The following is a 72089-nucleotide window of genomic DNA, read 5'->3' on the forward strand; positions in this document are numbered from 1 at the left end:
TTCCATGTATCGATTCCTAACAGTATGCAGGAAGCTATGGCTGATCCCAAATGGCAAGCAGCAATGGATGAAGAGTTGAGCTCATTAAAAAAGAATGCTACATGGAGAATAGTTGACTTGCCACCTGGAAAGAAGCCGGTGGGATGCAGATGGGTTTTTACTATAAAGTATCTGGCAGATGGATCAATTGATCGATAGAAGGCGCGACTAGTAGCGAAAGGATATACACAAAAATATGGCATTGATTATTCAGACACTTTCGCGCCAGTAGCGAAGATCAATACTATTCGGGTACTATTATCCCTGGCAGCAAACCTCGATTGGTCTTTGCATCAATTTGATGTAAAGAACGCATTTTTACATGGAGAGCTACAAGAAGAAGTTTATATGGACCTTCCACCAGGATATAGTCTACTTGGCAAGCATAAGAAGAAGGTATGCAGATTGCAGAAATCACTCTATGGGCTCAAACAGTCACCCAGAGCATGGTTTGGCAGACTGACTCAAGCAATGCGACGTTTTGGCTACAAACAAAGCAATGCAGATCATACTTTGTTTATTAAGAAGAAAGAAGGTAAAATAACAATTCTTATCGTGTATGTTGACGATATGATAGTCACAGGAAACAATGAAAGGGAACGGGTAACACTTCAGTAATATTTGTTCAAAGAGTTTGAGATGAAGAACCTTGGTTCCCTAAAATATTTTTTGGGGATTGAGGTATCCAAGAATAATTATGGGATCTTTCTGTGCCAAAGAAAATATATCCTAGATTTATTGAAAGAAACAGGGATGACCGCTTGTCAACCAGCCGATACACCATTAGAGGAGGGACTGAAATTTGGGATGAGTTCAAACCAAATACCCGTGGATAAAAGGAGGTATCAACGGTTAGTAGGCCGGTTAATGTATTTGGCACATACACGACCTGACTTGGCACATGCGCTTGGAGTGGTGAGTCAATTTACGCACAATCCTGGAGAACAACACATGAACGCGGTCATGAGAATACTAAGGTATTTAAAAGGGAGTCCTGGAAAAGGTATTTTGTTCGCAAGAAATAATCATCTCAATGTCGAGGGATATACCGATGCTGACTGGGCAGGGTCAATAGATGATAGAAGATCCACGTCTGGTTATTTTACATTTGTTGGCGGCAACCTAGTCACATGGAGGAGCAAGAAGCAACATGTAGTTGCTAGGTCTAGTGCTGAGGCAGAATACCGTGGAATGGCACTAGGAATTTGCGAACTATTATGGATTCAGTTTTTGTTACAAGATTTGGGTTATAGTAATGGTCAACCAATGCAGTTGTTTTGTGATAATCAAGCTACTCGGGATATTGCACATAATCCAGTTCAACATGATAGAACAAAACATGTAGAAGTTGATCGATTCTTCATCAAGGAGAAGATCGAGAGTGAAGTTATAAAGGTGCCGCATATTCGAACAGACAATCAGGTAGCAGACATTCTAACGAAGGCTGTGAATAGGCATGTCTTTCATCGATTCTTGTCCAAGTTGGGTATGTATGACATCCATGCACCAACTTGAGGGGGAGTGTTAACTGTTGACTTTGTATATAATCAGCTCCTTAATGATAGGAATATCTTAATTATAGGCAGTGTATAATCTTGTAATTAAGTCTCCCCAATGTTAGGTAGTGATTGATGATTCTCCAAGTAATTGGGGATTGTATATGGTGTATTTAAAGGAGACCTTGAGACCGTGTAATAGTAAGAAAACTATCAATAATATTTGATTCATCTTTCTCCCAAATCTCTGCTTTCTTTCAACTTGTACATTCATATTTGATAAGAATCGACATAAGGCGCGCATTATCAGTTGAACCACAACCTGACTAGTACATCATAATAGATAAAACATCAATGAGAGTCATGGCGGTTCCATACTAATTCAAGAGCATAGTCCCTTCCAAGCACTACCCATTTAATGAATTATACAAAAGTCTATAATTTTTGGGTTACCTTCATGGTCCAATAATGTCTTTAGAAAAGACTATTTTTGTCAGATAAGCAATTCTCATGCATGAAACAATTGTTGCAAAAGAGAAAAAATTGATATATTCAGAAACTCATCAAAGATATATCTCATAAATATAATGTCAAATGATCAAGCACAAAGCTATCCACTATTATCTAATTACCACTTTCAAGACCCATCCATTCAACATGTTGCATAAAAGTCTTTGGTGGCAATCCTTTAGTGAGTGGATCAGCTATGTTAACACTCGTACTAATGTGTTCTATTGACACTCTTAGTTTCTGAACTTGTTCCTTAACCGATAGGTATTCCATCTCAATGTGCTTGGCAGCTTTAGAATACCTATCATTCTTTGAGAAGAAAACTGCAGCGATATTATCACAATAAATCTTCAAAGGTCTAGAAATGGAGTCCACTACTTCAAGTCCTAAGATGAAATTTCGCAGCCACAATGCATGATTTGTAGCTTCAAAACAAGATCTAAACTCAGCCTCCATGGTGGATGATGCAATAACACTCTGTTTAACACTTTTCCATGAGATAGCACCTTCTGCCAATGTAAATACATAGCCAGAAGTGTTCTTTCTGCTGTCAAGACATCCTCCATAATCTGAGTCAGTATATCCAATCACCTCAAGATGATCAGTCCTCCTAAATGCAAACATGCTGCTTTTAGTTCCCTGCAAATATCTTAACACTTTCTTTGCGGCTTTCCAGTGATCAAGTCCCGGGTTACTTTGATATTTGCCTAACATCCCAACAACAAAACTAATATCTGGTCGTGTGCATACTTGTGCATACATCAAACTTTCAACGAGAGAAGCATATGGAATATCTTTCATACGTTCACGGTCCAGTTCATTTTGAGGACATTGACGTAAGCTGAACTTATCACCCTTCTGAACTGGAACAATATTAGGACCACAATTCTTCATGTGAAATCTTTCTAAAACTTTTTCAGTATAGGCTTGCTGAGACAAACCCAACAATCTGCATGATCGATCCCGGAATATTTCTATCCCTATCACGTAGGATGCCTCACCCATATCTTTCATTTCAAAGTGTTGAGAAAGATAACACTTAGTTTCAAGAAGTAAACCACGATCATTGCTGGCTATCAGTAAGTCATCAACATACAGAACTAAAAACATAAACTTACTCCCACTAGTTTTCAGGTATATACACTGATCAACAATATTTTCTTTAAACCCAAAAGAAGTAATGGTATTATGGAACTTAAGATACCACTGTCGAGAAGCTTGTTTTAACCCATATATTGATCTTTTAAGCAAATAGACCATGTGTTCATTTCCCTCAAGTACAAGTCCTTCGGGTTGTACCATGTAGACTTGTTCTTCCAAACTCCCATTCAAAAAAGTAGTCTTCACATCCATCTGGTATAGCTCTAAATCAAAATGAGCCACTAATGCTAATATGATTCTTAATGAGTCCTTCTTTGAAACGGGACTAAAGGTCTCATTGTAATCAATGCCTTCTCTTTGAGTAAATCCTTTGGCAACAAGTCTGGCTTTATGGCGTTCGATATTGCCTTTTGAATCACGTTTGGTTTTAAAAACCCATTTTCATCCAACGTATTTCTTATCTTTAGGCAATTTGACTAACTCCCAGACTTTGTTTGAGGCCATAGAATTCATCTCATCAATCCATTTGGCAGAATCACTGCATGTAACGGCTTGTGAATATGTCACCGGATCATTTATACTGCCAATATCATAATCAGATTCTTGTAAATACACTACATAATCATTAGGAATAGCCGATCTCCTATTTCTTTGAGATCGTCTTAATGCTATATTTTCGTGTTGTGGCGCATTGACAACATCTTCAGTGACGACAGTTTCAGTAATGGGAAGTTCGAGTTGTTGTCCATTCACTTGTTGCTCATTATTGTTGATTGGTTCAACTACATAAGGAGCAACAATATCATCCCGAGGTCGAGGTACCGAAAGGGGTACTCTGACTTCTTGAATGGAAACATCCCTTACTTCAGTACTCCCAATGACTTTGCCATTTTCAATGAATCTGGCATTACCGGTTTCTACAATTCTAGTAGTATGGTTAGGACAATAAAATATATACCCCTTTGATTTTTCTGAATACCCAATAAAGAAACAAGATAATGTTCTTGGGTCCAGTTTCTTTTCATGTGGATTATATATTCTTGCTTCCGCAAGGCAACCCCAAACATGCAAATGTGATAATGCAGGTTTCCATCCTTTCCACAATTCAAAAGGTGTGTTTTGAACTGCCTTACTAGGAACCCTGTTTAGAATATACACTGCGGTTTTAAGAGCATACATCCATAAAAATAGGGGTAAATCAGTGTTACTTATCATACTCCTAACCATATCCATAGGGGTACGATTGCGCCTTTCAGCTACACCATTTTGCCAAGGTGTACCTGGCATAGTGTATTGTGCGCAAATACCCAAACGTTCCAAGAGTTTAGCAAAAGGTCCAGGGTGTTGCCCTGATTCATCAAATTTTCCATAAAATTACCACCTCTATCAGATTTAATAATTTTCGCCTTTTTACCCAATTGCCTCTCAACCTTAGTTATGTAAATCTCTACTGCATTTACAGACTGAGATTTATGATGCAGCAAATATAGATAACAATAACGTGAAAAGTCATCCATAAAGGTGATGAAGTACTTTTCTCCACTCAAAGATGGTACATCAAATGGTCCACAAATGTCTGTATGTATTATCTCAAGGAGCTTTGTACTCCTTGTAGTGCATTTCTTTGTGTGTTTGGTCTGTTTACCCTTAATACAGTCCACACACACTTCAAAATCAAATAGTTTTGGAAAGATGTATGTTTATATCACATTAATTATGAATATTAGATATATAATAAATAATTTTTTCTCGAAAATTCAGGGTGAGCTTGACCCCACCTTGAGCACAAGGTGGCTTTGCCATTAATAAATAACTTTTTTAAAGTTCAGGAACAAAGTGTGACTCCGCCACATAGAGCTATGTGAATTAGAGAAGCAATCAATGTAATTTCTAATTGATTTTAGGCTATTTGATTGATACACACAACAAATAACAAAGGTTTTGTTAGCCAATTAGAGTTGAAAAATGAAAATTGGATCACGTCCTCGATCTTGCCTTATCGTAATTAATTCAGAACATATCAATCAAATTAATGTTCCGAAATAATATCAATTTCCCAATCTAATCAAGGTGCGTAAGGTTCATGGTGATACCATGTATATGTGTCAATCTTTACCCTCTCAATTGGGGAAGACAGGTTTTAATTTGACCATAACAGCATATATTTATTGTTCCAAATAACATAAAAAAAAGAGAGGATATATTTATTGTTATTAGTGTTAACATAGCAGACTCTTCAAAATGAACAATTAGTATACAAGATGGATAATTGAAGTTGAGAATGCACATCGAATTTCTTTTCAAATCTTCCTATCTAGAAATATCTTCATAAGCATTTTTTCATTTTTGTTTTTGACTTTGAGGGTCCGTTTGGAACAGAGGATAAGACGATGTATAGTATAAAATTATCGTTTAATGAAATTATCGGATGTTTAGTGGTTTTTAAAAAACTCATGATAGTATGTATATCTTTGTATAAAATGAGGCTCTTCTACGATGCATGTCGTATAATATTAAAACGCCTCAAACTCATTTTAATTTTATATGGAGTGTATAGGATAAGAGATAACATGACAAATAACAAAAACACCCTCTTAAAAAAAACAAACCCTAGCCACTTACCACCCTATACACTACATGTACTTTTTAAAAAAAATTTAGCCACACTAACCAAAGAAATCTAAAGATTTTTTATCTTTAATTTTTCATAAAAATTGATAAACGAACATAATAATTGTTTTAGTTGAGGGTAGTTTAGATATATTACTCTATATCTTATATTATCATTTTGCCTAATAATAAACCAAACATTGTATTGTATAAGAATTATACTATACAAGCCTAATATCAGTTTTTTCCAAACAATAGATATGATTAAATTATACATGTACTTATACATGATTAACTTATATATTTGATAGAAAAATTATATTATTATTTACGGAGTTTCAAACGGAGCCTTAATGTAAACCCAAAATCATGGGATGCCATATTTGGTGGCCTGTACTTTTCGTGGGCATGACAATTTTGGCTTTTAATTGGGCTTCTGCTTGGGCCTCTTCCATGAGTATTGGTGTTTCAAATTTCAATAAATATATCTCACTTGGTTCTCCTTAATTAATGGACTAAAACTGGTGCAAGAACTGGGCCTAACCTCACCATACTGGATATTCTATCCATTAAGTTGTGGACTCTAGGTGAATGTGATGAGCCAATGATGAGAATCCTACATCGGAAAATGGTGGATTTAGAGTTTAGCTTATAAAGAAGGATAAATCTCCTATTGTCAATCTGAATTTTCAATAGAGAGTTATGTGATGAGCCAATGATGAGAATCCCACATCGGAAGACTGTGAATTTAGAGTCTAGCTTATAAGGGAGGATAAATCTACTATTGTCAACCTGAGTTTTCAATAGAGAGTTAGACTCAAACTTGAGATGCTAGAATTGGTCTCCTATCCCATGTGATGAGTATTCATCAGCCAACAAAGGCACAAAGTTTCATGAATACCAATGAGGCAATCGTGATACCAATCCATGAAAACTTTATGAAGGCCGATGAGGCAACAGTCGGGCCCAGTCGGCATACTTCGGCCCACGCTGAGGTCCATACAAGATGTTTGAGGCTCGATCATCGAACAATAAGGTCACTTGATAGCAAACAATGACCCTAACCCCACATCTGGAAAACGTAACTAACGTTACACCTTATATAATCTACTTTACTGTACTCATGACATCACTATTTAGTAGGGACTTTCCCTCACCCAGCAATGGCGCCACCACAGTAAAGGCGCCTATACAATAGGGGCGCTAATACGCCCAGACGTCAATCTAGTCCATAATCATCCCTTTCCAGGGAGCATGATCCAATGCAGTTCACACCAACACACTCAGACCTGACATGTACGTATCGTTAGGTATGATCTCTTACCAAATGATATCAGTTCATTTATGGTTACCTACTACTATTCTCCATACTGTGGCCAACACGTGTCAAATCCCATCATATGTCCTAACATTTACACTTTACTTTTTGTCTACCAACCCTGACAAGTCCGATATACATGACTTTCACACGTTTATACCCTGCAATCCTATCAAAAATGACATAAGTTGGTGACACAACATCCGAGGCCAGTCCTCACTCTCATATAAATACTCTTCCCCTACCTTGGGGAAAAGGATCCGAACATTGGAAACCAGAGACATAAACTCTCCTACCACTCACTAAAAATACTTAGCCATAAACACTTTGACCATCGCCGGTCTTCCATCTCCGATCACCACTGACTTAATCATCAGAGCCTCTACGATCAGCATCCCCTAGTCCAGTCTAAGAGCTTTCACGGTTTTTCTTGTTGTATTGTTCGTACGATTCAAAGGTGCAGACGAACCCCCCAAGTATTAAAAGTTGACCTTTCAACGATTGTAGAATTTGCTCCTACAGGGATGACTATACAGAGTTCGTTCCAATGGGGTTAAACAAGGCCAACATGAAGAAGTTTATTAAGGACGAATTTTTCTCGCAAAATTACAAGGAACTAGTTCATACGCGAAATCTGAGGGACTAGTTCAATTGGGTGCTACGTAAGGTTCTTAGTCCTTTAGCTGATCTTTCGAAAGCTCTTCTCTTTGGAACAAGTCAACAAAACTGTATGCGAATTCAACATAAATTCCACGCATTGATTGTCCGTTTGCGGGAATCCACAAAAATCATTAGCTAGATACAAGAAGGGAATACGAGATGATATTTGCAGAGAACTAGACACCACCAAACTAGAACATGTACGTGAAGCATTCCAAATGGAGTTAAAGATTGGAAGTCGGTTGAAGACCAACGTTGGGAAGCAATTCAACCCAAACCTAATCAACCATGAGTACAAGAATTCGTGAGAACAAAATCCTACACAAAGTAATTCTACTTTCATGCGTAGACCTGAAAACACACCAGTACAGCGAGCAACAAACACTCCAGCGCCACATCAATGAGGAAGGGAATTCAGTGGGCCCAAATCACTTTGACATGACATGTATCTTAAACTTTTTCACATACCATCATATAACACTTTCCAAATCCACGTACAAGTTTTGTAAAGATTAATACCTTCTTTTACCTTCTTCAAATGCTAAAACCTTCCTTTGTTCTTGAAATTTTCCTTCCAAAGACGACACTTATACTCATAAGAGTTCAATCCTTGAGTTTCTAACAACTCCAAAACAGAAATGAACTTCTCTTACCTGGTCTAACAGTCTTAAGTGTCTTGGCCCTCCCCTTGCTTCCGTTTCTCCTCTTTTCTTCTTCTTGTTTTTTCCCCCTATACCCTTTCTTTTTCTTTTCTTTTGATTTGGTGCTACGAAATACACCTTCGCCTCCACCACTTATCACCTTAAGCTGGTAAGTCTCATCCATACCAGTTTTTGATAATATCCTGCTACCTATATCACAAGAGTATATTTTGTACATCTCATTTTAATTATTTAATCCCTTGTTTAATCCATACATATATTATTTTTATTTTATTTTTTTGTTTTTGAACCAATCAACTTATTTGCATGGCTCAAACTGAAGTTTTGGAACCTTATCATACCTACCTGTCACATTTTGACATTAAAAAATATTATGATAATAATAAAAGTTCTTATTTGACGCAAGCGAAAAAATACACGAAAATAAAGTTCACTGAGAAAATTAAAATTTGGATAATAAGAGTATGTTGAGGTGGAGACAAGTCATTGCACTTGAATCATTTCAAAAAGGTGTGTTCAACAATGATTCCTCCAAATCAATTGTTTGATAAAAATTTACTTCAACTAAGCTTTGTAAGCACCAAAACCAATCTGGAAATTGGGTTCAACAATAATCCCTAAAATCAAATCCAATCTCGGAAGTGTCTCAAGCTGTGGTTAGTCGGAAACATATGTGGAAGTCATGGGCTTCAGTTTGCTAGGTCGACTGCCAAGAATGGCGGTTGGACGGCGAAAGGTGTGGAGCGGCGATGGAACTTGCAGGAGTAGGAGAAGAAAGAAGGATGAAATGGGAGGAAGAACGAAAGGTGGAGAAATAAAGGTCCGACTTTTTATTTTGTCCTTCTCAAAAGACCATTCTGTCCCTCATTTTAATTAGAACTATCGCTGCGTTTGGTGCACAATTCTGGTGCACAATATATTGCATTTCAACCATATATTATATTGCACAAACAAACAGCATTTTTGGGGTACAAATTTCAAAGCAATTTCAACACAATAAATGGTTCTTTTTGGAATTGTGATATTTTCTACAATTTCGAGATAATTTCCTCCCTTGCTAATGTAATTACCCTAATGAACTCATAAAATTACACAATATGCCATCAGTACTCATCAATTCACACGAGGCTTTTCTCTGCTTTTGTAAACCCTTCGTTTCTTCGATTTTCTTCTCCGATATCAAGCTACGGACGACCAGCAACGGTGCAGTGTCTTCAATCGAGTTTTGCGACGAAGCTTCACACATCGGTAATCCCCTCATCTTCTCCTCAACCCTAGGTTATTTCGGTCTCTCTTTGATTTCTTCATTTAGAGCTTCTGGGTTTTGATCTCTTTTATGGGTTTGTTCCAAGAACCATTTGTAGATAGAATTTTTGGGTTTATTTTTGTAGTCAATATTTTGTTTGTGTAAAATCTGGATGCTGGAGATCTTGATCTTAGTGTTTGAAGATTGGGGCAGTGTCTTCCATTATTACGATGGGATTTATATGATTTGTTTATGCTGGATTTGTTGGAAACGTGCAACGTAGCGGAAGCGTATAAGGACCTCATAGACATAAACGATAGCTAGACAGGTTTCAAAAATTTCTTATCAAATACTAATCACCATAGCACAAACCATATATCAATTAATTACAAGAAAATTATATACCTTGAGATCTCTCTGATTTGATCTCTAATAATCAGGAATGAAGGATGGAGTCAGCGAGTTTGATACTAAGCTCAAACCTGCGGATCTTCCACCGTATGCACCAATTCCCAAACTTGGATTGAGAGGGTGGTCTCTTTTCTCCAAGAACCTGAAGAACACAAACCAAAAACTAGTAGAAACGATTAGGGAGTAGAGAGGGCAACTGGTGTTACAAACCTTGTGTTAACAAAACACACACTGTGTGTGTATTTATAGGGTTTGGCCACACCTAGGGTTTTCTCCCTAGGTGGGCCGGCCCCTAAGCCTCTCCCTCTCCTAATTCCGGTCCGTTTTGGTTTTCCTGTATCTTCTAGTATTGGGCTTCTGGGATACAGTGGGGACCAACTAGGAAAAATAAAACGTGGGCTTCCTATGAATTTAATTATCAGCCCAAACCCATGGACATAATTATATTTCATAAATTATAATATATTCCACTAAAATATTATAATTGCACTCCCCGTTTTATCTCAAATTAAATCTGAGCCTTTCGTTATACTTGTTCATAAATTCCTCACGTTAAGTTACAGATACCCGTCAATTAAATATGCCACTGACATATAATATTTAATTGACATCTTTAAATATTTACTTGATCTCACCGCTTAACTTATTTGAATGTGTTGGATTAATTAAAATCCACCTGCAGGGTTTTGACACAATCTCAAATCCTATAAGCATTCTCAAGAGGGTATCATCAATCCATAATTGGATGTGAATTTTATTAATAAATTATTTTCCATCGTACAATTAATGCGGTGACCCAACTCACTTGGTGTTTGTTGGCCTGTACAAAAAGACCTCACCCTTTAGTAAATCAAAGTCCCATATAAATGCACATGTACTAATAATCTTTAATAAATTAAGAATATGAACAATTCTATAACGTTTGTGTGAGTGTACAATTTTCCATATAGTCAGACTGGGAAAATTGACTCACACGTAGTCCTGATCAATACACTCCAAGTGTACTGGTATAGTAAGTTCAAGCTTTGCCACTCTCCGTAACCAAGATAGGTATACTTAAATACTATACCACAGCCAAGCTGACGGTTTGTCCAATTCCGTCTTAGCTGTGATCGCTTACTTATATTCGATAGGAACTTATGAATTGATCTTCCGTGTGAAGCTTAGACTCTACACACCAATTCATATACCATATAGAATAAAAGACATTGATGTCAATATGTCTTTTCTCATTTTAAATGCTAAATATATTTTATTCAAATAAATAAATCGAGTTTGAATATTACATAAAATAATGGCCTTTAGCATACTATTCCTATCAATCTCCCACTTCTGCTCAAGGCCATGACGACATCACCTATCCGTACGATCTCTCGTATCAAGTGATACGTGCGTTCAATATGTTTTCCTTTTGAATGAGCCCTTGGTTCCCTTGAATTTGCAACTGCTCTGCTATTATCACAGTAAAGTGTAATAGGCGACAGAGCTGTAGGCACCACATTCAAGTCTATAAGAAAATTCCGGAGCCACAATGATTCTTTAGCTGCCTCAGAGGCTGCTACATATTCAGCTTCAATAGTGGAGTCAGCAATACAAGATTGCTTGACACTTCTTCAACTGATGGCTCCACCTCCCAATGTGAAAACATACCCTGAAGTTGATTTCCTGGAATCTTTGTCTGACTGAAAATCTGAATCTGTATACACAGTAGGTATAAGCTCATCAGACTTGTAAACTAGCACATAATCTCTCGTTCTCCTTAGGTACTTGAGTATGTGCTTTACAGCAATCCAATGTTCCATACCTAGATTAGACTGATATCTGCTAACTAGACCAATCATATAACATATGTACGGTCTAGTACACATCATGGCATACATGAGGCTTCCCACTGCCGAAGCATATGGTACTTGACTCATTTTCTTTATCTCATCAGCATCCTTAGGACACTGATCTCGAGATAAAGTGACTCCATATCTATAAGGAAGAAATCCTTTCTTGGAATCTTTCATGCCGAATCTTGCCAGGATGGTGTCAATGTAGACTCCCTGAGATAGGCCCAACATTCTTTGTTTCCAATTTCTTAGTAGTTTGATCCCAAGAATGAGACCGGCTTCTCCCAAATCTTTCATTTCGAATTGACTACTCAACCAGACTTTAACAATAGATAATATAGCTACATTGTTTCCAATGAGTAATATATCATCTACATAAAGTACTAAGAATATCACCACACTTCCATTGCTCCTCCGATAGACACAAGGTTCATCAGGACATTGCTCAAATCCGTAGGATTTTATGGCCTGGTCGAATCTTATATTCCAAGACCTAGATGCCTGCTTGAGTCGATAAATGGATCTCTTAAGCTTGCACAACAGGTGCTCCTGGTTTCTCGCTACAAATCCATCTGGTTGCACCATATAGATGATTTCGTCAAGACTTCCATTTAGGAAAGCTGTCTTGACATCCATTTGCCATATTTCATAATCATAATATGCTGCAATGGATAAAAGTATCCGGATAGATTTAAGCATTGCAACCGACGAAAAGGTTTCCTCATAATCGATCGCTTCTTTCTGAGTGTACCCTTTCGCAACAAGCCTAGCTTTGAAGGTTTCAACCTTCCCATCCACCCCCTTTTTCTCTTGTAGATCCACTTGCAACCAATGGGTTTTACACCATTCGGTGGTTCTACAAGTTCCCAGACTTGATTTGAGTACATGGACTCCATCTTAGATTTCATAGCTTTCTTCCAAGATATTGCATCTTTATCTTGGAGAGCTTCTTTGTAGTTACTGGGATCAGTATCTTGTTCAGTTGGGATCATTTCATACACTTCACCCAATAGAGCATACTGACTAGGTAATCTAGTTACCCTCCCACTGCGATGAGGCTCTATTTGTTCGTTTGGAGTATTTTGGTGTGATGATTCTGTTCGATTTGTATCAGGATCTTCATGCTGATCTGGTTGATTCCCCAGCATGTCCTGATCATCCCTCTGAACAGAATCAATTTGGGATTCCACAATCCTCCCACTGTTATGTGGTACTAGATCGTTATCCTCAACTGGTGTTTCTTGAGTTGTTTGGTTTCCTTGTGTTTCCCCTCTTAATTCTTCAAGAACAATCTTATTTTTGGGTTTGTGATTCATCATATAGTCTTCTTCTAAGAATCGGGCATTGGTGCTGACAATGACCTTTTGATCCTTAGGACTATAAAACAAACCACCTTTGGTACCTCGAGGATATCCAACGAAAAAACATACTTCTGTTCTTGATTCCAACTTCCAGTGTTCCCTACCAGCACATGGGCCGGACTGCCCCATATCTGTATATGGGCCAAGTTGGGCTTTCGCCCTGTCCATAATTCAGTAGGAGTAGTTGGTACTGACTTAGAAGGAACTAAGTTCAGAATGTAGGCAGCTGTTTCCAGGGCATAGCCCCAGAAGAAATTAGGCAACTCAGAAAAACTCATCATCGATCTTACCATTTCCATAAGAGTCCTATTCCTCCTTTCTGCCACACCATTTTATTGTGGTGTGCCTGGCGTAGTCAATTGGGATGAAATCCCCTTTGCGTTTAAGTATTCCATAAACTCTCCCGAGAGGTATTTGCCACCACGATCAGATCGTAGTGTTTTGATACTCTTTCCTAAACGCTTCTCCGTAACTGCCTTATAGCTTTTGAACATCTCAAAAGTTTCAGACTTACGGTGCATTAGAAAAATGTATCCATACCTTGAGTAATCGTCTATGAAAGTGACGAAGTACTCATAACCTCCTCTCGCTTGGATAGTCATTGGATCACACACATCAGAATGTACCAACTCCAAACATTCTTTGGCTCTATGCCCCTTGGCCGAAAATGACCTCTTAGTCATCTTACCTTCCAAACATGATTCACAGACTGGAAGTTCCTCAACTTCTAATGAACTCAAAGGTCCATCTCGTATCAGTCTAGTAATCCTGTTTAGATTTATATGACCTAAGCGTAGATGCCAAAGATAAGTTTGATTTGGTTTCGAAGGTTCCTTTCTCTTAGATGGCAAAATTGTTGAGTTATTCAATTCATTACATATAGCAGAATTTGGACTTATAATGTAAAGATTATCTGCCAAGTACCAGAACAGATAAAACATTTATTGTACCTGATAACAATAGAGTTATCAAACTCAAAACAATATCCATTCAAAGCTAAAGATGGAACTGAAAGTAAATTTCGTCTCATAGCTTAAAGTCCTATCACTACTAAAACTCAAATGAAAAACGCCTACTGCTTCTACTCTTAGTTTTGTCGCATCTCCCAAAAGCACGTAACTCTCTTCCTTATTTGGTCGCCTGGTTTCTTGGAACCCCTGCAACGAATTGCAAACATGATTAGTGGCTCCAGTGTCTACACACCAAGATCCAGTAGACACAACCGCTAATTGTGTTTCGACAACAAATAAAAGATAGTTACCTTGAGTATTCTTGCTTAGCCATGTTTGACATTGCTTTTTCCAATGTCCCTTCTGGCCACAGTGAAAACACTTGCCTTTTAGCTTTTTCACTCCACCTTGAATACCCTTGGAATCGACTGACTTATTCTTCTTTTGAGTCTTTTTCTTCTTCTTACCTTTTGGTATGGTAGAAGATCCTTTCTCATTCAGATTAACCTTAGCTTGCTTAGGTTGAAGTTTTTCTGCTCCTTTAAGCTCATTGAGAAGTTTCGGCAAGGTATAAAGCCTTATGTTCATGTTATAGTTCAGCTGAAAATTCTCATAGCTATCAGGAAGAGATTGAAGTACGATATCAATCTGGCTTTCACCATCAATATCAGCACCAAGTATTTCGAGCTCATTCAAAAGACTCATCATCTTAAGAGTGTGCTCACTTACATTGGCTCCTTCCTTCATCTGGGTGTTTAGGAGTGTTTTCATGGCAGTCTGCCTTGCGGCTCTGCCTTGATCACCAAACATCTCCTTTAGGCTATAAATGATGTCATAGGCACTTGTCATATTCTGGTGTTGTGTTTGCAACACGTCTGACATTGATGCTAACATGTAGCATCTAGCCATTTCATCAGTCTTCTTCCACTTCTTGTGAGCACTGATTTGCTCATCAGTAGCACCCTCCTCAGGCAATTTAGGGCATATTTCAGTCAACACAAATTTGTACTCTTCAGAGGTGAGCACAATATCCAAATTTCTTTTCCAGTTAACATAGTTTGTTCCATCCAACTTATGGTCTTTCAGTATAACAGATAATGGGTTGAATGAAGGCATTTTGAAAAACTGAAAAAGCACATATTCAAAAATTAATTTATGGCATACATGATTCGAATTATCTAAGATTGCACCCATAATCAATCATATAATTCGTTAACAATCAAAACACTTTAGCATGAAATTTCCTATCTCGATGGGAGAATAAATTCCATGCAATTTAGTTCACATTAAATTTCATTGTCTAGACAACATGCCGTGTCAAATGTAAATTTAATTAGTTAACTTGCTTTGGTCCTATAAATAATGGTATTGATTTCGATGGGAAATATTTCCATAATTTATAGTTAAGTGTATAACCATCACTTAATCATAATCTCACCATCTTCATAAAATTTATTCCGATGGGGAAATAATTTTATAATAAATGACTACTCATTATGACTATCAAGAAAACTAATAATCTGATATATCTGTAATCGAAAATTTACGATAGGGAGGAAGGGCTAAGCCAACACATATTTTCAATTACATCTCTATTATATTTTCTTACCAATAATCCAAACTTAAAAAATATTTCCGTAATTCCAAAACTCCTAGAATTGAGATATCTTAAAAAATGCATTGACCGGAATTTACGCATTTTGGTATCATCGCCCAAAATCGAGATTCGTTACGGATTTTCTCAATGAAGTGAAACCGTTATCGTAGCACCATAGGTTTTCAATTTAACGATTAACAAATCTAGCAATCAGGTCGTTCCCAGGTAAGAGGGGGCTTTCCGAAAAACGGTGCGCAATTAAGTAACCTCAATCCTTGACAGAACTTTCTAGACATTGCATTGTTAATCTTAAATTAGAATACCTAAATGCATGGGTCGGAATTACACACTTTGGTACCGAAAAGAATCTTAAGTTAAAAATGAATTTTCCCAAAATAATACCGTAGTCACATTTAATATCTTAACTTTTCGAATTTTATTATTACATATTTTCCTTTGAACCAATGATGGAGACCGTAGGGTGATGTGAAACCCTTCTCCCACTTAATATTTTATTTTTTGGGTGATCAATATTTTATTTTCCTTGTTTAGATAACATCCATAAATAAATAGGAATCCTAATCTAGCATGGCATTTAATTACAATCACACATGCAATTAAAATAAGAGACATAGTTAAAATAGGAAACCAAATCAATCAAGAGTCCTAGCTATCATGGTCTTCAATCAAGCCGAATCTCAACTTGATTAGGAATCCCTGTTTGGAAACTGCTCGAAATACTACTGCCCGGACTGCCCCTCACCCGCTGCCCGATCTGCCCCCTGCCGCCCACATCTGTCTGGCAGCTTCCGGTGGTGACGGCCGGCTGCCGGACGCGCTACAGCAGCTGCTGGCTGCAACCAAAGCTGCTGGCAGCACTTGCTGCCTGCGCTGGCAGCAGCTGCCTGTGCTGGCAGCAGTAGCCGGCAGCTGCAGCAAGGCTGCCGGTACCCTTCGTCTCTTCGTTTCTTAATCTATTTTTACAAAAAAAATCCTAGCCTCCTTCAAACCGGAGTTCACAATCTAAAATTCGATTTACAATAATTCCTACTCCTTTATTCGGAGTGAACAATTCTAAAATCAGAATTAAAAAAAACTTAGACCGTGATAGCCAGAATTTCATCCTGCAAAAACAAGTTAGCAATAACACCGAAAAACATATATTATACTAACAAATTAAATTTGACAAATTTTTGATTTTGTTTAGCATCGATTACGTATCTATGACTGCCTCTGATACCAATTGTTGGAAACGTGCAACGCAGCGGAAGCGTATAAGGATCTCATAGACATAAACGATGGCTAGACAGGTTTCAAAAATTTCTTATCAAATACTAATCACCATAGCACAAACCATATATCAATTAATTACAAGAAGATTATATACCTTGAGATCTCTCTGATTTGATCTCTAATAATTAGGAACGAAGGATGGAGTCAGCGAGTTTGATACTAAGCTCAAACCTACGGATCTTCCACCGTATGCACCAATTCCCAAACTTGGATTGAGAGGGTGGTCTGTTTTCTCCAAGAACCTGAAGAACACAAACCAAAAACTAGTAGAAACGATTAGACAGTAGAGAGGCCAACTGGTGTCTCAAAACTTGTGTTAACAAAACACACACTATGTGTGTGTATTTATAGGGTTTGGCCACACCTAGGGTTTTCTCCCCAGGTGGGCCGGCCCCTAAGTCTCTCCCTCTCCTAATTCCGGTCCGTTTTGGTTTTCCTGTATCTTCTAGTATTGGGCTTCTGGGATACATTGGGGACCAACAAGGAAAAATAAAATATGGGCTTCCTATGAATTTAATTATCAGCCCAAACCCATGGACATAATTATATTTCTTAAATTATAATATATTCCACTAAAATATTATAATTACACTTCCCGTTTTATCTCAAATTGAATCTGAGCCTTTCGTTCTACTTGTTCATAAATTCCTCCCGTTAAGTTACAGATACCCGTCAATTAAATATGCCACTGACATATAATATTTAATTGACATGTTTAAATATTTCCTTGATCTCACCGCTTATTTGAATGTGTCGGATTAATTAAAATCCACCTGCAGGGTTTTGACACAATCTCAAATCCTATAAGCATTCTCAAGAGGGTATCATCAATCCATAATTGGACGTGAATTTTATTAACAGATTATTTTTCATCGTACAATTAATGCGGTGACCCAACTCACTTGGTGTTTGTTGGCCTGTACAAAAGAACTCACCATTTAGTAAATCAAAGTCCCATACATTAAATGCACATGTACTAATAATCTTTAATAAATTAAGAATATGAACAATTCTATAACGTTTGTGTGAGTGTACAATTTTCTATATAGTCAGACTGGGAAAATTGACTCACACGTAGTCCTGATCAATACACTCCAAGTGTACTGGTATAGTAAGTTCAAGCTTTGTCGCTCTCCGTAACCAAGATAGGTATACTTAAATACTATACCACAGCCAAGCTGACGGTTTGTCCAATTCCGACTTAGCTGTGATCGCTTACTTATATTCGATAGGAACTTATGAATTGATCTTCCGTGTGCAAGCTTAGACTCTACACACCAATTCATATACCATATAGAATGAAAGACACTGATGCCAATATGTCTTTTCTCATTTTAAATGCTAAATATATTTTATTCAAATAAATAAATCGAGTTTGAATATTACATAAAATAATGGCCTTTAGCATACTATTCCTATCAGGATTTGTTTATGCTGGATTTGTTTTCATTCCAATAAATATTTTATGGACATACAACTTCCCAAGTATTAGGAGGTTTTGGTATTTATGATTGGCTTGGACGTTCATTTAGCTGGGTATAAATCTTGTTTTTACTTGCTACTGCTTCCCTCAGCTGAAACACTAAAATGTTTTTTTCGATTGAAATTTAGACAAGTTGAGCTCCCTTATGTCTCTTAACTTCTTTCCATTATATTGTCGGCTTTTGTTCCTTCTCTGCAATTTTTTGAGGAGTTTCTAACATTCTGGGTGGTTTTGAATGTAATGTGCAATTTTCTTTAGTAATCATGCTTTATGAAAATAAGTGTACAATGTTGAAGTGTTATCTGTATAACAATAGATATTACCAAATATTGAACTTTGACTTTGAGTCTGTAGAGTGTAAAAGGAACCAAGACTCATAAGTGCAACTTTTTTATACATATCACAGATTCAACATTAGTCTAGTTTAATGTATTGATCAGTTTTCTTTGTTAAACAGGACCAGAATCATATCTCATTCAATGTAATGATCACCCTTTATATGTCCAACGTGTTTCAAAGATTGAATTTCCAAATGTTTTATTCTATGACTGGTTTTTCTGCTCACCATCTAATTGCATAGCTCATCTTGGTTGTGATATGTTCATTTTAACTTACATTTGACAGCAATATTCTCTCATTGTTACAAGTTTAGGAAATGAGTAAGAAAGGGAAAGAAAGTTTGATAGAGGGAGATGCACAATTTAAATGGGATACTCAAACCACCAAAATATTCCTAGATATGCTGTATGAGTGAAGAAAGAAAAATGCTGGTCAAATGAAGTGGGATAAGATTGCTGAAGAATTTAAGGTTGTAAGTGGTAAAAATTGTACCATGCAAAAATTGAAAATGAAGCACGACAACATGAAACAGAATTGGCAGCTGTTCAATAGAATGATGACTGTTGAGACAGGTTTGGGGTTCAGTTTTGAGACTGGAAAGTTTGAGGCCACTGAAGATTGGTGGGCAGCTAGAATTCAGGTGGCTGTCATTTATGTATGATTATTTATTTCATAATGTCAATCGAAAATATGTAATGAGATCCTAATTTATATGTCCAATTTGCAGGAGAATATCAACTTTAAGAAGTTTAAGAATGGAGGCTTTCAACTCCGTGGGGAGCAAGATAAGCTTTGGGGGGGTAGCTCTGCCAATGGTGAGAACTGTGTATCTCCACATATCGTATTAGACAATGACTTAATACAGTCATTTGGAGCTGATTGTTACACTCCAAGTCCAATAGACTCAAACTATGATAGGTTTGTTGATGAGTTCTCCACTGGTTCATCACCAGTGAAGGCTAGCACACCCACCCCTGGATCTACGAATACTGGGGGAAGCAGGAAGAGGAAGAGAATGAGACAAGATACCATAGATCCTAAGTTTGACAAGTTGTGCCAGCAATTGCAAATGGTTTCTGAGAAGCAATTTTCTTATTTATCTACAAAACAAGAATATTATGATGTGAAGAAAGAAGTTGCAAAGAAAGTTGAAAATGTGCATCCTATCCCAGTTGTGCAGCCTGTCCAGCCATTGATGCCCGTGGATCTTTCATATGATGCCTCTGTTAAGGCCCTAGTTGACATGAACATAGCTGCTGAAAATCCAGCACTATTTTACTTTTCTGTCCAGCTGTTTAATACCAACAGTCAGAGACAACTTTTCCTTGCATTACCAGAGAGTGCACGACTTGGTTATATTGAGCTACTATTCAAGCAGCATGATGGAAAAGCTCCAATTGGATGATGTATTCTGGGTTGAGATCAATTTTTATATATGTAATTTAGTTGGTTAGATGAACTTGTTAATGTCATTGAAGACAAATTTCGATTTTTAATTTATGTATTGGACAAATGCAGTTATTTTATGTTATGTGAACTGCGACGATTTTATTCATCATTTAAGTACTAGATGATTTAAATTACATCTTACTTGGTAATGAAATTTATGAATGACATCTTACATTAATTTCTATTTTTCCACATCGCAGCGATGAATTCAAGTTCAAGTTCTAGTGATGATGATGACGGTGTTAACCTATCACAGATTTTGTTACTTCATTTCCTCAAGCGCCAGTTTGAGGATAGAGGGTCGATTTCCCGGTCATGAAGAAATATGCAATGTAGAACCTGTACCTTAACAGGCCGTGATTGGGTGGCAGATGTACTTCAAGGTCATCCAGTTCGTTATCATGAAGCATTTCGAATGCCGGTTGAGGTATTCCATGCTTTATGTGGAGTTTTACGGGATGATTACGGATTGATTGGTTCGGATAATGTTGGCATTCTGGAGATGGTAGCGATGTTCGTATCAATCTTGGGCCGTGCTCAAGCAAATAGGGATATACATGAGAGGTTTCAACACTCAGGGGAGACAATCAGTCGCCTTTTCCACAAGGTATTGCTAGCAGTATTGAAACTATCTAAGGATATCGCTCAACCAAGGGGCAACTCATTGCATGAAATGCCAAGGTATATAAGGGAGCATTCCAAAATTTCATATCGTATATGTTTCAAGGATTGCATTGGGGCACTGGATGGGACTCATATTTCGGCAATTGTCAGACCAGAAAATAGACAAAGATATATTGGGAGAAAAGGAGTTGCCACCCAGAATGTTTTAGCTGTGTGTGATTTTGACATGATGTACACTTATATATCGGCAGGATGGGAGGGATCGGCTCATGATAGTAGGGTACTGGAACATTCTCTGCGTGTTGAGCGTATGAAGTTCCCAAAACCGCCACCAGGTGAGAATTACGTGTGATAAGTTGTAAACTTTATTTTATCACAAGGATATTTATAATTTTTTTTTAGGAAAATATTACTTAGTTAATGCCGGATATACAAACAAGACAGACTTCCTCGCACCATACAAGGGCGAGAGGTATCATGTTCCTGTATTTCAAAATGGAGCACCCACTTCAGGACCACGTGAAGTATTCAATAAGGCACATGCTCGGCTAAGGAATGTCATCGAACGAACATTCGGAGTGACAAAGAAGAAATGACAGATCCTGAATGCAATGACTTCATATGACATTAAGGTACAAGCGATGATTGTGATAGCATGCATGGCACTTCACAATTTTATACGCATCCATGCTGTGAATGACGTTGATTTCAATGACATTGGTTCTACGTCTACTGGGGGCGATCATTCGGTGCCGGACCCTGTCCATGAAGTTACGGATAATGGAGTTGACGAATATTTGGTCATTGATGATGCTAACATGGCTCAGTTTCGTGATATGCTTGCCGATCAACTATCTAGCGCAATATGAATAATTAATATATTAATTGTATTCATATGATCGTAAAGGGTGTGAATTTGGACATGTATTTATCAATATATATGAGACTGCAGTGTTGAATGTGTTATGGTATTTTTTCAATTTTTTTTCAATTTTATTATTTTTTTATGGAAAAAAGTTTTTATTATTTTTAATTAATTATGCAGTGTTTATAACTTATTTTATGATTTTTTTTATTACTATTATATAGCTTGAAATAGTTATGTCCCTCCATGTAATTTACAAGACAATATTATGACTTTATATTGTTTCAGCAAAAGTGTAACCAAACACCTAACAGCATTTCAATAACCATTTATGCTACCATATATTACAACCATTTATTATCTACAATATATGCTACAATATATGCTAATGACAAAATTGTGCACCAAACGGAGCCTATGTCTTTGCCTTATTTACGAGCTTACCATTATAAAATTTAAATATTATTTTCCTTTACCAACTAGAATGTCATGTTGAATTTTTCCGTCTCCGGATTTATTCGAGAAACAAAAAAGGAAGAAAAAAATTTAAGAGAAGAAAATAAAACTCGACCAATAGTCTAGGGAAGAAAAATATCCTTTTTCCCTATGGATTCCAATGAAATATCATCCATGGATGTATTCTAAGGTTATATTTTTGCCTAACAATTGACACTTTTTTTATGCTAAGTGTCCATTTTATTGGAAATTCTTTATATATAAACAATATAATCAATGTTAAATATCCTCACCTTAATTTTTTACCTGTAATTTCATGACACTACAAGCAATGAGATTTCTAGTTTTTTTCTTTGTTTGCATTCATCCTTCTTACTAATATTTTTTGCTTCCGCTCTAAACTATAAAAGATATATCTATGGCAGTAAAGAAGATCAACAAACCTCTGATTATAGAGGTAATTAAGGTTCTAGATCTTTGACGTTTCGATTTCAAATTTTGGTGGTATTAATTTATTGAAAGTATGAGCATGACACAAAAAGCTCAAATGAATATATCATCCTTTGTATTGATGAAAAAAGTTACCAGTTTTTATGTATTAGTGGGAAAAAAAAAAGCAATAGTAAAAAATACTAATAAGTTAATGCCTATCTACCCTCTCTTTTTAATAATAATTTTTAATTATGACCTAAGCAATATTTGTCTATCTAATTCTCCGTGGATGCCTACACAATTGCAAAAAAATACAGAAAGATCATTTAAAAAGAAACACTAACAAAGAAACTATTCCCATTAAGTAGACCACAGTTTTTTATCGTACAAGAGCAAACTTGTTGTCTTAATCCAAAGGGAAGCGATACTCTTTTTATGATCAACTTGATTCAACAGCAGTTCATGAGGTAGTTTAAGTCAATTGATTTATACTTCAAATAAAATTTAGAAATATCAATTAAATAATACTTTCACTCTTTGCATTTTGTATGTACGGTTATAGGTCGCAATCACCATGTATCAAGCATGAAATGTGATTTACGGGGCAGAGGCACATATAAATTTTTGGAAGCCATCAGTTGAAAGGGACAATAGCATCAGATCCAGCACAGTTCGTATTCGTGTCATATCAGGACCACCTAGGAATTTTGAGGCCATTAAAGTTGGATGACATGTTAGTTTTTTACCAGTAAAACCCTAATAAGTTCATTTATTCTATTATCATTAGTTCTAGCAAAAATTAAAATATTTCATTCTCTTGAAATTAGGTATACCCATGGCTTTATGAAGGAGATCGAGATACTAAATTTTTTGTTTCTTGGGCTGTAAGTTCATGCTTAACTCGTGCTCGACTTTCTATTCTACACAATTGTAGTATAAATGCTAATGTAGTTGTTTTGTATACTAAAATTTTATTTGTAGACGCAAATTTAACTTTTTAATCTCATATATATAGATTGATTCTTGTCAAAACACATGCCACAATATTCCTGATAATGATAATTGTTAAGGATTTACATTGTACGGCAGTGGTATAGTCTCAGAAGCTACATTTGATGCAGTATCATCTTATGGTGGTCAACTACGTGAAATGATGGCGCAAATCTTGAAGGTAATTAAATACATAAACTTTGTTTTAGGCAATTTTTTATGCAACACAGTAAATTGATTAATGCAATTATGTTACTTTTGAATAAGGGTGGCAGTTTAGGACCATGGTGGCTTGAAGTTGATGGTAAAAAGGTGGACTATTGGCCAAGAGAGTTATTTGCACTATTGAAAGATGGAGGCATGACTCATGTGGAATGGCGTGGCGTGGCGTGGTAAGCAATGTAAGATCCCATGATGGGAATAGGCACGTACGTCAATCAAAATGGGTTCTGTACACTTTCCCCATAAAGGTTATGGAAAAGCAAGTTATTTTGATAGACAAAAGATTCTTTTAAATCTTACTGATCAGTCTACTTAGACATCTCCTGAGAACCTTGCACTAGACGTGAGCAGACCACATTGTTACGACCTTGAGATCCATTGTCGTGGTATTCACGACAATGACACTACTACTGGCTTCTATTATGGAGGCCCAGGCAGCGGTAGTATTGCATGCACTTGACGTACAATTAAAGAAAATAATGGATGTGATGACTGTAGTTACCAAAATTCGTATGGCTCCATTGGCCATATAACGACAGACCCAAGTCTATAATGCCCAAGTCCAAGGGCGTAACCAATACATTTAGGCCCACACTAGAGCACACTCTGAGCCCCACGCACAACCTTCGAGGTACTATCTAGTGACAGTACTATCACGCAAAGCATGTCTGATTATAACTGCTAACGTCTCCCCTTATATTTACTTTACTGTATTCACAATAACTTTCCCTTAGACAGAAACTATTTCTCGCAGTATCTTTACTATATTGACGCCTACATGATAGCGCCGCCATAACAAAGGTATTGGCACACCCGAGCGCCAACTCATCGTATGATCATCCCCCAAGGGAACATCATCCAATCCCGTTCATACCAACATTCGTGGACTTGACAGGTACATATCCCTAGGTATGATCTTCTACCATACAACATCCATGCATTAATTGTTGCCTACACTACTATTCATACCCTGATTGACACGCGTCGCAGTCACCTCACACTACAAGAAGAACGCTTTTTTGTGGCTACGAAAGTCGTCGAATATATGCCCAAATGTCGTCGCAATTAGTTTTTACGGCGACAAAAACCTATCGTCGACGACTGTCGCAAAAGATTTTTGTTGCGACATAAAATGTTGCCGTAAAATGTTTACCCTTTTATGGTAACTTTTTGTCGTCGCATAATATATATCTTGTTAAAACCCTTCATGTGAATGTAGTGCCTGTTCAAACCCTTGATCCACCAATCCTGCCACTAGATTAGGTTGAACTATCCTGAATCAAAAAGAAAGAAAATATAAATAACCTTAGAGAGACTTCTAATGGTATCAATAAGGAAGAAAATATAAAGAACTTACTAATTGTATTAGATTTTATGGACATATGTTACTTACATCAGAAGTACATCCTCGAGATCGTTGTTGATCTACCATAAACTTTGCTAAAGCGGCCTGAATTGTCGTGTTAACATGGGCATCAAAAGTCTCTTCCAAGTTTGTGACCCTTTGTGCCAATTCATTACGTTCTTTTAACATTTGTTAAATTTGCTCTTGCGAAAGGTTCTTTCTTGTCGTAGCACCCCTAGGACCACATCCAAGTCCCCTCGCATGTCCTGACTGTTCACCAATGACACGTGCAAAAGCTTCTTTGAGAGTTAGATGCACCAAGTCTTCCCCTGATTGTGAGGGTTGCAGCTAGTTTAGAAGATTCATCATTTCCTCCAATATTTTTGAACACATAAAGATGATTAAACTAATTAGAGTAAATAAATAACCAATCACATTACAATAATTATGTAAAATTTCATACATGGGCATTCTTGGATTTTTCGTCATCCTATGATCCATTTGGACGCTAGTGAGTCATCCTCCATAACTCTGTTTCACTAGGCCTTTCACCAGTATCAGGATCAATCTGTCAAACACATATATTATAGTCAAATGAACTTTATAATTCAATGCTTACTTGCAATTTGTAAGAGGATAATCAAAATCAAAACTTATCTCAACATAACTTATGCTCTGTTTCAACTTGTTACTTGAGTAACCCCTTCCTTCTCTCGACTCTTTTTGTTCCTTTCAAAGAGTTTCTGGAGGGATATTTTAGACAAAGTCCAAAATCACAATGTATCACATAATAAATACTAAAACATGTATAACACAGTTTTTGTATTCTTGGTGTTAAAGTGAAATATCATAAATCCTTCCTGGCAATTTTGTTTCTCTTGCTTCCAATCTCCATTCCCTGATTCCACCTTGACTCTCCACAAATTGGACAACTATCTAAGTTACTATACTCCTTGCGATATAAGATGCAATCATTGACACACAAGTGTAGATGCCCGAATCTACAATCATTGAATAGTCAACTAATTTATCTTGAGCCTTCTATAGCGGGATCTTGAGGAACAAAGTGAGATTGAGGATGAAAGACTTGGGCACCGGTGGGGTACCTGCCAAAGAGCCTCCGACGATCAAGTCAGTAATTGGAGAAAGTCAAGTAAAACAAGTATATAAAAGATGTAAAGTAAGAGATGAATATTTTTATTATTGGGGAAAACGCGTCGCATTGTTGGACAACCCCAAAAGGTAGTGTTATTTCATTTCATCATTCATTGTTCGGTGTATAAGACCTTAAGGTTCCTTTTGTGTTTGCAGTTCTAAAGGATCTGTTGGGGAAGACGGGGCAAGAAGATCAGTCGACGTCGGCGGTGGATGTGCTAAGGAGGCTTCCAGAGGTGATGGAAGGCCTTCTTGGGTGAGCTTCTACTGGAGAGTGTCTAGTAATGAACCGGAGTCAAAACTAGTTACTTTTCAATTAAGGAGCTATCAGTGATGGCAAGGTCGAAGGGGGCTTTGAGTGTATGTAAGGAGGTTGGTAAGGCGAAGGGGAGTGTGGGGAACACACACTCGACAATTGAACCCGAGAAAAAGATCTTAGGAGAGGCGGGCAAAGTAGAGGTAAAAAAGAGAGAAGTGAAAAGTGGTGACGGGGAAATGAGATACATATTTAGGGTAGTCGAGATTCAGCGGTTTGAAAGATAGGAAAGGGTTGCTTGGTCGAAGTTCCAAAAGGAGATGGGGAGGCAACGAAGAGGGCGCGTTTGATAGCAGAGTCTATGATAGGTGTGGTGGACCACGGCCTAGAGACATTTACTTGTACGTTTTCGACAAATGCGTCTACTTTTTTGCCACCATATGCTCTTTCGATAGAAATCCACAAACTCTTATTTTCGATGGATAAGAAGTTCTTGAGGGGGTTGGGTTTGGCTCAAGCATCTCGAGATACACTGGTCCGCTCTTTCCAAGCTTTTTAGGGGGCAATTTTTAACTATGAGGAGATTGCTATGTTGAGAAAGGAACAAATGGAAGCGTTGGTGGGTAAAGACGAGGAAATCAATCGTCTTCAACGAGAGTTGTCAACAGCCAAGAGTTGTATTGATTCACTGACTGACTCGAAGGATTGAGCAGACAGAGGCGGAAGTGGTGGAGGCGAGGAAAGGTGAGGTCGCGATGATCGTGAGATTGAGGGCGGCCGAGGATCAAGTTGACAGACTTCTCCTGATGAAGTCTGAGATGTTCGTGGCAGTTGACGAATGGAAAAAAGCAGGGCATGCACATGGCCCGTGACATGTATACTCAAACTTTGGAGAATTTGGGGGCTTGTGAAATAGAAAGGGATATAACTTTGGATGATGTTAGAAAAGCGAGTTCTAATCTTAGTGTCCTTTCCAAAAAGTTGGCGAGCAAGGAAGGGAGGTTGAGAGCTCTCGAGGTTGAGATGGTGGGAAGCAAAATGGAGAATGATCGATGAGTGAGAATTGTTGGTGGTATGGCTGTGGCCGAGACGAAGCTTGAGATGCTTCGTCAATTTAAAGACGGGAAGTCAGATGAATGACTTATCGAAAAACGGATAACTGACGGTGAGGTGATCTTGGAGTTTTTTTACAAGGAGGGAGAGGTTGTGAAAGGTACAAAACAGGTAATTGTGGACGAGTCTGGAGGCACGAAAATTGGAAAGGGAGTTGGAGAAGAGTCGGAGGGAGGACTCAACAAGGAAGAGGAAAAGTGTTGTAATGATTAAAATGTGGATATGATGGGATTATCTGAAGGCTTGGCAAGGTATAGTTGTATGTTAAATATATAGTAGATATAAGAAAGGTATGGTAGTTTATAAAATAGAATAGAGTATGGTAGGAAATGAAAAAAGCAGTGTAATGTAGATATATAATATGGCTTTTTGTGTAAGACTATCGGAACATGAAAGTGGTGTACTATCCAGTTATATGCAATCTAGCTTTTATAACTTGCTCTTTTGTCTTCAAAATTTCATCCATGGGGAACATTCACAAGATTTTTATTTTACTTCATGTTAGCAAGCATACCGTCTAACTAGGTTGTGAATGGGGCGATAAAAAACATACAAACATGACGGATGAGAGGTGATACTAACCCAAAGTTCGAAAGTGTATTGAAATGTCTCGGTAGCTTTATCTCTTTAGGTTTTTCGACTTACTTCCTTTATATTTATGCGCCATATATTCTTTGTCCCCCAGTTTGAGTGAAGTATCTGGTCGTAGGCTCTTTGCTCAAACGTAGTGTTATTGTTGGCTAAAATGGCGGGTCATAATATGGTCATGGCTAGCAACATCAACAAAAGACTATTGTTGGCTAACGAGGAGTCAGCTAATAGGGTGAACAAAAGATCTTTGGCTAACGAGGGGTGTAGTACCCGGTTTTCGTCCGGCCCAAAAAAAAAAAATAGAAAAAATAGAAAAATTAAAAAATACAATAATAATAATAATTCAAAAGCCCGTTCTGGAGCCCGTAAGCTCATAAAAAATTCAAAGCCTGTTTCTTGGACCCACAAGCATGCAAAAAACCCTAAAGCCTATTTCTTGGACCATAAGCCCATAAAAATTCCAACCCAAACCCAATATAACTAAACCCTAGAAAATATCTAAAAAATAGGAAAATTAAATAAATAATAAATAAAACCTTAAAAAATGAAAGGTGACACCTTTTTAGGGTTTTGCAAAAAAACATTGGAAAATACCAAAATATTAGTTTCTTAGTATTTTTAAGGAGAGAAGAAGTAGGGTTTGTGGGGACATTTTGGTAAAAAGAGAAAGTAGGGTTTTATGTGATCATTATATAAAGATAAGTGAGAGATTTTTGTAAGAAAAAAAAAAGCCAACAATAGGAGGAGGCAGTCGCACAACAAGAAAAAAAGGAGTGGGAGCCGCAAAAAAGAAGGGTCGGAAAGAAGAAAACAGAGGAAAGGAAAAGGAGAGGAAAAAGAAAGAAGAGAGAGCAAAACAGAGGAGCTGCACAACGGGGAAACAAAACAGAAGGAGAGAAATCGCAGAGAAGGAATCTGCCACGGAGAGGGACCGCTGAGAGAAGAAGGCCGACGGAAGGAGCTAAGACGAAAATCGGGATTTATCCCCTGGGAAGGTAGTAATCCATTCCTCTGAATTTGATTTCATTTCTTTGTTGTGCCCTGCTTCTAGTTTGCACTGGTTGGCTTTCAAATCTGAGGTAGTAAAAAGCTTGCCCATATGTCCATCCTTTCTTTGACTTTATGTTTCTGAGGATATTTGTGAGTTCATTTCTGTAAATTTCTGGAAATATATTTGCTATACCCGTGTGTGCCGTTCTATGCCCTTGTGCTTAAGTCGGGTTCATATCGTGAGTATGTGTTTGTTATTTAGTGATGATGAATGTTTGAAACTCTGCCTCTTGTTTGTGATATATTAATTTGAGTTTGATCTTAACTATGTCCGAGTGTGTCGAAGTTTATAAATGAAATATGGTCTTTGTTATTCTTTGATCCGAATATATGATATATGTGTTTATATGTGCTATATGTGTATATGGGTGATATATATAAGGTTTGAGTTTATGTATGTGTATTATATGGTGTGTGTGCGTATATATATATATACAGTGTGTGTATGTGTGTGTATACATATATATATATATATGTGTGTGTGTGTGTGTGGTATATGTGTTTGTATATATACCTGTTTGTATGTTTGTATATGTGTGTCTATATGTTTATAATGTATATGGGTGTGTATGCTTAATTTAATTTGAATTTCTATGGCATTTGAGTACCCGTTTGACCCCATTATTTTTGTGTTTGATGTTGGACTTGAACCGGGCTTGATCCCACTTGGGCCGAAGGGCAACTTAGAGGACTTGGGCTAAAAGACAAACTTGGAGGAATTGGGTTGGATTTGAGCATTGGCCTTCATGGGTTATATTTGTATTATATTTGTATTTATTTTTTTTATTTTTTAGTTTTGTACATAATTGTAAAGTGTAAGCTTTGTAATAGTCTAATAAAAATAGTGAAAAGTGCATACACGATATTTTAGGGTGCTAGAAGCATATAGACATTAGGAAATGATTTTTGTGAATGATGATTGCATTAGAATGCATGTTTAGGACTTTGATTTCTCACACTATGCCATGATGCTTAGATGTATGCTAGGATTGTTTCAATGCAATGAAAATAAATGCAACACGTTAGTCATTAGAATTAATCCAAGCCGTCTCACTTTAATAAACACACCAAGATTAACTTATGGAACCTTTATGTTTTGTTTAAATACCAAGGAGCCTTCAAGATATTGGGGTTCCATTGACATTCATCCAAAACATTTGGATTTCATGGACCCGGAAAGCAAATATGTTTTTAGGGATTAGGAGAATTGATTTAAGGACCCAAAGGGGGGTTTAAAGATATTTGGCCCGTCCGATGGGCCTTAAATGGATTCTTTATTTTCTCATGAAGAACATAATTGCGAGTAAGGCTTGAATTGAATCTTTTTCATTGATTGTGGGCCTTTTTGGTGCATCAACCAAGTTCCCAAAAATCTCTTCTCCAAAACCCATTCCAATACTCATTCCAATGTTCCTATCCAAATAGCCTCTTTTCCAAATCATCAAAAACATCAAAACCCACTCCGATATGGATTTTTTCATCCAAGACCAAGTTAAACATTTTTGGCCAAGCCGGGAATGGCCATAGTGATCCCGTGCACCTTTTTTGTCAACAACCACTTCAAGTGGAGTCCTTTATTAAACATTTTTGGCCAAGCCGGGAATGGCCATAGTGATCCCGTGCACCTTTTTATTTAAAAAACCACTTCAAGTGGAGTTTTTATCAAACATTTTTGGTCAAGCCGGGAATGGACATAGTGATCCCGTGCACCCTTTTTTTTATCAAAGACCACTTCAAGTGGAGTTTTTTAAAAATATTTTTGGCAAAGCCGGGAATGGCCATTGTGATCCCGTGCACCCTTTTTCCTTCTTTTTTATCAAAACCCATAAAAATAAGATTTTTAAAGTCAAATCTTGGTCTAACATTAATGGAACATTTCCACCCATTTGATAATACATGATTTTCTGGGCATATGGAAAACTCATTAAAACATTTGGGACATACAATCATTCCTCAAAACAAAGTAGAGCCAAATAGGAAAACTTTTTTGAAGGTAACCGTTTTCGGGAGTTGTGGGGTGCCTAACACCTTCCCCATGCTCAATAGACCTCCTTACCCACTTTTCTCGTAGACCAAAATGGATGTCCAATCGCATCCTAAAAATCAATTGGTGGCGACTTCATTGTTTTTATGACGGTTGCTTCAAGGGGGTCAAGAGGTTGTTGGCTAAGGCTGACAAGGCTAGCGAGATGTTTTAGGCTGACAAGGCAATCGAGATGATCTCGGCTGACAAGGCAAACGAGAGGCTCTCGGCTGATGAGGCAAACGAGAGGCTCTTGGTTGACAAGGCTAGAGAGATTATCTCAGCTGACGGGGTGAACGAGATATTTTTTTGGTTGATGAGGCTAAAGGGATGATCTCAGCTGACGGGGCGAACAAGATGCTCTTGGTTGACGAGGCTAAAGAGATGATCTCGTTTGATAGGGCGAACGAGATGTTTTTGGTTGATAAGGCTAAAGAGATGATCTTTACTGACGGGGCGAGCAAGAAGATTTGGCTAGTGATGATGCTAAGGCTAAGGATGAGTTGGGGGCAAATGACGAGGTCAGAAGGGTTAATCGTTCGCGAGATGAGGCTGAAAAGCTAAGGAAGAAATGGAGAATTTGAGGAAGTTGGCGGCGTACGCTAATTTTGAGGAACGGACAAAAAAAAGTTGTTTGGGAATTTTCTAAGTGGTATATAGTATTAACATTTTTTGGCAGTCAAAGTATGACTTGTCCCCCAGTTTGGACAGAGTATCTTGGTCGAAGTTATTGCGTGCAAACTCATTGTCGTTCCTGAATCCATTTTTTAGTCTTTGGGCATTGAGCGTTCCTTGTCTTCAAAGGGAGATGGTAATAAAGAAGATGATACAGACGGTGGAACTCATTTTCGAAGATAAATCTAAATATAGTTTGGGTGTTCAAAAATTTGGGTTTCAGGTGGATGAAACATATACATTTGGCGATCAAGCTATAAAAACGAACACCTAGATACTTAGAAAATTTTATTTCAAATTGATTGACGGTACTAGTTCGGACACGATTTCAGAAACCTTCCACAAGAATAAATACTTATAACAATTCAAAGATACTTAGCTTGGATTGTTGTTGATGTGTGCCCTGATGCCATAGTTTTAAGGTTAGCTCGCCATCTGTATTTTTCCAATCACTAACCTTTTTGTTTCTTTTCAAAGTTTGAGCGCCATATGTCTTACGCCTTTCATTGTTCTCGAGCAATCCATCTTGTGTTTCTGCGCTTAAGTCAGTATAACATTTGAGATGAAAATCAAACCAAAAATCATAAGTTAAGAGTTTCAGAGGTGATACTATCTGGGCCTTTTGTTTCGGATATTCGGAGAAGATTGAAACTCTTCTTCTTTATCTTTTTGGTCTCGTTGTTGTTAGCCAGTCGAGTAATTTTTGGTCTCGTTGTTGTTAGCCATTAGTTGAGCTATCCGGATGGAGTTTTCACGTAGCTCCTTTTTCACAGACGTCATCTAAATGGAGTTTTCACATAACTCTCTTCTCATAGCTGCCATCTCGATGGAGTTTCCACAAAACTCCTCTCTCATGGCCATCATTTGAGATAGCAGGTTGACCATGGGGTCTATTTCAAGAGGAGACATGATGTTTCAAGGCGATTGATATTGTGGTTTCTCGCTTTGTCATGGAAAGAGCTGTAGAGGCCCCATGATGAGCACAAAATGTAGATGCCCAAATCTACAATCGTTGAATAGTCAACGTAATTTATCTTGAGCCTTGTATAGTGGGATCCTGAGGAACAAAGCGATATTAAGGTTGAAAAACTTGGGCACCAGTGGGGTACCTACCAAAAAACCTCCGACGATCAAGTTAGTAATCGGAGAAAGTCAAGTAAAGCAAGTATATAAAAGATGTAAAGTAAGAGATGAAAGATATGAAGTATGAATGTGAGAATGTAGATGTCAAGTAATACAAGTATGTCAGAGTCAAGTGAGTCCGTTGAAGGTGTAAAGTATGAAATGCCAACATGAGATGCGATGTGGGAGATCGCATGAGGTGGCCGTGGAGATGCAAGATATAAGTTGGATGTTGGTCGACGATGGAGGATCGAAGGTTGAGGTTTGGAGGTTCAAGGTCCAAAAGTTCTAAAGTCTGAGATATGAGCGAGTAATATGATGATCAAGTATGACAGGTTTGGGTAGAATGCAAGGTGAAGAGAGCTGAGAGAGCTGAAGGTTGAAGAAGAAGAGAGCTTCGGCTAAATGGGTCATCGATTCCCGTGCCTCATTTGGTGAAGGAAGGGGATTTTTATAGTAGAGTTTTACATGACGACCAAGACTGACATGGAGTACATAATACGAATAATCGTGGGAAGGTGGTGTCGGGTGTCAGGATGTGTGGCTTGTTTTGGTTGGTCATGAGTGGAATCGTATGAAGGCTGGGCGACTCAATGTCAGGTACTGGTGGCAGGTGGACTGACTCGGCATGCTTGGCTCAGAGGTCATTTTTGTCTTATTGAGGTCGGACCTGACAATGGTCTCAGATGACTGTTGCCTTAGAGCGGCCAAGTCAGAGCGGGGGATCATGGTTTAGTTGTATGATTGATAATATGCACGTATAAGCATGATATGTAATGGAGTTGAGTTGGATGATTGATACCTGAGACGAGCATGACCAATGCTCGCCAACTATCCATAGCGTTGATCGATTTGGACGTTAATCGACTTGGGCGTCGTCCATCGACAGTTGATGGCGTTGAAAGTATTTGGTTTGGTAGCCTGTTGATGGCCCCCCGAAGACGTTGGATGCTCATGGGCTGGACCGTCTTAGGCTCGTTCTGATTGCGTTGACCGACTTAGTGGTTGACCGACTTGGTGGTTGATCGACTTGGTGGTTGGTCGTTGATAGACTCGGGCTTGGATGCCTAAGTATGGGTTGCTTAGCTTGGACGCTCGAATATGGGCTGCTTATGGGATTTTGAACACCTACGGTCTTGTTCGACTTGGGTTCGCCTCATTTGACTTTGTTGGTCAAACTGTGTGTTGACTAACGTCTCGTCCAACTTTGCTGACTGGGTCATACATTGACTGAGAAATTAGTCTGTGATGGTTTGTTGCCACTACAACAAGCATGAATCTTCTCGTAGTTAAGGCCCAGCTCTTTAATAGTTTTATGAGCCTCATACATAGATTCGGGTGATTTGTTGTTTGGTGGCAAAGTTTTTATCAAAATCTTGAACAATGTGTCAAATGCTGCATTACTCAATCCATGCAGACATTTCATTTCAAACAACTCAACTATAAATGACAGCTTTGAGTATTTTTCACAACCTGGGTAAAGGTTTTCCTCGGCATCTTTCAGTAATCCATAGAATTTTTTTGCTTTTTCATTCAGACCTTCTGGAACTTGTTCACCCAATTCATCATCGACACCCGTTACATAAGTCTTTGCATCATGGTAATCATATATCATTCGATACGTATCCGCATCAACATGCTTTTCATGCATAACTTCCTCTTCTGATTCATCTTCTTCATCATCTAAAGATTCCTCTCCATGATATACCCAATGTCTATAACTGGTTTTGAAACCCCATTTGAATAAATGAAATCCTATAGTCGCCCTTATATGATGATAACCATTGTTACAAATTTTCAAGGACATTGAACCTTATCATCAACTACCTGTTTAGAATCTTGATCTAAAAACTTTTTCATGCCCTCTTCATACTCAGATGATCCTCTATTTAAGGAAATCCAACTCTTCTCCATGCTACACATGTAAGGACAAATACTTTCTTTACTTAAGAACATATATGAATGCATTGGATTCAATCAAATTAAGCCTTCAAAAGCACCACATAAAATCAAGATTTCACACTCTCAGATTAGAGATTCCTATTGTCATAATAGATCAGCATGAATGGATGTGCACCAGATTTTGAAGGCTTTTAAAATAAATAAGCAACCAGAGATTAAATGTGAAAAAGTCATGTATCTTATTTAGTAAAAACACAAGCAGCAGCACGAAGCTTAGAGGGAATTCAACATGAAAGGGGGAACCAAAACTAGTAGAAATAAATACCTCAATTAAGAGAACAAAAAGATCAGTAAATTTCTATTCATAATGCAAAATTTTAGGTTACTCTAAGATGAGAAAATGATGAATAGAATCGCACAATTGAAATAACACAACCTTAGAGAGAATTCATGAGTTAATAACTAATCAGAACTGAGCCCAAACTGAAAAAGAATTATAGCAAAGTGTGAAAAGCAATGAAGGCATGTGCATAGGAAAATTCTTATATGAAGCTGAGTTTGATGATATAGTATAACGTATAAGCAAATCAAGATTTATGGATGAAAAAAAGCAAACCAAGATTTATGGATGAAAAAACATAGTCTCTTTCCATTAGATCTAACCTGTAGTTTTTGGCTAATATTGTTGGAGTTGGACCACTGAGATTGTTGGAAGATAAATCCTTACAGAAAGAAAATAACAATCATGGTTATAGTACACAATCTTAAGAAAGAAAATAGCAACACGACATGTGATGCAACATATACAGGAATGAAAGACCACTAAGATTAGCAACAGGGCTATGATTATGTGCTCTTGATGGCCTGAACAATAGTAGTTGTGGCCAAAGATTCAATGTTAAAGCTGTTCCTCAAGCAAGTAAATGAACAACTGAAACCACTAAGTTCAAGTTATAACCTCAATTGCAACTCCATCAAAGGATCTTATTCCTTTGTTATATAACGCTTGAATAATCAGCGTCAAAGAGTAATCAAGGAGAAAAATTATAGAAACTTTTTGTATAAGCAATGGTGAAACGACATACCCGAAATCATTCTACGTCTTCTCTACAATCTTGAACAATGGAAAGCCCAAACTCGAAATCGTCTACATATTCTCTATGATTTTGTGTAGCTTCACGGGCGATGTTGCTCAACGTTGATGGCACTTTATCGGGATAATGCTTCATGGCGATGGCTCTATTGGCAAAGAGATACTCCATGGTGAAATATTCGATTTTGAGGGAAATAATCTCCCCACGACGATGACGCTATGATCCAGTGCAGCTTTATATGATTTTGGGTTTTTTTTCTTAATTTACAATTTTCGTTTCACGAGCCATTTTTTTGTTCACGGGCCTTTTTTGTGGGCCATTTAGTGCCAACATTTTCTAATTTTCCACGTCAAGTCTAATATATGCGACGACATAAATTATTGCCACAAAAAGTTAAACATTAATCGGCAACAATGATTGTCGCCATTTAAAAAACTGGCTTTGTGGTGACAATTTATGTTGTCGCAAAAGTTGCCGCTAAACGTCAACATTGTTGTAGTGTCATATGTCCTAACATCCTCACCTTACCTTTCATCTACCAACCCTGACACCACTAAGATACTTAACTTTCATACATTTACACCATGCAGTCCCATCTAAAGGGACACAAGTGGGCAACACAACTTCCGAGGTAAGTCCTCGCTTTCATATAAATACTCTTCTCCTACCTTGGAGAAAGGGATCTGAACATTACGAGCTAGAAACCTAAATTCTCCGACCCCTCACTGAAACATTCAGCCATAAACACTTAGACCATCGTCAGTCTCCCATCTTTGATCGTTACTGACTTGATCGTCAAAGCCTCTATGACCGGTACCCCCTAGTCCGGTCTAAGAGCTTTCACTGTTGTTCTTATTGTGATGTTTGTAAGATTCAAAGGTGTAGACGAGCCTCTCAAAGATAAAAGTTGACTACTCAACTATTGTAGAATTTGCCCCTACAATCATCTTACTACAATAACAAGGGCACCTCAAGATCTGTTGCGTATATTTATTGTAAATATGAGGTTACAATACTTGGGTTGTGTTTCCTATGTTTGAAAGAACTTAAAATTGGTTTCTTTGATTACTAAATGATGAATATCAAGATCTTTTGCTCAGCTTATGCTAAACTTGGGAACACTACAAAACAAAAGCATCAATATTAAAACTAAATGTTGATGTAGGAGAATCAACATAAGTAAAGATAGCTCACCTGCATCGTGTAACGAGAGGCACATTCCCTAAGCTTTTCGACATAAGCCTTTTCCCATTTGTGCTACTATATGACACCCTGGAGGTTGTTTGACTTCTTAGAGTTACCTGGTCCCATAACTTATGGCGCTACCGTATCAATCATCCAATCAACGGGGTTGGAATGCCTAAAAATTTTGTACAACCAGGTGGGCCTTGTACAGCCCAACAGTTGGCTTGTAGCCCAGCATGTAAAAGAGATATCGGCCAATGAGTTAATCCCTGGTAGACCTATGTGCTCTAACAATGCATTCATGACCGGACACTCCCTTCGATCATGAATGTCATATATGGTAGGGATTTCATCGGAAAGGAAGAGTCTGGTGTAGTTAGCTCAAATGGGGGGAAAACTACCCAACCTAAGCAGGATAACACCCAAAATGAGATTTAACCAACCTAGTAATCGGGCACATAAAGGATAGTGTTCAAACTTCATCCGATGTCAAGGCCACACTCCTATCCTCCGACTGCTTATCAAGAAAAACTCTTCCCCATTGAGCTTTGCAGAGGAAGAAAGCAATGGATAAGCACCATACCTGAGTCCCTAGGAAATAGGCGATACTTGTCTTGGTGGAAACCTTGCTTGGGGTAATGTCTCCTCTCTAGCTCGATGATGAGCTTTATTAAGGACATCTATGATGTTCACTATTATATATAAGTTGGAGTTCAATTGGTGGGGGAGCAAGGGCGACCATCGCCAGTGTCTCCTAGATGAACTCAATTATGGACAACCATAAACTCCTAGACCATTGCTACCATTGAAAATTTGACCCAACCAATGTGGAGATCTCCCTCTTACGCAAGGTGAGGTTGCATTTTGGGAGAAAGCCAAAGCTGGGGCCCAAAGGCTGAGCTATATCATATTTTGACAGAGAAGGAAAAAGAGGACCTATGACAACCAAGAAAGCTTCTTTCTTAGAGGCGAAGCGCGACGAAAGAGATTTTGAAGTCTTCAATCACCTTGGATGTAGGAATTGGTGGATAAAACCTTGAGAATTCTTAGAGGCATGAAATAACTCAGAAACCAGCTAGGAGGGACAAATGCTCACCTCATTCGTCATTAAAGTCTCAATAAGCCACTGGCTACATGTGAGAGGTTCCCAAGGTCGGCAAGAAGCGTGAAGGGTTCCTCATGGTGAGTTGATTACACATAAGTTCATCACATTTTTAGTTGATTAAGAGTTGATATTGCCTAAGAAAGCTATATTTGCATATTGTAGGTGCCAAGGCAACAAAAGGGAGGAAAAGAGTGCAAAATGAAGATTTGGACTCCAGAAGTGATTTTTGATCAATCGGGAATGGCTCCGATCGATCGGACCTGCCAAAACAACCTTGAATTCTTGGAGATAGATTACTTTTCCGATTGATCAGAACAGTGTTTGATCGATCGGAGTTACTATTCATAGCGCATGTAGTTTCTTAAAAAAGCTCCGAATTCACGTCTTTTAAGCCAAAACGACCCCAACTTGTTTGGAAAATGACATAAGAGTTTGGGGAAGTATAAAAGGGCATAAAATAGGGTTTTGGGGGAGTTCTTGGAGTTGAGATTCGTTCTCTACCTTGGAGGCCACCATTGGAGCTTGGAGAAGAAGATGGTTCACAAGGGGGTTTTCTCTCTCCTCTTTTATCTTAGTTTTTATGGTTGATTTCCATTGCTTGATGATGTATCTTGACTCTATGAGTGGCTAGATTTCTTTACTAAGGTCTTAATGTAACCAAACCTTGAAGATTCAATAAACTTGGTTTCCTTATTTCTTGATTTCTCTCTCTTATTGATTGTCTATAGGTGTGCTTAATACTTTTGGATGTGTGGCCATCATTCAATTGATTTGTTGCTTACATTGAGACCAGAAGGAGATATCTAGGATTTTTCTCTTGCCATAGACGACATAGGTTGCATGAACCATAGGAATATAGGGGCACGACCTACGCAATCGCTACATGGTTAATCTATAAATCTTAATGGGTTTTTATTTCTTGAACTCGAATGTTATGAATAACAGGGGTTAGGGATAGAGATACTTCCGGTGTGACTAGACATAGAGCATTGGATAGGATAGGGAGATCGATTGTAATTATTGAGAGAGGAATTAGGGATTAAGGGACAAAGGGAGTTGAATTGGATAGGTGAGTTGAAATTAAGTACCCTAGTGCTTCCCATCTTTGATTACATTTGTGATTACTTAATTGCTCTTTTGTTCTTTGCTTTAGTTTAGTTTAAAAACAAAACCAATCTCGAATCATTTTCCCCAATTTACGTAGTTGTTGCTTGTTTTGACATTGATTTTGATTGTCAACATATCCTCGTGGAAACGATAATTTACTCATCTCTTTATTACTTGTGCGCTTTTTGCGCTTGCAATTAAATCCATATCAAGTTTTTGGCACCATTTCCAGGGATTGAGGCAATTGTTTGTGTGTCAAAGTAGGCTTTCAATTGTTTTAATTGGTTTTTATTTTTTTGCAGAATTTCTTTCTCTTGTATGAGCTTGGGAAGACGTACTCTTAACTCGTAATTGATTGATATTGATTTGGAAATCGAGAGGACACTTCGCAATCTTAGACGGGAGCATACTAATAATATCATGGAAGACATGAGAGACTATATAGCGAGGAATATTGGTGAGCCCGGTGTGGGCATGAATGCTAATGATGGCAATGGTAATGGTGGGGGTGCTAATGGAAGAAATGGTGGTGAAGAGGTTGAAAACCCTCCTAGGCAATTTGATCCTCGCTATCTTGAGAATTGTGCTAGGCCTAATTGGGATACATCTCCTTCAAGCATCCGCTATCCTCTTATCAATGCTACTAATTTTGAGATCAAGTCGGCTATCATCAACATTATCTCTAACTCGATGAACTTCTATGGTCTTCCTAATGAAGAGCCCAATGTCCATCTTCGTTATTTCTTGCATGTGTGCACTACTTTTGGGATTAACGGAGCTTCTAAGGATGCTATCTTGTTGAGGTTATTCCCATTCTCTTTGAGGGACAAGGCTAAGGGATGGTTGATGTCCTTACCTCCCAATTCTATCACCACTTGGGATGAGATGGTAGAGCAATTCTTGATGAAATTCTTTCCTCCAGCCAAGGCGGTGCAAATTAGGGCGGATATCATGTCTTTTGCTCAAAAGGATCTTGAATCATTTTATGAGGCTTGGGAGCACTTTAAAGGAATTATTCGAAGTTGCCCAAATCATGGCCTTTTGGAATGGGTGGTGTACCAAGCTTTCTATAATGGGTTGAGCATGCATACTAAGAAGACTATTGATGCAGCCGCGGGAGGTTCATTCATGACTAAGAATCAAGAGCAGGCTCGGGAATTACTTGATAAAATGGCCAAAACCACTAACTCTTGGTCCTCAATGAGAGGGAATCCAAAGCAAGGAGGAAGCTTTAGAGGTGATGAGGTTCTGTCTACCTTGGTTATCATGGCGAAGAAGATTGATGCATTGACGCTAAATCAAGCTCAAGTAGCGCATGCTATGCAAAACGCACCTTCCTATATTTCTTGTGATTATTGTTGTGGATGCCATCCTATAGGGGAGTGTCTTATTGCTTCTTCTTCTAACTCTAGTGAGCAAGTGAATGCCAATGGGGGAGGCAACTTCAATCAACCCCGCAATGATCCTTATTCCAACTTCTACAATCCGGGATTTAGGAATCACCCCAATTTCTCTTGGAGAAATACAAATGTGCAAAATCCTCAACATCTAGTGCAGCCCAAGAGAAGAATAGGGATATTGATGAGATGTTCTCAAAACTTATTGGAGGCCTAGATACACTTACAAATCATACCTCCCAATTTATGACAAGGACAGAGCAATACATGAGCAAAACCGATGCCACTCTATAAGCTCAAGCAAATTTGATGCAAAACTATGGAGCTTCCATCCAGAATCTTGAGGTACAAATGGGTCAAATAGCTAACACTTTGTCATATAGACAAAGAGGTACATTGCCAAGCCAATCGGAGGTGAATCCAAAAGGGAAGGATAAGGAGCAATGCATGGCAATCAATCTTCGGACTGGTAAGGTGGTTAAAAATGTTTCTGATCTAGATGCCAAAAAGGCGACAATTTTGCAGGAGGAGGAGAAGTGTAGGAAAACAGAGGAGAAAGAAGCTAAAAAATGTTCAGAGACAATTTTCGATCGATTGGAGCCCCAACTGATCGATCAGCCTATTCCAGTTCCTATGAAAGTGAAAGATGCGCAGCCACGATATGTAATTGAGCCCCGATTGGCTTGATAGTTCTCTTCCTGCACCTCCAGTGAAAGCTTATGTGCCTCCAATTCCATTTCCTCAAAGGTTAAAGAGCACCAAGAAAAATGATGATCAATTCTCAAAGTTCTTGGAGGTATTCAAAAAGCTTCAAGTGAACATCCCCTTTGCTGAGACCTTAGAGCAAATTCCTTGCTATGCCAAGTTTATGAAGGAGATCTTATCCAAGAAGCGGAGGCTGAAGGAGTATGAAAAGATACAATTGACTGAATAGTGTAGTGCCATTGTGCAAAGGTTTACTGACCTTTGTCGCTTTCAAAATTAGAACATCGAATATCCAATGGAGCAGTAATCAAACAGACTAGAAGTCCATTTTGGAGTGTTCCACGGCCTGTGCAATATTTAGGATCCAATTTTCATATGACAAAAACTTGATAGTAATTTTCAATCGCTTAAAATAAGCAAACAAAAATCCCAAATTAAAATACTTGCAAGCGCACAAGACCGTAGTAGAATAGGTTATGCAAGAATGAGGTCGAACCACAAGGATTGGATAAACAATACGATTAACTACTATACTAAACCGAGCAAAAGAAATAATTATTGGGAGGTGATTGATTTTATATAGCAAGTAACAAATTAAAGAAAACACAAACTTCTTGATTTTGGTTGTGAAAGCAAATTTATGAAAGCACTAGACAATGAATCCATCTTAATAATCCTCTCTAGTTATTGATTACCTCACCTTTAATCCACTTAATCGATGTTGTTGGCGAATCCACTAAGACATGAAGTTCCTATGGTATCTAGGCTAATTCGTTTATCTTAACATGCAATTTGGTTATGTTATCTAACTCAAATATGAACATACAAGATGTCCTTAAGTGCAAGAATTCATTAACATGCCATGTAAACCCTAGGAGTATGGTATCTACCCTAGGCGTTCCCAATTCCTAATCACAAGAAGCTGGTCCCAAACCCCGTATGGTATCTACGTGAGCTTGCATCAAATTACTTAATTGAAAACATAGTTGGTGGCCAATCATCCAAGCAATCAAACAAGTATATGGCATAGTGATTAGAAATCCAACATCAAAAGAGCAATCAAAGATAAGAACAATAAACAAACTAGAGAATCATATTAAGATTTTATCATGCCCTAGCAAAAGTGTTTAGTCACACATAGTCATGAATGAAAACCACAAGAAAGGTTGGAGAACACCCTAGAAAAGTCGGCTGAATATCTGAGTGTCTGAACCCCCGAAAATCCCTATGAAGTCCTCCTTTTATAACCTCTTTCAAACCCTAAACTTTCTCTAAAATAAATACTAAAACTCCAAGGAAACTTCACGGCAAATCCTGGTGTCCAAAACAATAAACCCAACAAAAAGGAAAGAGGTTGACTTCTTCTTTGATTAGGAAACTGGACTGCTGGATGTCTTGTACTTTTTTCCCATGTTCCGTCCTTCAGAAAAATCACCAAAAATATGTAAATTGAAGCTTAATGTCTTAGCTTTCCAGGGCTATCTCACACGGCTCTAGTAAAATTCTGTGGAATCTTCTAGACCCACTTCTTCACAGGTAGCACAGTTCCACCGAGATCATATTTTGGCTCAAATTGGCTTCAAATTCTGGGTTAATTGGCTTCACAGAAAATTCTTAAAATATTTTCCAACATTCTTCAAGGTCTTAGAGTTATTCGATCTCCAATTGATGGTTCTTCAAAATACTCAAAATAGACCATTTTCCATCAAAAACCATCAAAGTGCTCGAGAAAACTAAAAATGAGGAAAACAAAGTAATAAGTCATTTTTAAAGTCAATCCTCTAACAAAAACCAAGTTTAGAGAGTACTAAAATGAGAGAATATATGAGCTTATCAAGTGCAGTGTCATTGTGCAAAGGTTTACTGACCTTTGTCGATTTCAAAATTAGAACATCGAATATCCAATGGAGCAGTAATCAAACAGACTAGAAGTCCCTTTTGGAGTGTTCCGCGGCCTGTGCAACATTTAGGATCCAATTTTACATATGACAAATAGATAGATACAAGAGGTGAGTATTGGCAAAAAAGGGTATTTTCTCATTTGAAAAACAGAGAAACCTCTGTGAAATGAGTTGGTGTCACACGTGAACAAAAATACTGTTATTGTTTTATTTTCCGTTTAAAGCGAAACAATAAGTGTAATAAAGACGTGGGAAAATATCATCAAAGAAAAAGCTTAAAGGCTCATAGCTTCTAATGGTGTCATGCATGGATCATATGGTGTGTAGATATAATTTAATATTGCTCTCTTGATGTCCAATAAATACTGGACAATTGAAATAAAACAAGACACAAAAGTTGACAATTACACCAAGAGTTTCTCCTTTTGGCATCAAGAAAAATATGATGATAATATATCAGGAGAATTATAATATTTTTTTTGTGTCCAATGAAAAAGAGACAAAAATAAAGTTCCCTGAGAAAATTAAAATTTGGATAATAAGTCTGTGGAGGTGGAGACAAATCATTTTGCATAAGAACAAATGTATTCCAAGTTCTAAGTTTGTATTTTTGTCTAACAATTACCACCTTTTCTTTTGCAACTTTCTTAACTTGTTCTTGGTTTGAAATACTATATATGTAGACAATACAATTAATGTTAATTATCCTTACCTTAATTATTGACCTCTAATTTCATGACACTGCAAACAATGAGGGTCCTAGCTTTTTCTTTGTTGGCATTCTTCCTTCTTACTAATACTCTTGTTTCAGCTCTAAACCATAAAGATATGGCTATGGCAGTAAAGAAGATCAACAAATCTCTGGCTGTAGAGGTAATTAAGGGTCTTGATATTTTGCCTTTATTTCAAAATCTGATTGTATTAATTAATTAAAAGCATGAGCATTACACAAAAAGTTCAAAGGGAGATATCATCCTTCTTTAAATAATCACCAAATTTATGTGTCAGAGAAAAATACAAATAAATAATTGCCTATCTACTCTCCCTTTTTCGATAATATTTTTTGAAGTATCTATACTTTGCCTAGCAAAATTTGTCTATCTAATTCTCAGAGGGTGACTACATAATTGTAAAAAATACAGAAAGATCAATTAAAAAGAAATACTAACAAAGCGTCGCCAATTTTGCAGAGAAACCAGATGAAGTTTCCCAAAGAAAGTATTCCTAGTAAGCAAACCAAAGTTGTTGATAGTACGAGAGCAAATTTTGTATCTGAATCCGAAAGGAAACGACATGTGTTTTATAATCAACATAATTCAACAATAGATTATGAGGTATTTTAGAAATTTAATTTATATTTCAAATAAAATTCGGAAATATTAGTTAAATAATATTTTCACTCTTTGCATTTGGCATGTGTGGTTATAGGTTGCAATTGCCACTTATGAAGGAGAACATAAGATATACGGGGTAGAGGCATGTATAAACCTTTGGAAGCCATCGGTCGATAGGAACAATATCTATGGGTACAACACAGCTCGTATTCGTATAATAGCAGGAACACCTCATAATTTTGAGGCCATTGAAGTTGGATGGCATGTTAGTTTTTTCCCACAACCCTAATAAATTAGATTTAAATATTATCATGAGTTATCAAGCAAAAATTTCTAAAATATTTCATTCTCTTCAAATTAGGTATACCCATATCTTTATGGTGGAGATGATTGAGATACTACACTTTTTATTTCTTGGACAGCAAGTTCATTGCCTAACTTGTTCTCAAATTTGTGCTCTTCCCAATATGTTTTTTTTAACGCTGGAGGGGAGATTCAAACCCTGATCACCAGGGTGATATATACCATCCTTATCACTCCAATTAGATATTAACTTAATTTTTTTCCCATATATTAGAATGATTCTTGTCGAAAAACATGCTACCATCGTCGATGTGAGGGATTTACGTTGTACGGCGGTGGTAAATCCCGGGGAAGTACATTTTATGAAGTATCATCTTATGATGGTGAGCAATGTGATATGTTTGCAAGTATCTCGAAGGTAATTATATAAATAAATTTTGCTTTAGGTAATTTTTTTACAACAGTAAAATAAAATGATTAATGTAATTATTTTACTTTTGAATAAGGGTGGCAATTTAGGAAATTGGTGGCTTCAAGTTGATGGTAAAAAGGTGGGTTAATGGTCAAGAGAGTTATTTACACAATTGAAAGATGGAGGCACTCACGTGGAATGGGGTGGTGTGGTAGGCGGTGTAAGATCCCCCGATGGGAACAGCCACACGTCAACCAAAATGGGTTCTGGACACTTTTCTCAACGAGGTTATAGAAAAGCAAGTTACTTCGACCAATTAAAGATTCTTCCAAATGATGCTGATGGTACTGCTTGGATTCCTCCCACGAACCTTACACTAGACGTGACAAAACCTCAATGCTACGACATTGACTTCCATTCTTATGGTATTAACGACAATGATACCATTCCTGGCTTCTATTATGAGGGCCCAGCCAGCGGCAGTACTTCATGCACTTGATGTCCAATATATATATAATGTGTGTCATCACCTTACTTTAATAACAAGGGCACCTTAAGATCTCTTGTGTATTTACAATAAATATGAGGATATAATACTCGGGTTGTCTTTAGTTTGATTGAAAGAACTCAAAGTTGAATTTTAGGTTGATTGCTTTGATTATTAAATGAAGAATATCATAATGTTTTTTTGAAATGAATATAATGAGTTTTTTGTTTATATTATGACCGATTCAGTAGATCAGGTCATTAAATTACCTTGAGCTTTCAACTTCTTCTCTTCTTTTTTTTGGGTAGTATTCCCATTTTTGTTTGGCTTAGGTGGTTACCATACAAATGACGGATCAAGTTTAACACAAGAGGGGGGGTGAATTGTGTCCCCAAATTGCAATTGGAATCCCTTTTTAAATTTAAACAAATTAATGACAATTAACACATAGCACACAAATTTGGACTCTAATGATTATCCTAATCAATATTCAATCCAATGCAAGATGTGATACAATATAGTGAATGACCAAATATTAAATAATCAAGATTTGCACAAAACAGATTTTCAAACGACACACTGCGCACAGATTTTTCAACTCAGGTTTCACCTATCAAATGATGTCGAAATGCAACAAAATTTTATATGCAATGTCACAACACCTTAATAAACACTATATTAAAATTTAAGATCAAAATTCAAAGTTTAAGTCTGCTAATCTCGGACAGATTAGGGTTTTGAAAATCCTGCAGTTTGAAACAAGTAGTAAATATAAACAAGTAAACAAAGAAATCAACACAACGATTTATAGTAGTTCGGAGACCCTTCTCCTACGTCTACTACCTAGATTCACCAATCTAGGATTTTCCCAACTCCACTAAGGTGTGGTTTTAAGAGACCCACAAAACTCGTTACACCAAGGGTTTCTAAGAACTCCCTCAAACTTCAATGTTTACAATTTCCCCTAACAAAGGGAATTTCTCAATGGGATTTTCAGTCAAAGTTCTCACAGGTTACCTCAAAGGTATTTGGTGTGGAACTCTCAAGATTACAGCAACACTCTCAAAGATAGGATTTTAAGAACAAGAGAGGTTTAAATTGTAAGTAAACAAAGCCTAAAGGATATAGGAACTTCCCTTTTGCAAAAGCAAGAGTAGTGAGAAGTCCTTGATTGTAGAGGCTTGTATTGGAGAAGATTGTTGTAGCAAATAGCAAGAAAGCTTGATGATTGATGAACTTGATAGCAAGAGGTTTCTCTCAAGGATAATTTTCAATTTGCTTCTCCAAGTTGTATGAAAGGGAAGATACTCTTTTAAAGGCAATTCTCTCCTATGCTTGCAGCCATTGGATCAAGCTTCAAGAGTTAATCTCTACCATCCATTGCAGCTCCAAATCTTGGTCATTGATGATTTGAGCAAACAAATCTCCACCATAGAGCATATAGACGTTGCACATGCTCCTTTTTTAAGTCAAAAATTACAAGCAAGAAAGTTGTCTTATGCACAACCATTTGATCAATGTATGTCTTCAAATCTTGACCATTCAAACTCTCTTTAATTCTCAACCATGGATGTAGATTGTACTATGTCATCTTGTCCCTTCATTTTGAATCAAAGAATTCAAAAGTGATCTCTTAGTCAAGGATCTTGTTTGATTGCACCTAACTTTCTTGGTAGCACATGTCTTGAGTGAAAATGTCAAAGAAGAATATATCACTAATGATAGAGAGGACAAGGTTTGTCCCACATGTTTGAAAAGAGTTGTATCTCCATGAAGACCACAACCAATAGCCTCAATGTTTGATTCATTCAACTTGATTAAGTGCCTTAGTGGAAAGTTGGCAAATATAGGATTTTTCATAGTTTCCTAGAGCTCCAAGCTCATTCTTAGAAACAGGACTTCGACCATTCTTGAACATACTGAATTCTGAGCCATATGAGACCACAATGATGATTAACCTACAAGGAAATAGGAGGTAGAACTCCCCAATTGCATGTAAGCTCAAAGAGCTTCATATAGAGCGCATAGGTTAATTACATTAGAAAAACAACCCAGAAAATTTATATTACTGCATGATAAATCATTTTATATGTATTAGAATGTCCATGTAAAATTTCATAACAATCGGAAATCGTTTGGTCACTCAACCAAGCAATTAGATCACTAATAGTGACCGATAAATTCTAAGTGTAAATTCAAAGTCATTTTGCAAACTCAGTGTAAATGACCTTTTCTCTTGAACTTTACTAAATCAAATATGTTCATAGTGATGAAAATAAGATGCACACGAAATTTCATTTAAATCGGAGTTCATTTGGTTCACCACGTTCACAAAGAACACATATGCACAAAATTAGGTAAAACCTAGTTTTTGGCGGAATTTAAGCATATGACCAAATATATATGTGATGCACTTAATTTCTCATGATTATAGTCCTAGAACATATATTAAACCTTCATGTGCATGTGGTTCAAGTTTCAAGTCATTTGGACCTAAGTTGGTTAAGATATGATAATTGGAAAATTGATGCTCTAACTTAATCCATGTATGTTTGTTTTCAAAACTTAATTTCCAGCACTATCTCAAAAATATATAGTCATTTAAATTCAATTCATATAAATCAAATATTGCTTTAATGTTTCATTATCATTTATAAATGAGTTAATATCATCAAAATTAGACATATAGGACCATAGGTCCAACAACAAACACAGTTCCTACCTCAGTTTTATGAGTGCGGATTTGTCCGAGTTAAACTGTACCCTCCATTTGTCAAGAATCAGCGGGTTTACACCCAAGTCAATAGCATAGAACAAAACATGAAAAAGAATGGAATTTGTAATTTTATTAAACTAGATTACAAGTAGAAAAATCGACTGAACAAAAATCCTTCATTCCCAAGTAATGTGCTTGACAGGAAGGACAGTCGAACCCCCTAGAACGACATCACCTTGTCAAGCTCCTCCAAGCCTCCTCTCTAAAATCAATTGTCTAACCTAGATTGAGAAGAAAGAGCCTAGAAACTAGTTCCACCAGAATGGCCCAAGCTCCATCCCTGCGTTCGCAGGATTGAATCATCATCCAAGAAAAATTAGCATGGTCAGATCATCGCCAAAAGAAGATCGACCACGAAAAATTTGGCAATGTCGTGCAGTTCGAACACTCTTTCTTCGCCTCCAAGGAGTTCCATTCTCCCAGAAAGTTGAGTACTATCTATCTCAAATCCTGGTTGTGTTCATAGGACAAAGAAAACGCCTTCGGCTGCTTCATCTCCACGAATGTGGAAACTCGATGTACGACTAGAGCCTGAGCCTCCCCATTTATAGGCAGAGTGGTAGTTAATGTGCTCGAAAGGTGAAAAGTAATCATCAATGCTTGAGCCGCATGAGAAATAGAAACGTGTAGTCTAAGACGTCGCTCCGCCCTTTCACGTCTTAAAAGGAGATCCAAAATCTATGGAGATAGAATAACTAAAAAGAACCAATGTGGCACCAATCCACACAACAAGAACAAAAAAAACAGTGATAGCATGAAATGTTTATGTATTTTATGCACTTCTAAGTTACGTTTTTGTTGAGTTTTTTTATGGAACTTGATACATTTCATGCTCGTATATTGTGTTTTGCAGTGCATTGTGCTTTAATTTATAGCGGATTTTGGAGTACATTGTTGATATTTGGGCATTTTTGGGTCAAGAAAGGAAGAAACTAGCAATGTAGATTTCAACCGCTCAAGCCAGTGCTCGAGCTAGAGTAAACTGCAGCTGTAGACCGTTTGAGCGGACGCTTAAGCTAAAACGTCAATGGAATGGAATCATCATATCATCAACATAAATCAACAGAAAGATATAAGAGCCATTTTCAAGTACCTTGAAATACATGCAGCAATCGAACTCACACCGAGTGAAGCCAATATCCATCATGAACGAATTGAAACGCTTGTACCACTGCCTTGGAAACTATTTCAACTCGTAGAGAGATCTCTTGAGTTTGCAAACATGATGTTCTTTTCCAACCTCTCCAAACCCCTCTGGCTATTCCATGAATATTTCTTCATCCAATTCTCCATGCAGAAATGCGGTTTTAACATCCAACTGCTCAAGCTCTCAATCTAGTTGAGCAGTCAAGCTCAACAATACCCTGATAGAAGTATGCCTGACTGCTAGAGAGAATACTTCATTGTAGTCCATTCCTTCCTTCTGTGAGTACCCTTTTGCTACTAATCTGACTTTAAATCTGCAACCATCTTTTTCTGTTGCCCCTTCTTTCTTTCTGTAGACCCATTTACACCCAATCAGTTTCTTTCCCTTTAAAGGTTTCACTAACTCTCAAGTTCGATTTTTATGTAAAGACTCCATCTCTTCCATCATGGCCTCCATCCATTTTTCCTTTTCTAAACTCGAAATAGCTTCCTTGAAAGAGTAAGGTTCTCCACCACTAGTGACTAAACAGAAAGAAGTTGATTCATCATACGTTGCAGGACATTTTACTGTGTGCCTAGGTCTGTCTACGATAATGTTGTGCCCAGGTTGCTGCTGCTGATGATGTTGAACTCCATCTAACTCTGAATCATCATCACTATTTTCTGGTCTTGTTGAATATTGAGCTGTTTTTGGGGGACTGTCTAGCTCAATTTCAACCTTCGAACTATCAGACGCATCATCCTGATGTGATTCCCTATTCTTTAACATAGCCTTTTCATCATAGACTACATCCCTACTAACTATCACCTTTTCTGCCTTCGGATCCCATAGTCTATATCCTTTCACCCCCTTTCCATAACCGACAAAGATGCATTTTCTAGACTTTGGATTCAACTTCGATCTCTCATCACTAGGAATGTGTGCATAAGCTGGACAACCGAAAATTCTAAGACCCGAATAATCAACATCATTATCTGTCCAAACTTCCTCTGTAGTCTTTCCCTCTAACCGAGTTGATGGTGATCTGTTGACGATGTAGCATGTTGTATTGACTGGTTCTACCCAAAATTGCTTGGGTAAATCAGCTTGTATCCTCATAGATCTAGCCCTCTCCATGAGTGTTCGATTCATCCTTTCTGCAACCCCATTCTACTGAGGCATCTTAGGAACTGAAAAATTCCTTTCAATTCCTTCTTTCTTACAGAAATCATCAAACTCAATTGATGTGTACTCGTCACCATTATCAAACCTCAAACACTTCACCTGCTTACTTGTCCATTTTTCACCCTTGACTTTCCACTCCTTGAACCTTGAGAATACCTCTGATTTTTCCTTCATGAAAATACCCAGACTTTTAAGGAGAAATCATCAATAAACGTCACAAAGTATCTAGCTCCACCTTTCACTGGTACCTAGGCTGGACCCCAAACATCTGAATGAATATACTCCATAATATCCTTGCTCTTATGTGCGAAAAGCTTGAACTAAACTTTATTCTGTTTCCCGTACACACAGAATTCACAGAAATCTAACTTTCATTGTTTCACTCCATCCAAGAGCTTCCCCTTGTGGAGTTTCTTCATACCCTGCTCACTAATATGCCCTAGCCGCATATGCCAGAGAGTAGACATATCTGTACCTGATTCATCTGAAGAGACTGCAGAAGCATCACCTACAACTGTACTCCCAATCAATTTGTACAAATTGTTCTCAATCCGCTTCCCTTTCAAAATCGTCAAAGCACCTTTGGAAACGTTAAGAATCCTGCTGCCCGGAGATGATGACAAACCATGCAAAGGCCTTTCTAGTTCACTCAAAGAGATCAAGTTTTTCCTCAATTCTAGGACGTGTTTAACAATTTTCAGAATCCTTACAACCTCGTCAAACATCTTGATCTTAACCGAGCCTATCCCCACAACCTTGCAAGCATACCCATCACCCAACATTATATTACAAGCATCACAATTCTTGTACGTATGGAACCAGTCTCTATGTGAAGTATAATGCGAAGAACATGCTGAATCTAAAATCCAATCAGTAGCCTAAGTACCTTTACTTGCCGTAGAGACCACCATCAAGTCTTCCTTATTTGAGGTTTCTATCGCCACGCTTGCTGAATTTCGATACTAATTTCGATTATGACCTTTCTTCTTATCATCCTTCAACAGTGGACAATCCTTCTTCCAGAGGCCCTTCTAATGGCACTTAAAGCACTCATTCTTTTTCGCGCTTTGTTTTGATTTTCCTCTAGACTTTCCTTTGGACTGACCTCTTTTTCTTATCACTGTCTCTTCCTCGTTCTGAACTCGTCAAACCCTCTTGATGGTTTTCTGAGTCTAACTTCTCCATCGAATGATAAGATCTTCACGTTATTACGACTTCCTCATAATCTAGCGTTTCTTTCCCAAACATCAACGTGGTCATTAGATGCTTGAACGATGATGGTAGTGAGCATAACAACATGAGAGCCTTGTCGTCTTCTTCCAACTTCATGCCAACCCGTAGTAGGTCACTGACTTTCTGGTTGTACTGGGCGATATGATCAGATAAATCTACCCTCTTCTCCTTTTTGAATGTAAACAGATCACGCTTTAAGAACAATTTGTTGGTGACGTTCTTCGACATAAACCGACTCTCCAGCTTCGTCCACAGCCCCTTCGCTGTCTTCTCCTCAATCACATCGTACACAGCTGAATCTACCAGACACATACGAATTGTACTGAATGCGATGTCCTCCGTATTCTTCCAGTCCTCGGGATCCACCTTGTTTGGTTTCTTCCTGGATAAAACCTTGTGAACCTTTGATTGCGTCAACAGATCGCTCACCCTCATCTACCATAGATTGAAGTTGCCTTTGCCATCGAATTTCTCGAACTTAGCATGCCTATTCAATCCACTCATCCTGTCTGTGAAACCCTAACAGCCCAACAATCTGATTCCTGCAGCTCCGATACCAATTGTTGAAAACTTGGTTCCATCACAAACGATCACAGATTATAGAGCAATATAAAAAAGCAATCGAAAAGAGTAAGAGAGAAGAAGAACATAGGATTTACGAGGTACGACAATGTGCCTACGTCCTCAGGGTTTTTGCGGCAGCTTTTCAATATAGGAAATTTCTTAGTTACATTCGACTAGGGTTTGTAACCCTTATATACCATCTATCTAGGTACCCGAAAATATAATTTTACCCCCATACAAAAATAACCAACCCAATTAGTAATACCACAAGATTGTTGTTAATCCTGTTTAGCATCTGTTGAACGCCTATTGAGCATTTGTCGAGCGCTAGCTGCTGCCCATTTCAGACCAGTCTACATTCGAGTGTCTGTTGAACAGCTGTTGGGCAGTTGGGGTCAAGCAGCTATTGAGCACAGGTTGAGCAACTGCTCGACTGGTATGCTACGCTCCCCTTTCCTCAGAGCTTTTAGGTAAAATAAAGCTTCTAATATGAGCCATTATTTAACAATAATAACATATACGAGTGAATTCAAGGGCAAAAACAATGGATTAACAAAGCCAACTATTTTAAATCAATGGAAATGAACTATTCCATCATTTATATCAATGGGAATTAACTATTCCACTATTTTTCAGTTATAATGCCCCTATTCTATTGTTTTACTCAATGGGATGAGAAGCAGAAGCCACAAAAATAATGGGAATACGGTTTAGGGTTTAGTATTTAGTTTTTTTTTTGTAAGTAAGAAATGCATTAAGAGAAGAAAAAATACAAGATACGAGGGGCATACCCCAAGAATGTTCAAAGAAAAAGGAGCTTAAAGCCAAAACAAACATTTGGCCAAAAAATAGTAAGAGGACAACAAAAACAAAAATCATAGCAATAGTCTATGATTAAAACCATCACATCAGACACCATATCCAAAGGAAACCAATTGCAGAATCAAAAGAAGCAACAAAACCTAGAAGCAGCCATCACACTAACTGTAAATCCAAAAGGAATCACCAATCTCCAGAGAAGGTCACCAATCATCAAGCATAATTTTGTCTATACCAAACCCTAAGAGGCAAAGAGACACGGGTACTTATGGCCATCTTTGAAAGGTGCCAAGGCCATTAACTTGCTCTTCACCAAATCTGTAACAAAATCCATCACAAAACTTGGAGACCTTGAGACTTGATCATGATATCTATTATTACGTTCTTTCCATGACCCATACACTGTACATGACGAGCAAAGTTTAGCAATTATTCTGATAAAATTGTTGCCTTTTAGCCAAAAACAAACCCAAACTGCTAAATCAGGAAAATCTCGACTTGGCCATACCAGACCAGTACAAAGCTTAATATTTTTCCAAACCTCCGAGGAAAAGACACACTCAAAGAAAAGATGTTTATGAGTCTCTGCACAAGACCCACATAAATAACAGGTTGCTGAAACACTCAGTCCAAAGTTTACCAACCTATCCATTGTATATAGACGTTGCGAACAAGCAACCCACATGATAAAGGAGACTCTTGGGATGTGTCCCTTGAACCAAGAACATGACGAATATTGTTTTTCGGCCGCTTAGCTCGTAAACAGTCCCAAGCTGATTTAATAGAGAATAATTCAGACCTTTCACCTTGCCAAATTATTGAATCCTTCCTTCCTTGGATTGCTTGAAAATCAATCACCTCCCATAAATCAGATAATTCAGGTAACTCAGATAGGAATTGTCATTGATCACCTGAAATAATGCTCTCCACCTTCACATTCCATGGCAGCCCTGCTAAAGCAGCCCACCTAGCCGAAATCCTATTACACCTATCCAAGTAACCCATAGCGAGTCTCCTTTGTTGGACAAAATACGCCAAACGTACTTCAAAGTTGTCGCTCGATTCCAATCTTCCAAACGTTTAACCCCAAGACCACCCTCCTTTTTTGGATAGCAAACTGAACTCCATGCAATCGTAGCACCCCTTCAAGAGAGAGAAACCCCTTTCCATAGGAAACGGGAAAGGATACTCTCAATACGTCGGACACTACTTATTGGCAGGATAAAGACAGAACTCCAATAGACCTAAATAGAAAATAGCACAGATTTAATAAGCTGCAATCTTCCCGAATAGGACAGGAACCGAGGCGTCCAAAAATGAATTTGAGCTAAAATTTTGTCTATCAATGGCTGACAGTACACATGGCGAATCCTCGTGGTAACAAGTGGGACTCCAAGATAACAAATATAGACAAGGTACGCATATTAAATGCCAGACAATCCAGAATGTTGTTCTTTATTTCAATATCAACCCCTGAAAAAAGACATTATTCTTGTTCAAATTACAAATCAAGCCTGAAAAAGAGCCAAAGGAATCAACAGCATTATGCACAGTTTTGACCGAAACCAAACTACCATAAGAGAAAATTATTAGATCGTCAGCAAAACTAAGATGAGTAAGTTGCAATTTCCCACATCTCCAATGACACCGAAAGCTTGGGTCAACTGAAACCATCCACATCAAGCCACTAAAACCTTCCATAGCAAGAACAAATAAATACGGAGAGAGTGGGTCAACCTGCCAAACTCCTCTACCTGAAGAGAAAAAATCGAACAAACCACCATTAACTCCCACATAGAATTTAGCAGTGAAAAGACAAGTCCAGATCCAATCGATGACCCACAAAGGGAAGCCAGCTGACCGAATTCAATGGGAATGAACTAATCCATTGTTTATATTAATGGAAATTAACTATTTGATTGTTTAAATCAATGGGAATAACCCATTTAATTAATTTACTCAATAGGAATAAAATATTCCATTGTTTAATCCAATGGAAATTAAATATTCCACTATTTTCTCAATTTGAATCCCCTATTCCTTTGTTTTAATACTGTAGTACCCGGTTTTCGTCCGGCCAAAAAAAAAAAAATACAAAAAATAATAATAATATATATATATATCATATAAAAATAAAAATATATATATAAGAAAAAGTAACCGAAAGTAAAAAGAGAAAGGAGAAGAAAAAGAGAAAAGAAAGAAAGAGAAAGAAGAAAAAGAAAAAGAAGAAAAAAGTTTTTGGGGGGGAGAAAAGAAGAATAGAAAAAGGGGGGAGAAAAAACAAGAGAAGGGGGGAGGTTTTGAGCCCGGATGGGAGGAAGAAAAAAAAGAAAAAAGGGAAGGAAGGTCTTGGCTCTTAAAATCTCCTCAATTTCAATCCCAAAAGCCGGATTCCTCTTCCTAGCTGGAGCAACAAGAAGAGGAGAGGGTAATTTCAAGTTCTTCTGTAATATTCTTGCTTTGGTTCTTTGCTTGTATTTTTGAGTTTCACTTTGGTTCTATCACCATGAAATATGCTTGATTTCAATATATGAATCTTTGTCTGAAATTAATTGATGTTGGCTTATTCTCTATGTTTTAATATATCTGGTTCGGGTATGTTTGATATACAGTGGTTTCTCCATTCCTTTTAGACACATATATGTGTGTATATATATATATATGTATATATGGGTTTGTTGGTATCCATATGTTTATAGGTATATATATGGTGTGTACGTATATATATATGTATAGCGTATGTATATATAGGTGTGCAGTGTGTGCGTATATATATATGCAGTGGGCGTGTGTATATGTGTGCATCGTGTGTGAATGTGTGTGTTGTGCGTGTATATATATACAGTGGGTGTATGCACGTATATGTATAGTGTATTGTGTTTGTATATGTATATGTACTAGCTTGTGGATGTGTTTATATATGTATATGTGCATACATGATATGGTTGTGTATGATATTGTATATGTTTATATGTGTATATGAATCTTTAAATATGGAAGTAATTTGATATTATATTTGAATACCTATTTGACCTTCCTCTTGTTGAATTTTCCTACGTGGATTGGGCTTGGCTCCATCGGGATCGGGCTTGGATATTATTTGGACGAGTTGATGGAGGCTTGAGCAATTTCAAGATTTTGTTTGGTTTATTGCAATTTGTGTATATTTGGCCCCCCCCATATTGTGTAATTTATCTTATTCATGTCGATTTGTATAATTTCGACATTTATTATTTGGATTATTTGTACAAGTATGGATTATGAATATATAGGCTTAAAGTTGAATATAGGTCATTTCAATTAAAGAAATCATAAGTTGATTTCCTTTATTTGAATTATGAACCTTATTTGATTTCATTTATGAATTTGCCATAAGTTGGCAATAATAGGTTAAATTGATAGATGACACTTTTCCAAATAATCATTTATACCATAAGTTGGTATTTAAAATTAAACCTACCAAAAGTTGGTAGGTCATTTTATCATTTATGCCATAAGTTGGTATTTAAAATTAAACCTACCAAAAGTTGGTAGGTCATTTTATCATTTATGCCATAAGTTGGTATTTAAAATTAAACCTACTAAAAGTTGGTAGGGCATTTTATTAAATAAACCATAAGTTGGTATCTAAAATTAAACCTACCAAAAGTTGGTAGGAAATTTTATCATTAACACCATAAGTTGGTGTTTTAAATTAAATCTACCAAAAGTTGGTAGTGTGTCCCCAAATAAAAACTATCATAAGTTTTAGTAATATTACAATTTCTTTTAATGCTATCATAAGTTGATAGTATTCTTACAAATCTTTTCCCAAAACTATCATAAGTTGATAGTGTTATTTCAAACCTATTTCCAAATAAAAACCATCATAAATTGATAGTAATATTCCAAGCTTTTTTTCAAACACTATCATAAGTTGATAAGTGTATTGAAAGTAATAATTCAAACTTTAACAATTATATCTTGCAAAGAGCAAGTATCCATAAGATAGCCATGAAATTAATTAGGGTAACCGTTTTCAAACGGGAGTTGTGGAGTGCCTAACACCTTCCCCACACTCAATCGATCCCCGTACCCTTTCCTCTGGTTCGCAGGTCTTTACGGTGTCCAATTGCACCTTAGATCAATTGGTGGCGACTCTAAACATTTTTCATCCTCAAACGCCGGTCTGCGTCGTGACCCCGGTTGCGATAACTGGCGACTCTGCTGGGGAAATCAGGTTTTTTAAACCTAAGAGGGTCAAGCCCATATGATTAAATTGATTGGCTACGGTTGCTTCTTTTTGTATGATTAATTGTTTGTTTCCTTTATATGTCAGAGATGTTGATTTATTTTGTTGTGGTAAAGTATTTGTCATCTCATACATTTACACTCACTGTAGCCTACCAGCTGACCTTTAGTATTAGAGAGGGTTGACCACTATTCTCGTGAGATTCCGTCTCCGCATGGGTAGTGGAAGATATCCTCACCGGATCGACTTCTCTTAAAAGTTAAGAGAGGAGCTTTTGTCCCAATAGTTGGGATTTTAAAAGCAACATGATCTGGGACCTCGCAGAATAGTTAGATAAACTTACCCAAGCACTTTATAAAGCCATAGCCATGGTTCTAAACCTCCAGAAATTTTTAGGCGGTATTACCCATTTTAGGAACAAAGGGGGCATCCCTATCCCTAACTATTTATTTTCACATATTGTGTAATTTTCCTGTACATTTAAATACCTTTACCTTTACCCATCACTTACATGTTCATATACATTGGATGCATTAGTTAGATTACCCCTGTATAGATACATTCAATCACACATATTCATCTTTCATACCCTTGCCATGAATATATTAGCCTAGGTTGTACATATGTGCATACTTGTTAATCATCCATACATATCCACATAGACGTGCACACTTGTCATTAGTTCATATATGTTCATATATACTTATACATTTGTTAATTATCCATACATGTCCATATATACTTGCATGAGTGTTAATTACCCATACATGTTCATACACATCTTATACTTAGCCTTTTAATACTCCCATACATTCACTAGACACATTCTTTGCATTTTGATAAACTAATAAGTTCATAGTCATGCATGAGAAACAGAGAGAAGAAACAGAAAAAATGAGCAAAAAACAAAAAAAACAAAAAAAAACAAAAAAAAAAAAGAAAAAATTCACTCATATCATCGCCATCCTTATTACACAAGATTACAGTTGTGAATTGCTAAAACAATGAAAAATGAGCAGCAAAAAAAATACTGGGGCAGTTTTTGAGGAAATTGACTCTTAATTTTCTTGTTGATCGAGTTGGAATGGATCATTCTTTGTCTGATTCTAAGGAGGTTCATGTTTTGGCTATCGATGAAAACCTTGTTGATAGAACGGTCATTGAAAGGTTGCTCAAGATTACTTCCTGTAAAGTGACTGCGGTGGATAGTGGAATAAGAGTACTTCAGTTTCTGGGATTACCCGAGGAGAATAATTGTTCTGTTGGGTTTGATAGTTTGAAGATGGATTTGATTATCACCGACTACTGTATTCCTGGAATGACAAGATACAAGTTGCTGAAGAAAATCAAGGGATCGTCTGCCTTGAGAGAGATTCCAGTGGTAATCATGTCATCTGAGAACGTAGTGACTCGATCAACAGATGCTTGGGAGAAGAAGCAAAGGATTTTATTGTAAAGCCAGTGAAGTTGTCAGATGTGAAGCGCTTGAAAGGTTACATGACCAGAGACGGAAACCAAGAGAGATGCATCAACAACAAGAGAAAGCTTCCGGAGACTTGTGATCTATGTTCATCATCACCGTCACCGTCATCCTCCACTCTTAGCTCTCCGCCCCCATCGCTGTCAGTTTCTCCTTCACTACCACCATCACCATTAGAGCCATGTTCTCCACCACCGTTGGAATCTCTTATCAGACAGCTTAGAAGGTCCTGCTGGGATTAAATCCTGATCGTCTGTTATGTCCCCTGCCTCACTGTGCAAATATTCGTAATTTCTTGGGGAGTGTGAAAGTTTTTTTTATTATTATTCTGTTTTATTTAAGTTGAAAAAAAAAAAAAAAAAAAAAAAGAAAGAAAAAAGTTTGTCCTCAAGCGGGAAATGAACAGTTGAGTGTGACAGTTTTGTTTTTATTATTATCTAGTTGAAAAAAAAGAAGGAAGAAAAGAGTTGTCCTCAAGCGGGGAAAATAACAGTGGAAGGTGACAGTAAAGTAAGTATTGATGTGACAGGCACCGCGAATGTCTTCGCATATGCAGAGCCATCTTCGTCTTCATCTCCATCTCAATCATTTCTGGCAAAAGCGTGTTTTCTCTCTGAGCCATCTTCATCTCCGTCTCCATCTTCATCTCCATTAGTTGTGGTAAAAGTGTGTTTCTCTCACAAAGATCAAGAGCTATGCCGAGACGCTCACGCACCATCGCCTCAAGATTGCAATCCAGGCTTGCGTTGTTCAACGAAGCTGAAATTATTCCGGAGTGTAGAATTGATGAAACGGTACAGCGAGAAGCAATCAACAAATGGGCGATACGCTGCTTGAGGGAGCATTCCTTGCTGTTTTTAGTAGATCCAGATCCAGAAAATGACTTACTGGTGTATCCTCAGATCGTTCGCTCCTTCTATCACACTCTCATCGAGCTACCACGAAGTGAGCGGACTAGGAATCAACTGGTTTATCAGGTCATTCTAGCTGGTGTGAAAGTTCAATTCACGACAGCAGATCTGTGTCGCTGCTTGGGATATCCACCAGTAGACGATAAGCCCATTGGATCTCAACAACCAATCTGTGCGTCAAAGCAGAAAATTGTTGATGATATGTGTGGAGGAAAAAGGAATAGGCTCAGCAACGCTACACGCCGTGCTTATTTACCTTCGAAGATGTGGTTGCTGGATGATGCTGTCAGGAAAAATCTGTGCCCTATTGGCCATGAGCAAGAACGACGAGGAAAATTCTTGTCAGTCTTATACTCTATGTATAAAGGGCAGTGGTTTGATATTGGGAAGATCTATCTGGCCACGATCTTCAAAGCCAAGGATTTTGTCGAGAAGAAGCCAATAAAGGCGGGGAAGTTATTTTTCCCACGGCTTATCACAAGGTTGCTTTTGTTCAAAGGCATTCGACCTCCTCAACCTCGAGCATCTTTGGGATATCAAGTCACCTTGCTAGAAAGAAGGACATGGCGTCAGAGCATCAGCCATTTGAAAACAACTTCTGCTGGAAAGAAGCAGACCCAAGAAGGTCACTCAGCATCACCACCTAGTGATTCCTCATCAGCAGTTGCAGTATCTCCACAATCAGATCACATGCGTGCAGCGATAGCCCGGCTAGAGATGGGGCTACAAACACTAGAAAAGGGACAGCAAAGGCTGGAGCACATGTTGGTCGCAGTCATGGACATGATAAGGAAGTCCAAACACTAGAAATTTTGGGGAGTTATGTGAGTAGTTTGAGGGATTCCATGTTGCTATTATGGGGAATGATCAAAACTTTGCTGTTAAGCCTTGCCATGGCCTTCAGGTTTTAAGCTCAGTAACTGGACCAATTTGGAATTGTCAGATTCTGTCAGCAACCTTCAAGAGTAATATCCATGTGCACTACGATCTGGGATCCAGCTCACGACCATTGATTGGGTTTTAATAATGAGCATGTCTTTACTTTACTTTGATAAATGTCTCTAGTACAGCTTTTGCATGTTCAATATTTCCAATCCCTCATGTTTTTGATGCCCTGTTACACTTATCATTCCCACATTTATTTGCCCAATTCCCGTGTTTTTGATGCCTTTGTTACATTCATCATTCCACATTTATTTGCCTTTATTTGTCCATTACTTGCAAATTTCAAATCTTGCAAATTCCATTTTGGCAGGATTGAAATTGATGATAATGAAAAGATGAACCGAAGGAACCAGATTTTGGGGCACCCATTAACAATGTCGAATTTGACTTGAACATTGAGGATAAATCTGAGATATAGTCAGAAATGTTGAGACAAGTTTAACCAAAAAGAAAAGGTAATTCAAATGGCTAAGGTTGTTAATTCGGAAGTTGAAGATCAGAAAGAAGAACTTTGAATTGATGCAGCACTGGAAGAAAAGGATAGAAAGAGATTGATAAAGTGGTTGCGTGAACCAAGATGTTTTGCATGATCATATCAGGGTATGCAGAACTTGATAAGAACATAGTGGTCCACAGATTGTCACTAAAGAGTTTATCCTCCATTGAAGTGTATGTGGATGACATGATTGCTAATTCCAAGCAAGAGGAAGATTACATGATTAACCTGGAAAAATTGTTCAAGAGGTTGAGAATGCACTAGTTGAAGTTGAACCCCTCAAAATGCGCATTCGGGATAATTTCAATGAAGTTGTTAAGTTTTATTGGTAGCAAAAAAAAAAAAAAAAAATTCCCGCCAGAGTGAAAACCCGAAAGGGTACTCTAGGCAAAATTAGGAATATATAAAAAAAACCCGCTAGAGTGAAAACCCGCAAGGGCGCTCTAGGCAAAAATTAGGGGCAAAAAAAAAAAAAAAAAAAAAAAAAAAAAAAAACCCTTATGGGCATTTTAGTTTGGGCTGCAAGATGGTTGGATCACGAATCTGTTGAATTGATGAGTATTGCCTGAGTTGGCTGTTAACTTGTCTCACATTGACATAGGTGGGAGTGCAAAATTAATTTTGTAATTAAAGGGTTGGAGATCAGTTAATTGGACATACACCCAAAACTGGGGCAGATTTTGGGGTGCTCTTGATACCATCAGATATTTTACCTTGCTAAGGTGTTAGTCTGTTACATAGAAGAAGAAGTTTGTTGGCAGAAATGGAAGGTTCAGAGATAGGCTCATACAAGTCAGATTTGATTATTGTTAATTGGGTGCACACCAAAATTGGGGCAATTTTGGTACAATCTTTGAATTATCACATATTTCATCTTGAAGAAGCTCGGTTTGTCCTTTCTGCCTTTGATTTCTCTGCTTTCTTGTACATATTTCATTCTAAAATATTTTATTACCACCTATCCTTTTCAATAAAAATTGTGAGGAAATTCATTTCTTCAATTTTGTTGCTTGTAGTCTCCTTTTACATATCCCAATTCAATTCTCATCTCATACTCCAAAAACAAATTATTATCATTTGCTTTCAATAATTGACAAGCATGGCTGTACTTTTGAATTTATCACTGACAAAGTTTTGACAGGAAATATAATGAGTGCATCAGGACAATACTTTTGATAGGAAGTTGATGGATTTTGGCATCCTAAGCTGGAAAGGATCTGAGTGAGAAGCCTGAAGCTGAAGCAGGTGTTAGCAGGAAAAAGAAGCTCACATTCCTAAGCCGTGCAAAAAAAAAAAAAAAAAAAAAAAAAAAAAAAGATTTGAATAAGGAAATTCAGATAAATGGGTAGCTTTGAATCCAGAGGCGTACAAACATGTAAATTTCAGGGAAAATGAATTGATTATGGGAATGCACATTGGAAAAGGAAAAGAGATAGCTCAAAAACTGGGATCCAGAACGGAAAAAGGCCTTCACTAATCAGATTAGAGAAGATACATTGAAAGCTCAGTGAGTCAGAAAGTCAACCCTGACAGAGAAACAAATTTGGTTTAGCAATTCGTAATTGTAAGCTTGTTGGAGGATGGCAAAACCATGAGAAAACATACATCCATTCATTCATGAGACATTCATAATTGAGCAAAATAGGTCAGTGCATGCATCATCACTGCATAAATAAAAAATTTTCAGCCAAGCCGGGAATGGCTACAGTGATCCCGAGCACCTTTTTCTCAATAAAAAAAAAAAAATCAAAAAATCAAAAAATCTTTTCCAGCCAAGTCGGGAATGGCTACAATGATCCCGAGCACCTTTTTCTCAAAAAAATCAAAAAAAAAAAATCAAATCAAAAATCAAAAAAAAAAAATCAAATAAAAAAAAAATCTTTTCCATCCAAGTCGGGAATGGCTACAATGATCCCGAGCACCTTTTTCACAATAAAAAAAATCAAAAATCAAAAATTTTCAGCCAAGCCGGGAATGGCTACAGTGATCCCGAGCACCTTTTCACCCAAAAAAAAAAAAAAACAAAAAAAAGAAAGTCAAAGATTAAAAAAAAAAACATTGGCTAAGCCGGGAATGGCCTTGTGATCCTGTGCCCTTTATTTTCCTGCACCAACATTGGCCAAGCCGGGAATGGCCTTGTGATCCCGTGCCCTTTATTTTCCTGCACAAACATTGGCCAAGCCGGGAATGACCTTGTGATCCCGTGCCCCTTTATTTTCCTGCACAAACATTGGCCAAGCCGGGAATGGCCTTGTGATCCCGTGCCCTTTATTTTCCTGCACAAACATTGGCCAAGCCGGGAATGGCCTTGTGATCCCGTGCCCCTTTATTTTCCTGCACAAACATTGGCCAAGCCGGGAATGGCCTTGTGATCCCGTGCCCCTTTATTTTCCTACACAAACATTTGGCCAAGCCGGGAATGGCCTTGTGATCCCGTGCCCCTTTATTTTCTTGCACAAACATTGGCCAAGTCGGGAATGGCCTTGTGATCCCGTGCCCCTTTATTTTCTTGCACAAACTTTTGGCCAAGCCGGGAATGGCCACAATGATCCCGCGCATTTCAGTCCCGTACGAAACTCGGTTGACTACGCCTTTGTTTGCCTTTTATTTCATAAAAGACATCCAAAGGGGGGCAGCTGTAGTACCCGGTTTTCGTCCGGCCAAAAAAAAAAATTACAAAAAATAATAATAATATATATATATATCATATAAAAATAAAAATATATATATAAGAAAAAGTAGCCGAAAGTAAAAAGAGAAAGGAGAAGAAAAAGAGAAAAGAAAGAAAGAGAAAGAAGAAAAAGAAAAAGAAGAAAAAAGTTTTTGGGGGGGAGAAAAGAAGAATAGAAAAAGGGGGGAGAAAAAACAAGAGAAAGGGGGGAGGTTTTGAGCCCGGATGGGAGGAAGAAAAAAAAGAAAAAAGGGAAGGAAGGTCTTGGCTCTTAAAATCTCCTCAATTTCAATCCCAAAAGCCGGATTCCTCTTCCTAGCTGGAGCAACAAGAAGAGGAGAGGGTAATTTCAAGTTCTTCTGTAATATTCTTGCTTTGGTTCTTTGCTTGTATTTTTGAGTTTCACTTTGGTTCTATCACCATGAAATATGCTTGATTTCAATATATGAATCTTTGTCTGAAATTAATTGATGTTGGCTTATTCTCTATGTTTTAATATATCTGGTTCGGGTATGTTTGATATACAGTGGTTTCTCCATTCCTTTTAGACACATATATGTGTGTATATATATATATATGTATATATGGGTTTGTTGGTATCCATATGTTTATAGGTATATATATGGTGTGTACGTATATATATATGTATAGCGTATGTATATATAGGTGTGCAGTGTGTGCGTATATATATATGCAGTGGGCGTGTGTATATGTGTGCATCGTGTGTGAATGTGTGTGTTGTGCGTGTATATATATACAGTGGGTGTATGCACGTATATGTATAGTGTATTGTGTTTGTATATGTATATGTACTAGCTTGTGGATGTGTTTATATATGTATATGTGCATACATGATATGGTTGTGTATGATATTGTATATGTTTATATGTGTATATGAATCTTTAAATATGGAAGTAATTTGATATTATATTTGAATACCTATTTGACCTTCCTCTTGTTGAATTTTCCTACGTGGATTGGGCTTGGCTCCATCGGGATCGGGCTTGGATATTATTTGGACGAGTTGATGGAGGCTTGAGCAATTTCAAGATTTTGTTTGGTTTATTGCAATTTGTGTATATTTGGCCCCCCCCATATTGTGTAATTTATCTTATTCATGTCGATTTGTATAATTTCGACATTTATTATTTGGATTATTTGTACAAGTATGGATTATGAATATATAGGCTTAAAGTTGAATATATGTCATTTCAATTAAAGAAATCATAAGTTGATTTCCTTTATTTGAATTATGAACCTTATTTGATTTCATTTATGAATTTGCCATAAGTTGGCAATAATAGGTTAAATTGATAGATGACACTTTTCCAAATAATCATTTATACCATAAGTTGGTATTTAAAATTAAACCTATCAAAAGTTGGTAGGTCATTTTATCATTTATGCCATAAGTTGGTATTTAAAATTAAACCTACCAAAAGTTGGTAGGTCATTTTATCATTTATGCCATAAGTTGGTATTTAAAATTAAACCTACTAAAAGTTGGTAGGGCATTTTATTAAATAAACCATAAGTTGGTATCTAAAATTAAACCTACCAAAAGTTGGTAGGAAATTTTATCATTAACACCATAAGTTGGTGTTTTAAATTAAATCTACCAAAAGTTGGTAGTGTGTCCCCAAATAAAAACTATCATAAGTTTTAGTAATATTACAATTTCTTTTAATGCTATCATAAGTTGATAGTATTCTTACAAATCTTTTCCCAAAACTATCATAAGTTGATAGTGTTATTTCAAACCTATTTCCAAATAAAAACCATCATAAATTGATAGTAATATTCCAAGCTTTTTTTCAAACACTATCATAAGTTGATAAGTGTATTGAAAGTAATAATTCAAACTTTAACAATTATATCTTGCAAAGAGCAAGTATCCATAAGATAGCCATGAAATTAATTAGGGTAACCGTTTTCAAACGGGAGTTGTGGAGTGCCTAACACCTTCCCCACACTCAATCGATCCCCGTACCCTTTCCTCTGGTTCGCAGGTCTTTACGGTGTCCAATTGCACCTTAGATCAATTGGTGGCGACTCTAAACATTTTTCATCCTCAAACTCCGGTCTGCGTCGTGACCCCGGTTGCGACAAATATATTGGATGAGAATTAGAAGCCCACAAAAACAATGGAAATTTACACCATTCTAGTCACCAAGTTAAAAAAATGAACAAATCATTGAAATTGTTCATTGAAATGAACAGTGGAATAGAGTAAAAACCAATGGAATAGATCTTTCTTTGACAGAACACTACGTCTAACTCAATGTTATCATAATCAAACTGGCTCGTCGGCTAGACCGATTCAACCATTATTTTTCAACAAACACGAGTTGGTTCCCTTGTTGAACTGAACTAAATCGTCTAAATCCGTGGTTAAATAGTAAACCGTGCGGTTAATGATTCACAGGTTTAACTGTTAATGCTTAATAGGTAGGCCCTTAAGAGACGCGCCTTCGGATGTGGGACACATAATTGAAGAGAGAAATGCAAGACAACGCGAAAACGATAAAAGACAAACAATGGGCAGCTTTTGTTCCACCAATCAACAATAATATTCAAAGTCACACACCACATATAAATTAAGTACATATTTTACTTATTACACTATTATAATATTTATAAATAGATTAAATCATTTAAAGAATATGCGGTTCAACCTTTGATTCTTTGGACCAACCGATTGAACCTTCAAAAGTTAACTATCACAGGTCGATTCTGATAACATTGGTCTAAACATTTAATAAAACTAATGGAATTCATTTGAACAGCAACTTCATATATATACATCAACGGAATACAAATGAAACATTTAGGTCAGGAAACGATGTCATTTGGATGAGTCTGTTGCGTAAATGACAACGATTATCAATGAATTTTGATCAAAAGCATTCGAAATTGAATAAATGACTATAACAAAAAATATGAAACCGATAATCGCAGAAAACTTCAACAAATCAACATAATCAATCGTAAAATACGAGAGAAACAATGAAACACCTAGTTTTCATGATTACAAGGTTGATTGAACATGATTTAAGCAGAAAAAACTTCACAGAACGAAGGTATTACAAGAGGTGATGGCGCGATGATCTGATTCGATTTTGATAGTTGAAGAGACAGAGTGAGAGTGGTTTGGTTTCATGTGAGAGGAAAAGTAACTCTTAGGAAAAAGAGAAAGGAGTTTTGGGCTAAAAGTTTTAAAACCCCAATCAGACTCTTTTTTGGTCCTAATGAAGAAATGCCCAATAAGATTAAATGGGCTATATCAGGGTGAGGTTGTGAATTGATTATTGAAAGCCCAAGCCCACGGGCACATCGCTATCCATCTTGCACAACATTTCAATTCGTTTCCCGTGTCATTCCAATTTCCAAGCCCTAAATCGAGTTTTTTTTCGATATGGCATCCGTACATATTTTTATTAGTCATATAACGCTCAGCGTAAATTTTTTAGCATTCTAGCACCTTGCCACTGTTCTCAATAGCGGCATTATTTTGTCTTTAGTGATGCCGCTGTTGAGAACAACGGCATAGGTAAAAAACAAAGTGCCGTTGTTTAAAACAACGGCACACCTAAATCTAAACAGCGGCATCCCATATCCCAACAACGGCATAAGGGTGCCGCTGTTTAGATGAGCGGCATCAAAGAATCTCAAGTTATGCCGCTTTTCATAAGTGCGGCATTGCTTTGGATTCTTTGATGCCGCAATTGTAAACAACGACTTGTTCAGTCTATAAACACTTACCCACACCCACCTAAACAAAACACAAACTCACTTGTAGAACAAAGAGAGGAAGAGAAATCAACACAGAGAGGTAGATAGTGCCCCCGAACACCCGTCCACATTTTCGCCCCCCTTTGCTGTCCCTTGCTCCGCCACTGCTACTGTTCTCTGCTTCTGCAGTTATGTTTATCCTTTGCTGATGCATTGATTTCCTTGCTTTCCTTTGCACGATTGCCAATGATGTTTTTGGCCAAGCTTCCCATGTTGTTGGGAGGATTGTCTTTCTTCCACAGTGTTTCATTTGATGCATCCGGATTGGCCTTCTGTTGAAGGGCGACGGTTGATTTTCTGCTTTGTTGGTTTGGTTCTCTTTTTGCTCTCGTGGATAGCAGATTGGTTTTCTTGTGCATATCTGTTCTTGTTTTGTTTTTCTATTGACTGTTACTTGCTAGTCCTTGTATAGGATTCTCCTTGGGGGTTTCTTCTCTAAATGCCCTTAGCTTGTACTCTCATTTCTTATTATCTCAATGAAATAGATGGTTTGCATGAATTAGATTAATTTTCCGGTTAAAACTTCCCCAATTGTGTACTTGATTTCCTTTATTAGATTGTGAGAATGCAGCAAATACTTTTCTGATCTTTTGCTTGGGATGTTGAACTAGTTTTCCATTACTTGTTGGGGTAATTTGACAAAAGGTAGCAGCTTTGTTCAGTGTTGAGTACGGTGTTCTGGATGAAGTTCCATGCAATCATTAGACTTGTATGTTACAATATCCCATCTCTGAATAAAAACCTGTAAGCTTTAAGGTTTTCTTTTAATGTGATCTATCTCAATACGGATTGTGATTAACTGTGTTCGGGCTTGAGAAGATTCCATCTATTTGTATTTGGCTTTCCCTTTAATGAACTTCCATTTTTGAGGTGTCATCACTCTGTGACTACGGAGATAGTTGAGATGAAACTTGATTAGTTTCAGCTTTTTGTTGGATGTCTTTGGAGAGTGATCAGTTGGGTTCATGTTTCGCATAAAAAAGATTCATGTTGCTTTATCTCTGCCTATGTTGGTTCCATGTATTTGAGTTTGTTTTGAATCCTCGGCTTTTGTTCCCAATTTTTCTTATTAATGTCATTTCTTATTATCCTTTTTTTCAAAATATATTTTTTATGGATGAGGCCCATAACTGGTCTGAGAGGGGGATATTTCTAATTTACATGGACTCGAACCCGGTGTACCACCTTGGAACGAGTTCAGCTCAGAGGAGGAGTTGGCATTTGGTGGATCATCATAATGCATCTCAACAGTCCAGTATAGTTTAGAATGCTCTGTTTAGCCTTCAGCTTCATCATTTATGGCTATAATTTGTTGTGGGGAGACGCTTAATTCTGGCTGTGAAAAGTATAATTGAAGTGCTGGGTTGAAATTTTGAATTGAATGATAGTGTATTAGTGTATATGACCCTAATCAGATAGAGTGAAGCCATCAACAGCTTGTAACTTTGATAAGCTGTTTGCATTTGCCTAGTCAGAGGAATTGAGTCTATGTATTATCAATCTAGGGTTTGTATATTTTGCATTCTCTATGCCACTACAACGTTGCTGATATGGAAGCTACTCTCGGCAGATAAAATATATATTGGAGACTTGATCAATTATTTTTGTGGTTCAAAAACAGGATAATCTCTCCAGATATGATAGTTAATTCATGGAAGAATTATGAAATTGATTGTACCAAAAGTGACATCTAGTCACCTAATGGTATGTGGTAGCGTGGAACCCACCAATGGTCATGCTTATCCAATCACCAATGGACACTTGGCGATGACAAGGAGATTTTATTTTAACGGTTTGTTCATTTGCAGGTAATTTGATATTATTTGAGCCGAAATTCAAGGATCTGATGTTGGAAACCAGAGTTGTCTAAAAGAAGCAATGTTGGAAATAGCTAAAATTCAGGGATTTCATGTTACAGTTGTTTCTACTTTTACTAAGCGGTTTGTTAGTAAATGAGAGATATTTTGGTTGGATAAGCTCAACAGAGTTCAGAAAAATACGGAGTTTGCAACCTACACGTTCCTAATTTGTCTCAGATACATCTCCAACAATTACATGACAACCAGATATCAGAGCTAATTTCATCTTGCACTTTTGAAGATCAACCACATCCCCACGTTCGATCCACCAGAAGTATCAGCCTCTTTTCCTCAACAGCAAGCACGAAACATATATTCTAAGAGGGTGGAACGAGCTAGTCACGTATACTTAGTGCTGCAGCAGCCTCAATGAAGAAGAGCCCCGACTTGGGACCTCCACCATGATTCCCACCACTTTGAAGATGTTGCTGTTACAAAGGGATTTGACCTAGCAACTCAAGCGCCAAGCAAACAGGAAGTTTTTCATGATCTTCCACAACATAACATGTCAAGATCATGCTAAGGAACACATGAGATGAATACCACCATGAATACTATAAGAACATGTCAAGATTCACAAATACTATGTCAAACACAGACTCTGCGTCTACGCACTTTATTGTTTTCTTAGCATGACTTTAGTCAAATTGTATTTAGCCCATTTATTTACTTTCAAGGCTCTATGGCAGTAGCCTCCGTAGCTATGTTTATTTTAACTTGTAAAACACATTCTTTCATACATTCCACAATGTATTCCTAATGTATTCCAGTGATGTGTTGTTTTCATTTTGTTTCATAGAAGTGCTCTTATTCCGGTGTTAGTCTTCTATTTCCTATTTTTCTCACTTGACACTAGGTAAATTTAAGTTCTTTTCAGGAAAGCAACCCTCGAACCAGTAATTTTGTGATCTCAAACTGCACACAACTCGTTAGGTGACATGTTAGATTGGTGCGCAAATTCCCATATCAAATACATGTTTGGACTGACAGTAAGTCTTAACATGCTCGTAACACACATAATCACACCTTAGGATCACACACTCCTGCTCCCGCAAGCCAGTACAAGCATATCTCTTGTCCAGCGCAGAAGAGGACCAACACACGTCATTACATTCGAAATAAATTAGTCACAATCAAATTAACAAAGCTATGCACTTTGTTGGCATAGGTTGTAGTGCACGGACATCTCCAAATAGGGGAGTAGTTTGTCTTGACTACTCGATAGGATTCTTGGATTGGTGCACTAGTGTATGTAAGGCAACATACATTGATGGACTTACATAAGAATGAACAACCAGAAAAGTACTATCAATGAGTTGTTTATCCCATAGTTGTGTTGTGGGAGTACGATATCTCTTAAGCTTAAGTAGGTCAATGCTTTCACACTTATAACGTGTGCATTTTGATTCATCAATGAGTGAGGCACACACTATTGCTTGTGAATGAGTGAGACATGCATTTTGATTCATCAACGAGTGAAAATGAGTCACGCCATAAAGAGTCATATCTCAAGGATGACTTGTGGTAGAATGATTTGAGAGTGGCTTGTGTCATAAATAGGGTCTGATAAGATTGGTAACAAAATTAATGTCACCAATTGCAGCTTGTTCCCTGTGATAGGACGGGTGAAAGTTTCAAGGTTTCATTGAGCAACAAACCTTGCAGGCTTGATGCTAAAGGAAAGTTTATGATAGGTCGAATCCTGAGGCTGACTCTGGTAATTGCGGCTAAGGCAAATGAGGGTTAGATGAAGAGAAGTTTGGGAGGTAAGTTTCCTGAACAGAGGA

At 37.4% G+C, this 72089-nt stretch overlaps 2 protein-coding genes and 1 non-coding gene across 3 annotated transcripts; 2 read left to right on the forward strand and 1 right to left on the reverse strand.

Annotated features, from left to right (window-relative positions):
* Positions 1-20562: 20562 nt before the first annotated feature.
* On the forward strand, positions 20563-21580 carry LOC119981855. Its single transcript, XM_038824998.1, has 3 exons — positions 20563-20599; positions 20714-21319; positions 21387-21580. The coding sequence occupies exons 1-3, from the start codon at positions 20563-20565 to the stop codon at positions 21578-21580; spliced, it is 837 nt and encodes a 278-aa protein (XP_038680926.1).
* Positions 21581-40606: 19026 nt separating this feature from the next.
* On the reverse strand, positions 40607-40712 carry LOC119983226. The gene has a single exon (XR_005464574.1). It is a non-coding gene; the product is annotated as a small nucleolar RNA R71 (small nucleolar RNA).
* A 3713-nt stretch (positions 40713-44425) lies between these two features.
* LOC119981856 lies at positions 44426-49515 on the forward strand. The gene is made up of 7 exons (XM_038824999.1): positions 44426-44548; positions 44818-45009; positions 45104-45274; positions 45587-45730; positions 45819-45855; positions 45940-46206; positions 49280-49515. The coding sequence occupies exons 1-7, from the start codon at positions 44426-44428 to the stop codon at positions 49513-49515; spliced, it is 1170 nt and encodes a 389-aa protein (XP_038680927.1).
* The last annotated feature ends 22574 nt before the right edge of the window (positions 49516-72089 follow it).

Source organism: Tripterygium wilfordii, chromosome 17, assembly GCF_013401445.1.
Source record: "Tripterygium wilfordii isolate XIE 37 chromosome 17, ASM1340144v1, whole genome shotgun sequence".
Taxonomy (NCBI): Eukaryota; Viridiplantae; Streptophyta; class Magnoliopsida; order Celastrales; family Celastraceae; genus Tripterygium; species Tripterygium wilfordii.

Bases quoted from the DNA above. Each gene is read 5' to 3' on its own strand.
- LOC119981856 (XM_038824999.1), top strand. From the start codon at position 44,426: ATGAGGGTCCTAGCTTTTTCTTTGTTGGCATTCTTCCTTCTTACTAAT. The intron at 45,010-45,103 runs GTATTTTAGAAA...GTGTGGTTATAG, and splicing joins ATTCAACAATAGATTATGAG to GTTGCAATTGCCACTTATGA. The intron at 45,731-45,818 runs GTAATTATATAA...CTTTTGAATAAG, and splicing joins TGTTTGCAAGTATCTCGAAG to GGTGGCAATTTAGGAAATTG.
- LOC119981855 (XM_038824998.1), top strand. From the start codon at position 20,563: ATGAATTCAAGTTCAAGTTCTAGTGATGATGATGACG. The intron at 20,600-20,713 runs GTGTTAACCTAT...GTACCTTAACAG, and splicing joins TTCTAGTGATGATGATGACG to GCCGTGATTGGGTGGCAGAT. The intron at 21,320-21,386 runs GTGAGAATTACG...ATTTTTTTTTAG, and splicing joins GTTCCCAAAACCGCCACCAG to GAAAATATTACTTAGTTAAT.